At 41.1% G+C, this 72,089-nt stretch overlaps 2 protein-coding genes across 2 annotated transcripts; both read right to left on the bottom strand.

The window, feature by feature from the left end:
* Nucleotides 1-28,142: 28,142 nt before the first annotated feature.
* On the bottom strand, nucleotides 28,143-28,866 carry LOC26532832 (sarcoplasmic calcium-binding protein, beta chain-like). Its single transcript, XM_015188933.2, has 2 exons — nucleotides 28,695-28,866; nucleotides 28,143-28,629 (listed from the first exon to the last, which is right to left on the bottom strand). Exons 1-2 carry the CDS (start codon nucleotides 28,842-28,844, stop codon nucleotides 28,513-28,515), a joined length of 267 nt encoding a protein of 88 aa, XP_015044419.2. The 5' UTR covers nucleotides 28,845-28,866; the 3' UTR covers nucleotides 28,143-28,512.
* Nucleotides 28,867-44,251: 15,385 nt separating this feature from the next.
* Nucleotides 44,252-67,116, bottom strand: LOC26532607 (sarcoplasmic calcium-binding protein, beta chain-like). Its single transcript, XM_033380247.1, has 6 exons — nucleotides 67,029-67,116; nucleotides 66,832-66,922; nucleotides 65,238-65,404; nucleotides 59,982-60,062; nucleotides 44,799-44,951; nucleotides 44,252-44,733 (listed from the first exon to the last, which is right to left on the bottom strand). The coding sequence occupies exons 2-6, from the start codon at nucleotides 66,881-66,883 to the stop codon at nucleotides 44,617-44,619; spliced, it is 570 nt and encodes a 189-aa protein (XP_033236138.1). The 5' UTR covers nucleotides 66,884-66,922; nucleotides 67,029-67,116; the 3' UTR covers nucleotides 44,252-44,616.
* Nucleotides 67,117-72,089: the final 4,973 nt, after the last annotated feature.

Raw genomic sequence — 72,089 nt, 5'->3', positions numbered from 1 at the left:
AACTGGTAATAGAACTGGCCAACATACACAACTTAATTACTCAACTATTCAAATCGAAACGTACAGTTAGTGGTAGACCACCTAGATCATGCCTGGAGAGGGCGAACATATTAAGTAAATTCCTTATTCGTTAACTCATATTTAAATATTAGTTTCATAATTTTATTTTCATTATTATTTTTTTTTTTATTAAGAAATTCATACAAATCATGGCGGTCCACCGAAGTAATGAAAATTTAGCTTCGGCATTGATCAATCCAGACTCGCTTTGCATTATTTGCCAGGGAAATTTGCGGCAAGATCAGTTAATAGCTACCACGCCTTGTCACCACCGATTTCATAATACGTGCGTATGCGAACATTTGAAAAGCGAAAAGTCTTGTCCAGTGTGCAAGTCGGAATGCGAACCTGGTAGACTGCGTTACGAAAATAATACTCTAGCAGGAGAATTACACCTAAGCTCTGGCTCCATACCACCTAATGTTCGCGGAAACGAAGACAATGGGACGGTACAACTAGATCCAACCTTATTACGTAGAAAAGGGAGAACAAACAGCCGAGGTCGAGGGCGAGGAGCAACCCCTAAACGAGGAATGCAAACAAGGTATCAAGCTAGTTTAGATCAATATTTATCCGAGAGTCGACAGTCGGTTAGTAGCAACGGAAATAGGTCACTTAGTAACGCTCAACCTGAAAACCTTACGAATTACATCCATTCGGTCATGCAAAACCAGGAGAAATCTATGATGGAAAACCTTAGTTCGTTCATAAAAACTTCCATCGAACAAACTATACAGGCCCAGTTTTCCAATATGAATTTAGCCGCAGCGGCTGCTACGGGTAACGGAGGTCCCTCAGAGTCACACAGTAATGTTAGACGAGACGTAGACAATGATAGTTACATGGTTAGAGGCGATTCCCAAGGAAGAACTCCTAGGAGTAGTCAAACAGCCGGAAATGTAGCACCGGCAAAAGCGGCAAATATCCTACTAAGCTGGCGTCTTAAATTTGATGGTTCTCGAGACGCAATGCACGTAGAAGAATTTCTATATCGCGTTCGTGCTCTTACAGGACAGACTCTGGGGAATGATGACCAGTTACTTTGCGACAATCTGCATCTGCTTTTCACAGGTAAAGCCAGCGATTGGTTCTGGGATTTTCATCGAAGAAACCACCAATACTCCTGGTCATTGTTCTGTACAGCGTTTAGGCAAAGATTCGACGATCAGAAAGATGATTTTGACCTTTGGGAAATGATACGGAAACGTCAACAGAAGGACAACGAATCCTTCGAAGATTTTCAGTCAGCCATTGAGAAGTTAGTGGCACGACTTTCACACGAGATAAGCGAACTCAAGCTGATCGATATTCTTAAGCGGAATGCGAAAAGTGCTCTGCGATATGAGCTTTTGCATTTAAAAATACAGAATAGTAGTGAGTTGAGGGAGGAAGTTAAAAAGCATGAACACTTCTGTAAAGATGCTGGCTACTTTCTACAGAGAAACAGGGTAACTAGACCTCACGTATCAGAAATTCAGAGTGAGGAAGAAGAACTCGAAGAAGAGAGTATCTCCGAGCTACGCCGCAAGCGGTTTGTTTGCTGGAATTGCGACAAAACAGGGCATCGGTTTGAAGATTGCGTAGCAGAACGCCGAGTCTTCTGTTATGGCTGCGGGGCGAAAAATACTTTTAAGCCAAAGTGCGAAAAATGTAACCCATCGGAAAACCACAAGCGGGATGCGCAAACCAACACCATTCTGACGCATCCGGCAATGACGACAGAATGAAAGAGCAAACTTTCCAAGAAAACACCTCCAACCCGGATTGTCCAAAAATTCGATCTAATAGGTCCCTTGTAGAGGCACAAACCCAGACGGAGGAGATAGATATAGATGGTGAAAGTTCCCGTTCAGATAAGCTAGAATTAAAGTATCAACCAAAACGTTCGACCATACGATTAAGGCAATTCTGGACCAAGGTAAAGAAGGTGCGAAAAAGACTTGTCTCGTCGGTCCTTTTGAGCTCCGATAACAGATTATTTATAGAACTAAGCATAGAAGAACAAAACTTCATGGCCTTGCTAGATTCGGGGGCGACGATAAGCTGTCTTGGAAGTGAAGCCGCTAAGTCGTTCGCGCAACACGCCAAGGCAAAGAAATGCTCCGGAAATATTCGAACGGCCAATAATGAATCTTGTAAAGTAGTAGCGAAAATTACAGTTCCCATAACTTTTCGCGATCATACTAAGGAGATTGAATTTTTCATAATACCCGCCTTGAAACAAAATGTGTATTTAGGGATTGATTTCTGGATAGAATTCGGTCTTGTAGCAAGACTTTTAACGGATAGATCGGTGGTACAAGAATAAGACGTAGGAAATGAAACCAGGGCTTCGGAATCACCGCCAGTACACGATCTAAGCAAAGACCAAAAGGTTAGACTAGAATCCGTGATCCATTCGTTTCCTTCGTTTGAAAGGGAAGGATTAGGACGTACGAAAGCTATCCAACACACGATCGAAATGGTACCCGATAGACCAGTCAAACAACGCCATTGGCCGATTTCACCCGCGAAGGAAAAGTTAATGTTTGACGAAGTGGAGAAAATGCTGTCATTAGACGTGATCGAGGAATCGAATAGCTCCTGGAGTAGCAATTGCGTTTTAGTTAAGAAAGGTACGAAAAATCGATTATGTTTAGATTCTCGAGAAATTAATAAGAACACTCGCAAAGATGCCTACCCTTTACCACATATTGATGGCATTCTTAGTAGATTACCACCAGCCAAATACATAACGGGACTTGACATGAAACACGCATACTGGCAGATTCCTTTGGAAGAAAAATCTCGGCACTATACAGCTTTTACCATTCCCAATAGGCCGCTTTACCAGTATAAGGTAATGCCGTTTGGCTTAACTAATGCCGCTCAGACGTTGTGCCGACTTATGGATCAGGTGATACCTGCACACCTCAGGAATCGGGTTTTTGTCTATTTGGACGATTTACTGGTGCTCTCAGATGACTTTGATTCACACTTGGTGCTGTTACAAGAGGTAGCGATGCATTTGCGTAAGGCAAATCTCACGATTAATATAGCCAAGTCAAACTTTTGTATACGGGAGATTAAATATCTGGGGTTCATAATAGGTTATGGTCAGTTAAAGACAGATCCGGGGAAAATAAAATCCATAATGGAGTTCCCGACCACAAAAACGGTGAAACAGATAAGGAGATTTCTAGGACTTGCTGGATGGTACAGACGCTTTGTCGATAACTATGCCACCGTCAGCTACCCCTTAACGGAACTACTAAAAAAGCATCAACCACTTAAGTGGAACGCATCAGCTGAAGAAGCTTTCAATAAACTCAAATCCTGCTTAAAATCTGCTCCAATCCTAGCCAAACCCGATTTTAAGAAACCCTTTTTGTTAGTATGTGACGCAAGCACCTTTGGTTTGGGCTGCGTACTAGCTCAATTAAGCGAGGAAGGGATAGAGTTACCTATAGCGTTTATGTCCGAGAAACTTTCCAAGGCGCAACGAAACTATTCGGTCACTGAACTCGAGTGCTTGGCAGTGATTAAAGGAATAAAGAAGTTTAGAGCTTACATAGAAGGACAGTATTTCCAAGTTATAACGGACCATGCGTCCCTACAATGTCTTATGAGGCAAAAAGATTTGTCAGGTCGCTTGGCCCGCTGGGCTATAAAATTACAGGGATTTAAATTTCAAATATCACATCGTAAAGGGTCCGAAAACGTAGTGGCCGACGCGTTGTCACGCCAAGATGAACCCGAGGTAAGAGAGCTGAACGGCAACGGACCCATAGTCGACCTTACTTCTACAGAGTTTAAATCGAACGAATACATGGATCTAATAGAACACATAAGGCTTAATCAACTTAAGTTACCCGATTTGAAAATTGACGATAATTTGGTGTATAAAAAAACCGAACCATCTTCAGGGGACGCGATAGCAGATAAACAAACTTGGAAGCTTTGGATTCCATCAGGCCTTACCAGCGATATTGAAACCGTTGAAATGTGTCGTGCTAAGACCACCAATGGGTAAGCCAATGATTTCAGAAAGACCTTTTCAAAAGCTTTATCTAGATTTGTTGGGCCCGTATCCGCGTTCCAAGCAAGGGAATATTGGTATCTTAATAATTGTAGATCACAACACCAAATTTCATTTCTTATGTCCGCTCAAAAAGTTTACCTCAAGTAAAGTGTGTGACTTCCTAGAAAATATGTTATTTAGTACTTTCGGGGTCCCTGAGACTATACTTACCGATAATGGTTCGCAGTTTGTCTCTGGGAATTTCAAGTCATTTCTTACCAGATTCGGGGTAACCCACCGCAAGCCAATGCCAGTGAACGGTTAAACCGATCCGTGTTAGCGGCTATAAGAGCGTACGTCGGCAAAGATCATACTAATTGGGACAACAAGTTACCTGAAATTAGTGCAGCGTTACGAGCCAATATCCATAGAAGCACAGGGTATTCGCCATATTTTCTTGCTTTTGGGCAGAATATGATTCTTAACGGAAAGGATTATGAACTACTTAGACGTCTAAATCTCCTATCGGATGACGCCAGAGTCGAATATGTAGTACAAGTATGTCGACAAGTCGCTCAACAAAAGGTAGCTAAATCACACGAGCAAAATGCGAGGACATACAACTTACGTAGCCGGGTCCGTCAACTTAAAGTCGGAGACGTCGTGTATGCCCGGAATTTTTGTCAGAGCAACGCTTTAAAAAAGTTCAGCGCTAAGCTGGCGCCTGTGTTTATATCAGCCAAGGTTATTCGCCGAGTGGGGACAATGTATTACCAATTAGCTAGCGAAGATAAGAAAAACTTAGGAGTCTATCACTTGAAAGATATTCAGCTTAAACCTTAGTAAATGGCCTTCTTCAGTTTAAATCTCATTGTAAGAACAATTACGTCTTCAACTGTGGTGTAGGGGCCGAATTTAGGGAACGAGTATAGAACATCACGGATAAGCATAGTTTTCCTTTGGTAATGCTTAAAAGTGCAGAGACATAGTAACTCCGAAAGTGGATCGTAAGCTGCAAGCTTTCCGAAAAGCTTTCTAAAGAGAGTCGGCGCGCAGCGCACGCATTTAAGCGAAAGACGTCACGTTTACCTTGACCCAAGAGAGTAGCGTAGCGTAGGGAGAGCATAGATTAAAAGCTTGACCAAAAGTTCGCTCAAATGGGCGAAAGATCATCCGATTATGCAGTTAAAGTTCCCAAGATCATCCGATTATGCAGTTAAAGTTCCTAAGATCATCCGATTATGCAGTTAAAATTCCCCAAATATCATCCGATCTTCGAGCTTTTGGTTCGGTACCGCTTGGCTGAACTTGCAGAAGTTGGGCTGGAGTATTGACAAAGAATCGATTGATTAAAGCGGACGTGTTTGTGCTATACTCGGGAATAAATAAATATATATATATATATATTTAGCCAACGAACAGTTCTGGCACCTACGCCATACCTCGTGAACCGAGTTTCAATTAAGACCCAGAATCAGGAGTAATTAACCAGGAAAGCAGTGTAAAGAAAAGAAAACATAGCTGGTATGTCCGTGATTAATTTGGAAAGTGTTCGTGGTAAAATATATATATATGAATTTGTGTTATAGGACGGCGGCCCGTAGCCACGGTACCGCTCGTGCGATCATCAGTCGTATAGGAGTGCATATACGGTGTGGTCTATGAGAGGTGTGTTGCCGGTGGATTGATAAGACAAGTAGTAAACCCGCGGGAGGCACCGAGCAGCGAAACCTGCAGCTTGACGTTGTCCGTCGAAAGCCTCAACAACCGTGTGGATGCACGGCGAAAACCAAGAGGCGCCTCCGGACCCTTATTTTTGGCGCCATTGACGCCACCCGTTTATCGAGCCTCCAATGAGAGTGTAGTCCGCAGACCGACGTCGAATCGGATCGGCAACCTGAAGCCCAGCTAAGGAGTTAATTTACCCCATCGTCAACTGATTTAGCTGCGCCAGCGACACCCAATAATGAACTCGAATTGATTGCATTACTGGCTGACATGTCTCTCGATCACGGCAATAGAGGACCATAGTTACTCGTGGATGTAACACACGCCCCTTTTTCCTCTAGATTTCATGTGCCAGGCTAAAAACCATTCTCTTTCGTCACACGATGTATACAGTTTTATAGTTAGTTATGTAACACAGCCAACATAATGGTTTTTGGAAACTAATGGGTATGAGAGCAACATTAATTTTCCTTGAGATTACAAAGCAGTACACTCTAGTACGCTCATGTGCATATATACTCGTATTAAATATCTTTTCTTTTCCTTAGAATTATGCACCAACGTCATCATTGAGCTCAACGATCACGGATGGAATAAGCGGTACTAGCCTACCAAAAGCGCTGTGAGTTTGTAAATAAGAACAAGTACATATATGCACTGAGCGGGGAAGTAACCTGCGTGTTACATGTAATTTTCTATTGATATCACCTTTATAAATCCGTAACCATAATGTATTGGTACCTCTCACCCCTTTAGAATCTGTTACCCATATATGATGGTCATTTTTAAATCTTTATTTTTCTTAATATTTCTTCGCAATTCCTTACTAATATATTAAGCTATCGAGACAAATGGATTTAATTATAAGTTAAGAAAACCCCCCCCAAGAATTTAATTATATGATTAGGGATTTATTGAAATATATATATAATGATATTGATTTTGAAGTACAACCCTAATATGTTCTAAATTCAGGACTCCGCCCTCAGAAAGGCATGATCGAAGTGGTGGGATGATAACTGTTTAACGTTATTCAAGGGTCTATACGGTCAGGTTACCTGTATAGCATAGGTCGGGAGGGTAGAGAAGATAGAGATACTCACTAACACCGGAGTTTCTCATTATTTGAGTAGAGTAATTGATAAGTATGTCCACACTTTCCACAACCAACTTGTTAGTCCCATAACCAATTCCTGGCTCCGGTTAAACCTGGATTTTTTTTTATTATTATTTTATTATTTTTAAATGTGCACCTAAAACATTATGCGAGTGTGTGTCAGTATGTGATAGGAGAGAGTAGAACGAACCCCGACAATCCGGCGAGCTTAGTCAGAGCATAGCTAGAGGTGCACACGAAATCTCTTCATACTAGTATAGGTAAACGACAGCTATCCCACACCTGCACGCTACATAATTGGCGCCCAACGTGGGGCCCGAAGGGACATGATCTCTCGTAAAGTTGGTACTTAACTTTAGTACCAGAGGCAAGTCATTCTGGGGCTAGGCTCCACCATAGCTCTATATTCCATCCAAAACAATAATTCTCTGGTAATACTATACTGATAGATCTCTTCGGGTGGGAGTACGACAGCTGTTGCATACGGAACCTACGACTATTTTTCATGGTTGGAAAAGTCGACCTGTGTATAATCTGTTGTCTCTTCCTCCGGATGGACTAGCTTATATAGGTAGTTACAATATACTGATATCACGATATAGGACTCCACCAACGAGATAGCTAAAGATGTTGATTTAGGGAACTGCGGGAGTTATTCAAAAGACGGATACCCCGACTCCAAGTTATATTCATTAAATTATCTTGAGCTTGGCTGTAGAGATTCCTTTATCAAATTCTAGTTGGGTTAGGAAAAAGTCGCAGATTTTAGGAATCACGATCTTCTACTTATGATAAGTAGAGACTGTCCATTATCCGGACTTATACTTTCAAAACTGGTAATAGAACTGGCCAACATACACAACTTAATTACTCAACTATTCAAATCGAAACGTACAGTTAGTGGTAGACCACCTAGATCATGCCTGGAGAGGGCGAACATATTAAGTAAATTCCTTATTCGTTAACTCATATTTAAATATTAGTTTCATAATTTTATTTTCATTATTATTTTTTTTTTTATTAAGAAATTCATACAAATCATGGCGGTCCACCGAAGTAATGAAAATTTAGCTTCGGCATTGATCAATCCAGACTCGCTTTGCATTATTTGCCAGGGAAATTTGCGGCAAGATCAGTTAATAGCTACCACGCCTTGTCACCACCGATTTCATAATACGTGCGTATGCGAACATTTGAAAAGCGAAAAGTCTTGTCCAGTGTGCAAGTCGGAATGCGAACCTGGTAGACTGCGTTACGAAAATAATACTCTAGCAGGAGAATTACACCTAAGCTCTGGCTCCATACCACCTAATGTTCGCGGAAACGAAGACAATGGGACGGTACAACTAGATCCAACCTTATTACGTAGAAAAGGGAGAACAAACAGCCGAGGTCGAGGGCGAGGAGCAACCCCTAAACGAGGAATGCAAACAAGGTATCAAGCTAGTTTAGATCAATATTTATCCGAGAGTCGACAGTCGGTTAGTAGCAACGGAAATAGGTCACTTAGTAACGCTCAACCTGAAAACCTTACGAATTACATCCATTCGGTCATGCAAAACCAGGAGAAATCTATGATGGAAAACCTTAGTTCGTTCATAAAAACTTCCATCGAACAAACTATACAGGCCCAGTTTTCCAATATGAATTTAGCCGCAGCGGCTGCTACGGGTAACGGAGGTCCCTCAGAGTCACACAGTAATGTTAGACGAGACGTAGACAATGATAGTTACATGGTTAGAGGCGATTCCCAAGGAAGAACTCCTAGGAGTAGTCAAACAGCCGGAAATGTAGCACCGGCAAAAGCGGCAAATATCCTACTAAGCTGGCGTCTTAAATTTGATGGTTCTCGAGACGCAATGCACGTAGAAGAATTTCTATATCGCGTTCGTGCTCTTACAGGACAGACTCTGGGGAATGATGACCAGTTACTTTGCGACAATCTGCATCTGCTTTTCACAGGTAAAGCCAGCGATTGGTTCTGGGATTTTCATCGAAGAAACCACCAATACTCCTGGTCATTGTTCTGTACAGCGTTTAGGCAAAGATTCGACGATCAGAAAGATGATTTTGACCTTTGGGAAATGATACGGAAACGTCAACAGAAGGACAACGAATCCTTCGAAGATTTTCAGTCAGCCATTGAGAAGTTAGTGGCACGACTTTCACACGAGATAAGCGAACTCAAGCTGATCGATATTCTTAAGCGGAATGCGAAAAGTGCTCTGCGATATGAGCTTTTGCATTTAAAAATACAGAATAGTAGTGAGTTGAGGGAGGAAGTTAAAAAGCATGAACACTTCTGTAAAGATGCTGGCTACTTTCTACAGAGAAACAGGGTAACTAGACCTCACGTATCAGAAATTCAGAGTGAGGAAGAAGAACTCGAAGAAGAGAGTATCTCCGAGCTACGCCGCAAGCGGTTTGTTTGCTGGAATTGCGACAAAACAGGGCATCGGTTTGAAGATTGCGTAGCAGAACGCCGAGTCTTCTGTTATGGCTGCGGGGCGAAAAATACTTTTAAGCCAAAGTGCGAAAAATGTAACCCATCGGAAAACCACAAGCGGGATGCGCAAACCAACACCATTCTGACGCATCCGGCAATGACGACAGAATGAAAGAGCAAACTTTCCAAGAAAACACCTCCAACCCGGATTGTCCAAAAATTCGATCTAATAGGTCCCTTGTAGAGGCACAAACCCAGACGGAGGAGATAGATATAGATGGTGAAAGTTCCCGTTCAGATAAGCTAGAATTAAAGTATCAACCAAAACGTTCGACCATACGATTAAGGCAATTCTGGACCAAGGTAAAGAAGGTGCGAAAAAGACTTGTCTCGTCGGTCCTTTTGAGCTCCGATAACAGATTATTTATAGAACTAAGCATAGAAGAACAAAACTTCATGGCCTTGCTAGATTCGGGGGCGACGATAAGCTGTCTTGGAAGTGAAGCCGCTAAGTCGTTCGCGCAACACGCCAAGGCAAAGAAATGCTCCGGAAATATTCGAACGGCCAATAATGAATCTTGTAAAGTAGTAGCGAAAATTACAGTTCCCATAACTTTTCGCGATCATACTAAGGAGATTGAATTTTTCATAATACCCGCCTTGAAACAAAATGTGTATTTAGGGATTGATTTCTGGATAGAATTCGGTCTTGTAGCAAGACTTTTAACGGATAGATCGGTGGTACAAGAATAAGACGTAGGAAATGAAACCAGGGCTTCGGAATCACCGCCAGTACACGATCTAAGCAAAGACCAAAAGGTTAGACTAGAATCCGTGATCCATTCGTTTCCTTCGTTTGAAAGGGAAGGATTAGGACGTACGAAAGCTATCCAACACACGATCGAAATGGTACCCGATAGACCAGTCAAACAACGCCATTGGCCGATTTCACCCGCGAAGGAAAAGTTAATGTTTGACGAAGTGGAGAAAATGCTGTCATTAGACGTGATCGAGGAATCGAATAGCTCCTGGAGTAGCAATTGCGTTTTAGTTAAGAAAGGTACGAAAAATCGATTATGTTTAGATTCTCGAGAAATTAATAAGAACACTCGCAAAGATGCCTACCCTTTACCACATATTGATGGCATTCTTAGTAGATTACCACCAGCCAAATACATAACGGGACTTGACATGAAACACGCATACTGGCAGATTCCTTTGGAAGAAAAATCTCGGCACTATACAGCTTTTACCATTCCCAATAGGCCGCTTTACCAGTATAAGGTAATGCCGTTTGGCTTAACTAATGCCGCTCAGACGTTGTGCCGACTTATGGATCAGGTGATACCTGCACACCTCAGGAATCGGGTTTTTGTCTATTTGGACGATTTACTGGTGCTCTCAGATGACTTTGATTCACACTTGGTGCTGTTACAAGAGGTAGCGATGCATTTGCGTAAGGCAAATCTCACGATTAATATAGCCAAGTCAAACTTTTGTATACGGGAGATTAAATATCTGGGGTTCATAATAGGTTATGGTCAGTTAAAGACAGATCCGGGGAAAATAAAATCCATAATGGAGTTCCCGACCACAAAAACGGTGAAACAGATAAGGAGATTTCTAGGACTTGCTGGATGGTACAGACGCTTTGTCGATAACTATGCCACCGTCAGCTACCCCTTAACGGAACTACTAAAAAAGCATCAACCACTTAAGTGGAACGCATCAGCTGAAGAAGCTTTCAATAAACTCAAATCCTGCTTAAAATCTGCTCCAATCCTAGCCAAACCCGATTTTAAGAAACCCTTTTTGTTAGTATGTGACGCAAGCACCTTTGGTTTGGGCTGCGTACTAGCTCAATTAAACGAGGAAGGGATAGAGTTACCTATAGCGTTTATGTCCGAGAAACTTTCCAAGGCGCAACGAAACTATTCGGTCACTGAACTCGAGTGCTTGGCAGTGATTAAAGGAATAAAGAAGTTTAGAGCTTACATAGAAGGACAGTATTTCCAAGTTATAACGGACCATGCGTCCCTACAATGTCTTATGAGGCAAAAAGATTTGTCAGGTCGCTTGGCCCGCTGGGCTATAAAATTACAGGGATTTAAATTTCAAATATCACATCGTAAAGGGTCCGAAAACGTAGTGGCCGACGCGTTGTCACGCCAAGATGAACCCGAGGTAAGAGAGCTGAACGGCAACGGACCCATAGTCGACCTTACTTCTACAGAGTTTAAATCGAACGAATACATGGATCTAATAGAACACATAAGGCTTAATCAACTTAAGTTACCCGATTTGAAAATTGACGATAATTTGGTGTATAAAAAAACCGAACCATCTTCAGGGGACGCGATAGCAGATAAACAAACTTGGAAGCTTTGGATTCCATCAGGCCTTACCAGCGATATTGAAACCGTTGAAATGTGTCGTGCTAAGACCACCAATGGGTAAGCCAATGATTTCAGAAAGACCTTTTCAAAAGCTTTATCTAGATTTGTTGGGCCCGTATCCGCGTTCCAAGCAAGGGAATATTGGTATCTTAATAATTGTAGATCACAACACCAAATTTCATTTCTTATGTCCGCTCAAAAAGTTTACCTCAAGTAAAGTGTGTGACTTCCTAGAAAATATGTTATTTAGTACTTTCGGGGTCCCTGAGACTATACTTACCGATAATGGTTCGCAGTTTGTCTCTGGGAATTTCAAGTCATTTCTTACCAGATTCGGGGTAACCCACCGCAAGCCAATGCCAGTGAACGGTTAAACCGATCCGTGTTAGCGGCTATAAGAGCGTACGTCGGCAAAGATCATACTAATTGGGACAACAAGTTACCTGAAATTAGTGCAGCGTTACGAGCCAATATCCATAGAAGCACAGGGTATTCGCCATATTTTCTTGCTTTTGGGCAGAATATGATTCTTAACGGAAAGGATTATGAACTACTTAGACGTCTAAATCTCCTATCGGATGACGCCAGAGTCGAATATGTAGTACAAGTATGTCGACAAGTCGCTCAACAAAAGGTAGCTAAATCACACGAGCAAAATGCGAGGACATACAACTTACGTAGCCGGGTCCGTCAACTTAAAGTCGGAGACGTCGTGTATGCCCGGAATTTTTGTCAGAGCAACGCTTTAAAAAAGTTCAGCGCTAAGCTGGCGCCTGTGTTTATATCAGCCAAGGTTATTCGCCGAGTGGGGACAATGTATTACCAATTAGCTAGCGAAGATAAGAAAAACTTAGGAGTCTATCACTTGAAAGATATTCAGCTTAAACCTTAGTAAATGGCCTTCTTCAGTTTAAATCTCATTGTAAGAACAATTACGTCTTCAACTGTGGTGTAGGGGCCGAATTTAGGGAACGAGTATAGAACATCACGGATAAGCATAGTTTTCCTTTGGTAATGCTTGAAAGTGCAGAGACATAGTAACTCCGAAAGTGGATCGTAAGCTGCAAGCTTTCCGAAAAGCTTTCTAAAGAGAGTCGGCGCGCAGCGCACGCATTTAAGCGAAAGACGTCACGTTTACCTTGACCCAAGAGAGTAGCGTAGCGTAGGGAGAGCATAGATTAAAAGCTTGACCAAAAGTTCGCTCAAATGGGCGAAAGATCATCCGATTATGCAGTTAAAGTTCCCAAGATCATCCGATTATGCAGTTAAAGTTCCTAAGATCATCCGATTATGCAGTTAAAATTCCCCAAATATCATCCGATCTTCGAGCTTTTGGTTCGGTACCGCTTGGCTGAACTTGCAGAAGTTGGGCTGGAGTATTGACAAAGAATCGATTGATTAAAGCGGACGTGTTTGTGCTATACTCGGGAATAAATAAATATATATATATATATATTTAGCCAACGAACAGTTCTGGCACCTACGCCATACCTCGTGAACCGAGTTTCAATTAAGACCCAGAATCAGGAGTAATTAACCAGGAAAGCAGTGTAAAGAAAAGAAAACATAGCTGGTATGTCCGTGATTAATTTGGAAAGTGTTCGTGGTAAAATATATATATATGAATTTGTGTTATAGGACGGCGGCCCGTAGCCACGGTACCGCTCGTGCGATCATCAGTCGTATAGGAGTGCATATACGGTGTGGTCTATGAGAGGTGTGTTGCCGGTGGATTGATAAGACAAGTAGTAAACCCGCGGGAGGCACCGAGCAGCGAAACCTGCAGCTTGACGTTGTCCGTCGAAAGCCTCAACAACCGTGTGGATGCACGGCGAAAACCAAGAGGCGCCTCCGGACCCTTATTTTTGGCGCCATTGACGCCACCCGTTTATCGAGCCTCCAATGAGAGTGTAGTCCGCAGACCGACGTCGAATCGGATCGGCAACCTGAAGCCCAGCTAAGGAGTTAATTTACCCCATCGTCAACTGATTTAGCTGCGCCAGCGACACCCAATAATGAACTCGAATTGATTGCATTACTGGCTGACATGTCTCTCGATCACGGCAATAGAGGACCATAGTTACTCGTGGATGTAACACACGCCCCTTTTTCCTCTAGATTTCATGTGCCAGGCTAAAAACCATTCTCTTTCGTCACACGATGTATACAGTTTTATAGTTAGTTATGTAACACAGCCAACATAATGGTTTTTGGAAACTAATGGGTATGAGAGCAACATTAATTTTCCTTGAGATTACAAAGCAGTACACTCTAGTACGCTCATGTGCATATATACTCGTATTAAATATCTTTTCTTTTCCTTAGAATTATGCACCAACGTCATCATTGAGCTCAACGATCACGGATGGAATAAGCGGTACTAGCCTACCAAAAGCGCTGTGAGTTTGTAAATAAGAACAAGTACATATATGCACTGAGCGGGGAAGTAACCTGCGTGTTACATGTAATTTTCTATTGATATCACCTTTATAAATCCGTAACCATAATGTATTGGTACCTCTCACCCCTTTAGAATCTGTTACCCATATATGATGGTCATTTTTAAATCTTTATTTTTCTTAATATTTCTTCGCAATTCCTTACTAATATATTAAGCTATCGAGACACAACAAAAATGGATTTAATTATAAGTTAAGAAAACCCCCCCCCAAGAATTTAATTATATGATTAGGGATTTATTGAAATATATATATAATGATATTGATTTTGAAGTACAACCCTAATATGTTCTAAATTCAGGACTCCGCCCTCAGAAAGGCATGATCGAAGTGGTGGGATGATAACTGTTTAACGTTATTCAAGGGTCTATACGGTCAGGTTACCTGTATACCATAGGTCGGGAGGGTAGAGAAGATAGAGATACTCACTAACACCGGAGTTTCTCATTATTTGAGTAGAGTAATTGATAAGTATGTCCACACTTTCCACAACCAACTTGTTAGTCCCATAACCAATTCCTGGCTCCGGTTAAACCTGGATTCTGTTGTTAGTTTTATGTTTGTTTCTTCTTTTTTTTTATTATTATTTTATTATTTTTAAATGTGCACCTAAAACATTATGCGAGTGTGTGTCAGTATGTGATAGGAGAGAGTAGAACGAACCCCGACAATCCGGCGAGCTTAGTCAGAGCATAGCTATAGGTGCACACGAAATCTCTTCATACTAGTATGGGTAAACGACAGCTATCCCACACCTGCAAGCTACAAGTCTGTGTATGTTTGAAAACAAATGGAATCGCAAAGATTGAGGAATATATGGTCGAGCCGTTCCCTTTGCCATATCGCAATAGATGATGTCGTCAACTGGAATTGCTTGTAGGTTTTATTACGTGTCTCCATTTAAGATGTCGGAAATTCGATGTCCGTTGCCGCGTAAATCAACAACAGCTCTCTATCGTATGTGCTGTACTTTTTTTTAGTAACACTGAGTTTTTTAGAGAAGAAGCCGAAAGGATCCCAATTCCCTTTCGTGTTCTGTTCAAGTACAGCTCCAATGGCAGTATCGGATGCGTCACACGTGAGACTTAGTTCTGCATTAAGACTGGGGTGGGCAAGGGTTGCGGCGTTAGCTATACTATTTTTGCACTTTTCGAATGCTTTAATCATGCTTGGCGTCCACTGCACTGGCCGTTTGTCGTTTTTCTTTATGTTACGTGTCAAGTCGTTGAGTAGAGGCTGTATTTCTGATGCATAAGGTATGCAGCGGCGGTAATAGTTAACTATACCTGAGTACTGAGTGTACTTCACTGGATCCTCTGGAGGCTTAATTCCGTTGCCGTTGACTGTGTAACTCAGGAATGCCACTTGAGGTTGTGCGAAATAGAGCTTCTTATCGTTGATGCAAAGTTTATGCGCTTTTAAGATTTGCAACACATTATCCACGTGTATCCTCAATTGAGTTGGACATTATGAGAATGTCATCAATGTAGCAAAGCACGTATTCCACCGCTTGGAAAATCTGATCCAAATGGAATTTTTACAAATTCAATTAGCCCAAACGGCAAAATCGTGAATGTGGGGAATCAGGTAACGATCTAGGACGGTAATCGCATTGAACTTGCGATAATCATCTACAGATCTTGTTGTAGATTAGTTGATGCATCTGTTCTTTAGCTACAGACAGTTTCTCCCCAATCAGGCGCCTGGTCCGATCTGCTACAGGAGCACCAGTTGTTCTTATGTAGTGGCGAACTGAAGGTTAAACTTATGCTTTTTTGCTGTCGAGGGTGAAGTTATATATCTGTGTGTCGGTCCTTGCCTTGATGCGTTTTGTCGATATTTGACGAAGGAAGTCCTACGAGATTAGAGATATGTTTGTGCCGTTGGTGAGACGTTGTTTCTTGATGTTAATAAGCAAATGGAACTGTGCTAGGAAGTCCGCGCCAATAATTGCGGTTTATACATCAGCGATGACAAATGACCATTTAAACGAACGATCCAGTTTGCGTTGAGCCATAGTGCAAGGTATAACTGACACCATCGATCCGGAATCGATGAGAAAAATCCGACTAGTTTTTTATCTTGGATGTGCAGTCGTTAGTCGTGATTCACAGGTAACTTGTCGCTGGTCGTTGAGATGCTACCGCCTACCAGCTAAGTTAGCTTGGACGGCAGTTGCGTGCGCGATCAACAAAAGTACTGTGGTAGTAACACAGGGATGCCTTGCTGCCATTATCATATATGTTCGTGCCATGGGGAACCAAGGGCTTTTCGGGAATGTTATGTTGTAGCTTATCAACCTTTTGCGAATGAATGTGCAAAGCAGCAGCAACGTCTTTCAAATTCGGGCCTTTTCTACTTCCCGCATCGACACTCGGCTGAATTTGCTCAGCGGAATTGGGTTGAGTCGACATAACACTCATAGAGTCGATGGCACTATTTTCGATCATCTTGTCGGCAATCTTTGCCAGCTTGTCCAGATCGTTCCCCTCCCAAGCCGAAATGAGCGGACGAATCGACGAAGGCAGCTCGGTGAAGAAGAGGTTCCGTATGACGGTTTCGCATCCACTAGCGGGTGCTAAGCGACGCAAGTGAAACAAGATTTCAGATGGCTTCTTCGCAGTCATGTCTCCGCCCCGGAGCAGCTGTCTAATTTTTGAATTCCCTGACTCGCCGAAAGTTTCGAGCAGCCGGCGCTTCATTGCGTCGTACTTGTTGTCAGACGGTGGGCGAGTAATAAGAGTAATGCAATTGTTCAAACATGAACATATTATCGTCAATACAATGCCACTTTCGGCCCCCTTGCAGAATGTTTAAACATAAATAGATTATTGTACACATTCACTCATGTAACAACACCGATCTCTAAAGAAATCACATGAAGTAGACAAGTCATGGAGACTGCAGAGCACGGAGTTAAACCAGCTTCCTTGAGACTGAACAACTGTCTAGTTCACAGCTAAAGGTAGCAAAATAAAAAACTTTGATTTCCCTCCTATAGGAACAGAGTATAAAATAAATTAATGAAGCGAGAGTTTCAATTAATAATTTTGAAAAATACGATCTGGACAGGCTGTATTTTAATAGATAACGAAATATGTATATCTATTGTAATTGAAAAACACAAATTTTTCTTGCTTTTGGTTACAAAAATGATCAGATCTGATCCAGATTCAGCAATCTGATAGATATAGTCATTCTCTATGATTCTGCGTAGTTTTCTCTAATCTGCAATATTGTGGATGCACAGATTTTCGTCCTTTGTGGGGACGGAAGGGGGTGGGGCGAAATTTTGAGATATACGTTTTATAGTGACATCTTAAAGGAGTGTGTGTACCAAATTTGGTTACTCTAGCCTTAATAGTCTCTGAGATTTGTGGATGCCCCAGATTTTCGTCCTTTGCGGGAGCTGAAGGGGATGTGGCGAAATTTTGAAACAAACTCGTCTCGGTCCGATATATTAGGAGTGTGGATGCCAAATTTGGTTGCACTAGCTTTTATAGTCTCTGAGATCTAGGCGCTAATGTTTTACTCTAAAGCAAAGTCGCCTATGCTACGTGTGTGTTAGAGAGAGACAGGGCGAGAAAAAATGAAATTGTTTTCTTGATGCTGGCTATAATAATAATACGATCCAATTCAGATTCTGCAGTCTAAAAGATATGGTCATTCTCTACGATTCTGCGTTTTTGGTTTTCTCGTATCTTTAAAATTGTGGATGCCACTCATTTTGAGTATCGGGTATAATTAAACTAAGATGTTGTCGGAACAAATAATTAAGCTATTAGAGGCTCAAGCAGCGATAGCAAGGGAGATTAAAAAGATTGAAGCTGGTCATTTGACCAGCGATGTAATCGCTAGGTTAGGAGACCTTAAAAACAAAGTTACAGGCAATAATTCTGCACTGTTAACATATGGAGTAGTCGATTATGACTAGTATAAGAGACAGCAGTACGAAAAAATGATTAAAAACATACATGACACATAAAAAGTATGTAGAGTCAAAAAATAATGAAACATTAACGAAAGGGAAGGTAGAAAAAACAAAGTTACAGTCAGTTGAGACTGGAACTTTGAAGGAAGACATAGAGCCCAAAATTGACAATAGCATAGAAAAAGTATCTGAGGAAATCGACAGAATAGTGGAAAATCTGAAGTTGTATTTAGAGCAAACCATGCAGAGGTTTGAGCAGGCTAAAATGGGAGAGTGTAGAATGAGAAAAGAAAAAATTGAGTTCCTCAGTAAAAGACTGAGCTCAAAAATTGAGGAGTATTATCATAGCTATGAAACAAACGACAGCTTCGACAACCAGATCGGAGATTTGGAATTTGATATTCAAAGCATGTTGAGCAACCTAGAAGTTAGGATGCAAACCATAGCTGAAGAAAACAGCATGGATACTAAAGAGGCAACGGTAAAAAAAAGGATATCGATTTGCCTGATCTTCCGAAAGTGGAAGTACCCACATTCTCGGGCGAAGAAAAAGAGTGGGACGGCTTTTCACAAATATTTTGTGAATTAATTCATAACAGAGATAGTCTGAGTACATCTCTAAATTTCAATTATTTGAAAATCGCGATAAAGGGTGAGGCACGGAGTATGGTAGCTCACCTTTTAACTGGGCCGCTGGAGAATTATAATGCCGCTTGGGAATTGCTGACCAAGCGGTATGAAAATAAGCGAAAAATGTTTGCGGATCAGCTGAATCGTTTACTAGACTTACCAATGCTAGATCACGATTCAGCGAAACATCTTAAATGGTTTTCTGATTCTATAAATGAGTCAATACATTTAATTAAATTAAAGTCACATTTAACAGAAGAAGTTGATGTGATTTTCGCGCACATTGTGTTGAAAAAATTCAACAAAGATACCTTACAATTATATGAATGTCATATAAAAAGGACAAAAGAGATTCAAGCATTACCAGATGTGATGGAATTGTTAGAACAACGGTACACTTCTCTTTACTCGGCGCAGGATAAATAGTGGAAACCGTTGAAAAAAGAAGTGCAATATGGTAAAATAAAAGAAAATTGTCCGTTATGTAAAATGGCAGGACATACCATAATTCACTGTTATTAGTTTAAGGGAATGAGTCCGATAGAGAGAGGCCAGTTTATTAAAAAACAGCGCCTTTGCACAAAATGCTGTAGGCATGATATGTATAAGAAATGCTTTTCTGAAATTTTATGTGGGATTTGTAAAAAACCTCATCATACGATGCTCCATATTCCCTACGAAAAGAGGGAAAATGTTAACACTTGCTTGACAAAAGAACAAGCGTTCTTAGCCACAGCACTTATAAAAGTAAGGGCAAGGAATGGTGGCTATCAAAACCTTAGAGCTCTCATTGATTGTGGGTCGCAATGTACCATAATTTCAGAAGAAGCTGCGCAAATATTAAACTTAGTACGAAAAAGAGCGAACACCGAGGTAAGTGGAGTGTCATCTACAGACTCTTGCACTTCAAAGTACAAAGTTAATTTATCGGTAAAAACTCGTGATTATAATAAAGGTCCTCTAAATATTGAAGCAATTATTCTTCCGAAACTGATGAAAGCTTTACCTTTAAAGTCTTTCAATATTGATAAAACTAAGTGGCAAGATTATGTGTTGGCAGACCCTAACTTTAACAAACCATGTAGGGTAGATGTAATAATTGGGATAGATATGTATACCCATATTTTAAAAGACGGAGTAGTAAAAATAGACGGACTACTTGGACAAAATACAGAATTCGGATGGATTATATCCGGTTGCACCAAATCAAAAGGTGATAAATTTATTGTGGCGACAACAATTGACGTTGGGGACTTAGAGCGGTTCTAGGAATTGGAAAGTGAAAAGAATGACGTAGAAGAAGATTTGTGCGAGGAGCATTTCTTGGAAACAACAAGAAGAGATGAGAATGGTAGGTATGTGGTTAAAATGCCATTTAAAAAAGAAAAGGATCTAGGAGATTCAAAACCCCAAGCTATATATATATAATTATTTTATAGTTTAGAAAGAAAGCTCAGCAATAATAAAACATTAAAAGAAAATTATGTAAAGTTCATGCATGAATATAAAAATTAAGGACATATGGTAGAGTTCAAAGAAGATGGGAAATATTATTTACCCCATCAAGGAGTCATAAGAGATTCCAGTCTAACGACAAAGCTGAGGGTGGTTTTCAATGCTTCAGCAAAAACCACAAGCAATAAAAGTTTAAATGATATCATGTGGGTTGGACCAAGGGTCCAAAAAGATATCTTCGATATTATGGTGAACTGGTGTAAACGGCCATTTGTAATATCTGCGGACATTGAAAAGATGTATCGGCAAATTAATGTTGATAAAGACGATCAACAATATTTGCATATAATTTGGAGAGATAATCCAAACGAAAAGTTAAAAGATTATAAACTTACAACCGTTACGAACTGTACAGCTTCAGCACCCTACTTAGCAACCAGGGTGCTTTTTGCAATAGCAGATAATTGCAAAAATCAAGCAATTAGGGAAATCATAAAGAATGATTTTTATATGGACGACCTGATGACAGGTGCCGACACGATACTGGATGCTAGGTTAGGTTAGGTTAAAGCGGTAGCCGGGAGGGGGGGGATAAGAGCCTCCCGCCCCCAAGCTCACTTGGACCTATAAATAGGTCCGTTGTGTTGCCGCATGGGCATGTGCCCCTTCGCGTTGCCCGAACCGTGAGAGCATACTACTGCAGGTTAAGGGCAGTCCCATCCGGTGGCTTGGATGTATTTGGACAAGGTCCCTGGTTTGATTAGGGATAGGTCCGAAATGTCCGTGAGGAAAGCGGCCCCGAGAATACGAAGACGACGATTTCCAAGGGCTGGGCAGTGGCAGAAGAAGTGGGGGACCGATTCCTCCTCCTCCTCGTCGCGACAACTCCAGCAGAAGTCGTTATGAGGGATTGACAGTCTAGAGGCGTGAGTGCCGATCTGCCAGTGTCCCGTAATGGCTCTAGTAACTGCAGAGCACTGTGCTCTGCTGAGTTTATACAGCTCTACTGAGCGCTTCTTCGATCGATATGGCCATATCAATCTTGAGACTTTACAGGAAACGGTTTGCTGCCATCTCCTATTGGCATTTTGCTCGAACAATTCGTGCGTTAGGAGCCTGCACGTCGCCAAGGGCATCGCTACTTGCTCCCTCTCCGATAGGAGAGGAATCGTAGTACCCTGCCTGGCTAGCTCGTCGGCGGCGTCATTCCCCTCGATGTCCCTGTGGCCGGGGACCCATATAAGGAAGAGATCTAACTGCTCTGCGATCTCGTGCAGAGACCTGCGGCAGTCATTTACAGTCGCTGAGTTCGACGATATTGAGCCTAGAGCTTTGATAGCTGCTTGGCTGTCCGAGAAGACGCACACTAAGTGCGTATCTAGGAGTAGTTTGGAGACGATCGAAATGGCCTCCTTGATGGCTTCAACCTCCGCTTGGAACATACTACAGTGATCCGGGAGCCTGAAGCAATGATGGTCAGCTCGCTACAGTAGACTCCGCCTCCCACGCGGCCGTCTAGCTTTGAGCCATCAGTGTAGAAGTGGACCGCATTTGCAGGCCCTGGTTCGCCCATCTCCCAGTCCTCCCTAGATGGGATTGATACCTGGAAGGGCGTCGAGAGGTGATCACTGGGGATACAGTAATCTGTCCTCTCTGGTAATTGCGGGAGTCTCATCAGGATTCCCGAGTGCCCAACCGCGGATGCTTTCCACAGTCTGGCTTCTCTCATTCGGAGGGCGGAAAGTGTTGCCACCTTCTTTCCCATGAGATCAACCGGGAGGAGGTCCAGCACAGTATCCAGGGCTTCCCCTGGAGTAGTGCGTAGCCCGCCAGTTATGCATAGCTCTGCCATGCGTTGAACTCTGCTGAGTTTATTGAGGCCTGTCCTTTTGTCCAAGGCTGGCCACCATACCACCACTCCATAGAGCATGATTGGTCGTATGATGGCGGTGTAGAGCCACCGAACTATATATGGGGTCATTCCCCATTTTAGTCCGATGGCTTTCCTGCAAGTATAGAGGGCCACTGTGGCCTTCTTTACCCTATCCTCTATGCTCAATTTCCAATCGAGCTTTCTATCGAGGATTAGGCCAAGATACTTGGCGTTGTTGCTGAAGACTAGCGTTTCCCCACATGGTCTTGGGGGAATCAGTGCCGGAACTTTGTACTTCCTAGTGAAAAGCACCAGTTCCGTTTTAGACGGGTTGACGCCTAACCCGCATTTGTCTGCCCATTTCGACATTTTCGTGAGAGTACTTGTCATGCACTCACACAACGTCTGCGGAAATTTTCCGGAGAATGCTATGGCAACGTCGTCCGCGTACGCCACCACGCGGCAGCCACCCCCCTCTATCTCCCGCAGCAGTGTATTCACTGCCACGTTCCATAGGAGGGGCGAGAGGACTCCGCCCTGCGGTGTGCCTCTGCTGACAAATCTGGTACACGTTGACGTCCCCAGTGATGCCTCAACCGTCCTGCATTGTAGCATCTGATCGATCAAGCTCACCGTCCTGGAGTCAACGCCCAGATCCGTCAGTGCGCCCGTGATGGCGGTCGGAAGGATGTTGTTAAAGGCGCCTTCTATGTCGAGGAAGGCTACTAGGGTGTACTCCTTAAAATTAAGGGACGCTTCGATGATCGATGTGATCGAGTGTAGGGCCGTTTCGGTGGATCTTCCCTTCCGATAGGCATGCTGGGAGTCTGAGATCAGACTGGACGGAATGCACGCCGTTAGATGCAGCCCCAGGAGCCGCTCCATCGCCTTTAGAAGAAAAGACGATAGACTTATGGGTCTGAAATCTTTTGGGGCAGTGTGCGAGGGCTTGCCTGCCTTGGGTATGAATACGACTTTGGTCTGAAGCCAGGTGTCAGGAATGCACCCGTGGGAGAAGATTCCCTCGTAAATTATTTTGAGCCAGTTAATGGCTTTGTGTCCCGCGTGAATCAGTTGGGCAGGGAAAATGCCGTCTGGCCCCGCGGACTTGTAGGGTTTAAAACTTCTGATAGCCCAGGAAATGTTCTCCTGGCTTAGCAGTCTCAGGATGGCATTTGAGGCGACGGAAGGAGGCGCGAGGTAGTTGGGTCTGTTTTCATCGCAGCCAGGGAAGTGGGTATTTAGGAGAAGATTTAGCGACTCCTCGCTGGACGTAGTCCACGACTGGTCGGTGTTCTTCAAGTAGCCCAGGGTGGGTGTTGTCTTCGAGAGAACTCTGCGCAAGCGTGAGGCTTCTGAGTTACTCTCGATTTCGCTGCAGAACTAACGCCAGGAGGCGCGTTTGGCTTTTCTAAGTTCTTTGTTGTAGGTTGACAGACTGGCTTTGTACTCGGCCCAGTTTTGCTCAACGTTTTCAGCCTTAGCTTTATTGAAGAGTCTCCGGGAGGCTTTCCGGAGTTCACCCAGTTTCGGATTCCACCATTCACGTTTCTTCCGGCCTCTGTTCTTGCCAGAGGGGCATGCTTTGTCGAGCGCCTTATTGCAGGCTGGATGGATGGATACTGGATACTGGATGCTAAAAAGCATGTAAAGGAAGTTACCCGGGAGTTTAAAATGGTTGGGTTTAACTTAAGAAAGTGGATAACAAATATCCCAGAAATTATAGAAGGCATTAGAGATGACCAAGAAAATAAAGTATTAACCATTGAGGAGAATGAATCCGTCAAAACATTAGGACTACAATGGGAACCGGTTAAAGACGAGTTTAGGTTCAATTTCCACTATGAACCAATTAAGAAAAATAACAAAAGAATAGTATTATCTACCTTAGCCAAGATATATGACCCCTTAGGCTGGTTGTCTCCAGTGACACTTGTCGGAAAATTGTTTATTCAAAAACTTTGGCTAGAAGACAAAAATTGGGATGAAGAATTATCAGAACAGGATACTCGGGAATGGAATTCGTTTAAAAATAGTTTAACAGAGTTAGAGAGCATTCGGATACCGAGATGGCTAAATTCTCAGCACAATAAGTCGATGCAAATTTATGGGATTTCCGCTGCATCCGAAAAGGCTTATGCTGCCATAGTGTATGCCAAGGTAGATAGTTCTACAATTATAATAGCCAGCAAAAGCAAAGTTAATCCAAAGAAGAATCGGAAAACTATTCCAAAATTAGAACTTTGTGCAGCACATCTTCTGGCAAAATTAATTCAACGGGTGAAAGTAGCGGTTGGAAGTAATGTAGAGTGTTATGCCTGGAGTGATTCTACTATTACTCTAGCCTGGATAAAGAATGGAGACAATAAAGACAAGTTTATCAGGCGTCGAACTGACGAAGTAAGAAAGATTAAGGAAATCAAATGGGGACACGTTAGAACTGAAGACAATCCAGCAGATGTAGCATCAAGGGGCATTAACGCAGATAAGCTAAAAGATTTTAAGATTTGGTGGAAAGGGCCTCAATGGTTGGCGAAATCTAAGAAACATTGGCCAAAAGAGGAAATTGAAGAAAAATTAGTTTTTGGCACAACAATGGTAATAGCAAAAAATAACATTTTTTGTGAATTATTACAAAAATATTCGTGTATGCATAAACTAGAAAGAGTCATTGCATATGTATTGAGGTTTATTCAAATCAAAACCAAAAAAAAAGAATTTCCTTCATTTTTGACAGTGAAGGAGATTAAGAGCGCCAAAGCATTAATAGTAAAACAACAACAAGCTATCCAATTAGGTTCCGAAATAGCTAGCCCAATTAATAAAAAGGCAATAGAAACAAAAAATAAACTATTAAGCTTAAATCCGTTCTAAGATAAATACGGATTGTTACGAGTTGGAGGTAGATTGCAAAACTCCAACGCGGAATTTGAGGTTAAACATCCCTTGATTTTAGATAAGTGTCACTTGACGTCTTTAATTATCAAGAATGCACATAAAGAAACATTGCACGGTGGAATTAATCTGATGCGAAACTATATCCAGCGAAAGTTTTGGATATTTGGGCTAAGAAATTGCTTAAAGAAAAAACTTAAGGAGTGTGTCACCTGTGCTAGGAATCGACAGAAAACTGCAGAACAAATTATGGGAAATCAGCCGAAACACAGAGCTACAATGTCGCACCCGTTTACAAATACAGGTGTAGACTTCGCCGGGCCTTACCATATCCGATGCTCTAAAAACCGGGGGCAGAAATCCTATAAGGGATATATTGCCGTATTCGTATGCATGGCGACAAAAGCTATTCATTTGGAAGTAGTCAGCGATCTTACTTCAGATGCATTTCTAGCTGCACTTAGAAGATTTTTTTCAAGAAGAGGAAAATGTGCAAAAATTTTTTCCGATAATGGAACCAACTTTGTGGGAGCTTCGCGCAAATTAGACGAGGAATACCAAAAAGCCCTCAAAGACAACATAAAAGTGGTTCCAATATTAGAAAGAGAACAGATCGAGTGGCATTTTATTACCCCGGCAGGACCTCACTTCGGAGGTATTTGGGAAGCTGGGGTAAAATCAGTGAAATATCACTTAAAAAGGGTAATTGGGGACAATAATTTAACCTATGAGGAAATGGCAACTCTATTATGTTAAATTGAAGCGTTACTAAATTCACGCCCTTTGTATACAGCTACAAATGATATTGACGATCTGGATGTATTAATACCAGGTCATTTTATTATTGGAAGGCCAATATTTGGCCCGATTGAGACAATTTCACAGGAAAAAATCGGGAATCTGGATAGATGGAGATTAATTCAGAAAATGAAAAGAGAATTTTGGATTAAATGGAAAGAAGATTATTTGCACACACTGCAACAAAGAAATAAATGGAAAATAGGAATGCAGAATATTAAAACAGGACAGATTGTGTTAATAAAAGATGAAACCTGTCACCCAGCTAGATGGCCCTTGGGAAAAATAGAAGAAATACATAAAGGTAGGGACGATAGAGTCAGAGTAGTAACTATAAAACATCAAGACGGGTTGATAAAACGACCTATAACTAAAATTTGTCCATTAGTTGGAATTGAGTCAGAAGAGCAAGACTCAGGAATGACTCCAAAAGAGACCAGAAGTACTCGTAGTAGTAAAAGGTAATTCAAATTGCGTGTATAGGAAGATAGCAGAGACATGATCATTTTGGGTCGAATTAGAAAGGCAGGTAGTTGGCTCTTCAAAGTTCCAGTAAACACTAATGCTAGAATTCAATGTAGTAACTCAAATCAACAACTAATTGATCTTCCGCATCAAGGAATTTTAACAATAATACATGGTTGTACTGTGCGAACCGATGATAAAATACTAGTACCTCATCGCAGTATTCAAACAGAAAGCTACGAGCCAATTTCATCCTTTTATATAAGTAATATAAGCAAAATACCAAAAATTGTTTGGAATCCATTAACAGTACCATTAATTAACCATACAGAAGAAATGGATAAGTTAAGAAACGAAATAAAATTGTTAAAAGAAGGTCATCATGACTTAAAAGGACTTAAGTTCCATCATGACATGCGGCCTTGATTATCGGAATCATAATAATGATAATATCAATAATCTATGCCGTAAGAAGAATTAAAGTAGCATGAAGACTGCAAACGATAGCACTTCCCTACCCACTGTAATTGACTGTAAATGATTATCTGTACTTGTAATTATAGCTAATAAGAAAGTGTACACAAAAAGGTTCACAAGAATCAAAATACAAAACAATGCCACTTTCGGCCCTTTGCAGAATGTTCAAACATGAATATATTATCGTCAATACAATGCCACTTTCGGTCCCCTTGCAGAATGTTTAAACATAAATAGATTATTGTACACATTCACTCATGTAACAACACCGAATTCTAAAGAAATCACATGAAGTAGACAAGTCATGACTGCACTGGTGTAAACAGAGATCTGTAACCCATTAATACGACAACAAAACACAAGTGGAGAAAACACTTAACAAATGCGGTCCTAAAATAAAACCAATGTAAGCATTTACTCAAATAGACACCCTCAGTAAAGTGTATCCTCTGCGTAGGTATAACGATAATTATAGACTACCAAATTGTACCTCCTACCTCATTGTCAAATCACATGTAAGGCTCTGATTTTAAGAATAAAATTTAGTTTGAATTTATAACTCAACTCTCAAATGTCTAGACTTTTCTTTTAAGGTCTTAACAGCAATCGAAGGCATGAACGGCGTCTCCCTCCAGTTGTATTGATACCAAGTCAAATTTGTGATCGTCGCATACCGCATTGTGCAAATTAACGAGGCGCTCCAGTTGCGCGAACCAAAGTTGCGGATTGGATTTATTGAATTTCGGAAGCCGCTGTAGTTGCTGTCTTAAGTAATTTAGCGTGGCCTCCGTGTTTGCCATGATTGTTGCGTCGTAAAATTTGTTTTGGTCGAGGAACGCAAAAAATAGTGCTGCTCTTGCATTTGCGGTTGTTTTTTAACGTAGGGGTCACCACTTTGGCGGGTTGGCCACCGTACGCTTGACGTACGCTTCTTTATTAATTATTACTTAGTTTTAACACAATCTTTGTTTAGCGTCGAAGTCAGAGGTCAAGATGCCAGACCGCTAATAATATGCGCCGGTGTTGCCATACCAGCGATCGACTCTAAGATCAGTGTTGTTGAGGGGCCTTTGACCTCCTTTGCAGCTATTAAACGTAGCTTTAGTTCGGTTTTCAAATTTACGTATTGCTTTCGTAGTCATTTTTTTTAATGCTACGGACAAGTGTAGAAGTACCTCTAGTCCATACTTTTGGTTATGAAAGGTGGATCCAATGCTTTCCATTTGGGAGTGCATTGACGCGTTCACTGATTTTCGTGGATTCAGATTAAATTCTACATTTTAAATTTCAGTAATATATTCTAAACATATGTATGTAATATGAACTTCTTTCACTTAATGACTCCCTATCCGGCCATATATCGTCATACATTCGTCAAAATAAACTTACCAAATAAAATTTCAATCAAATGGTTTAATTTTTTTTAGTTTAGCTGGTATTTAAGTATTGATTTATTTTGTTGGCTAAGCTTATTACAATTTCTTTATAACGCAACAATATAATTACATCTTGCAGGTTTCGAGAGTGGGGCAAATTACTTAAGAGCCTTTTTATGAGAGCAAATCAACATATATTTGTATACTATTTTAAACTTCTGAGAGCAAATTGACCTATCTAGTTATACAAATTTAAAGTTAACGAACTCTTTATCTGACGATTCTACACAAAATGATGTGAATGCTTTATATCTTAGTGGTAGTAAATTTATAGTCATAGTAATTACAAATAAAACTTAATAAAATAGTAGTTGAACAACAGCGAAGACAATTAAATTTTAAGTGATTATAAAGGACCAAAAAGGTTTACTGCTGGATGGTTATCAGCTGTGTTTCCCAAAAATTGACCATAAAGTTCCCTATAGCGTTCTAATGAGAGGCCTCCGCGCTTTCGATCTTCATCCTAGGGAGAAAAATGTTCAATTAAAATATAAATTATAATTCATTTTTCATTATATGATTGCTCACATTCAGTAACGTTTCGAACGCTTTGTCTATGGGGGAAATATCATCGATGGCTACTCTTGTTATACAGTTATAACGATATTCTTTTACTCCCACTATTCCATCACTATCTATATCCAGCAGTTTAAAGTTGGATTCAATGAATGCTCTCATCGCCTGCAAAAAAAGATACAAAAATATAGTTTGTTATACCCCTATGCGTGGTAATATCCTTCTCCCAAATATTTAGATAACAGTCGGATGATAGTTCGTTGTTGGAAAGGGAGAGGGAGAGAAAGCTATTTAAACGATGCACAGTGGGGCCTCAGCGGAAAAAAGATTGTTCGGAGCAGAACCCAGCCGATTAGTTGCTTGCCAAATAGCACCTAATTCTTGGCCGTCAGCCGCTTATTTTGTTTGTTACTTATGTCTATGTCACTCATTTGTTTGTTAAAGCTTTGCGCGTGCTTGCCCTGTTAAGCGCTCTCTGCCAGCTCGCTCTTCGCTATCTCCGCTTTGCGTCTGCCTACCGACGTCAGCCGAGCGAAGCTGCGCTCAGCGATCGGAGCGGCCATGTAAAGGGCAGGCAAGCCACACTTGCAATTTGGATGTCACGCATTAAAGAACATATCGTAATTTTATTTCTGCGCCGAGTTTTATTTAATTCGAAATAATTAGTCGGCCGATTGGGGATAAAAAACATTATCTCCACAAAGATGAAAAGTAGTTTTGTGAGTGAGCAATTAGTGTGTGCATTAATTAATTAAATTAATTTTTATCAGGGAACGTTAAAAAAAATTGAAATATAACTGTTCGGGCCAGCCGCTGAAGAATAACCGTAACTTTAAAATTATTATTATTGTATGAGCATAGAGAGCCGCCTACATATGTATGTTGTAAAGCGTTGACTTTCTGCAGAGCTGCTGCGCTCTCCCGCTAAAGGGGCTCTCTGCCGCCGCCACTTCGGCAACTACTTTGATCTGCTGCCGCCACTTCGGCAGTCACTTTGATCTAACGCCGTCGTCTATAGTTTAGTTCTATGCTAACCCCTCTGCGCATTGGTTGCATATCGATCTCGCGTAAAGTTTATCTGGCAATAGCAAGCAATCGGCTTCCGCTAAGCCACCAAGATTAAATACGAATTATAAAGATTAACCCAAAATCTCTTTTCATTTTTGAAACACATAGGTGCCAAAAAAGCTTGGCATCTCAAACATTGGTGACCCCGACGTGATATAAAACCATTGCTTAATCGCGTTCCGTTAAAACACTTATTAATTATACAATATTGTGTTGTTGGGTAGTTTAACTACCAACAAATACATTTGTGTGCACATTAAAAACAGTTTAAAGTGCAAATTCAGTGAGAGTGCGGCTGGAATATTTATAGACAAATTCCGGTACTTTAAGCGTCGAATCTCTCATTCTCTGCGCAGCTGCAGCCGCGGTTCTTGACTTTTCGTGTCTTGCATTCTCGCTCTCGCGTCTATACATCGTCGCTTAAGCGGTATTTCATTTTCCGTTGTTGTGTCGATTGCACAACGGTTAACATGGACAACGATCCAAATACAGGCGCGGGCGGAAATATTGTGTTGGCTGATTCCAGACTGAGTCTGTATAAACGTAAAAGTCAGTCATTATATGATCGATTGCACAGGCTTGGCGAATCCTTCGCGGGGAATAAAATCGATAAGCTGACCGCCGCGGAAGTCGAGGTGCGCCTTGATATGTTGACAGAAATTTGAGAGGAATTTAATAAGGCCCATAATGAGTTGGAGGCTCTCGATCAAAACGAGATTGGGAGTGAGCTGCGCGAAATCTTCGATACTCTTTTCATATCGTTGAAAGCTGAGTTGCTGGCTGCTGTTGAAGTAAGCCAGTCACACGCCGCTGCCCATTCAACGACTCTGCCAAGCCATTCCGGACATAGTACCATCATCATGGCTCACAAGCAGCGACTTCCTGAGCTGAAGGTGCCGAAGTTTTCTGGTGGATACGTCGAGTTCTCGGATTTTATGGCAATGTTCAAATCGGTGATTGAAGCGGATGCGGATCTCAGTGACATCGAGAAATTCCAGCACCTTCGCTCTTGCCTCGCTGATGCGGCTTTGGATTCGGTTCGATCGTTGGAGCTCTCCAGTGCCAATTATCGTGCGGCTCTGGATATACTTAATAAACGCTTTATTAACAAAAGACTTGTTTTCCAGGCACACATCAAGAAGATTCTTGGGCTAAAGAGGGTAGACTCGCCTTCTGCTAAAAGGCTTCGGGAGTTTTCGGATGCAGTCAATTTACACATGCGAGCGTTGCAGACATTGGGAACTGCTGAGGAGATTTCGGGATTCATGGTTATCAACATGCTGCTGCAGAAGTTGGATTCGAAGACGATGCTATACCTACCGCAGAGGAATTCTTCGAATTCTTGCAGCAACGCTGCCAGAAAATGGAGCGATTGGAATATGCTACAGCGACACACGCTAGTAGCGATCAGGTGGGAAAAAACCATTCCTATACGCATGTTAAGAAAACGTTTGTAGCTTCCAACTCTTCCGCCGACCCGTCTGTATGCGTCTTTTGCCACTCAGTGGGCCATGGAATATACTCGTGCAAGATATTCGAAAATCTCTCACCGTTGCTGCGCCACAAAGAAGTGAAGAAGCTTTCCCTATGCTTCAATTGCCTAAAACCGGGGCACCGGACCCGCGCATGCAATAGTGGAAAATGTCGAGTATGCGGCGGTAGGCATCATAGTTTGTTGGCTGCCCAGGTATTACTCCTCCCGATCTGGCCGTTCAACCGGACACTCTTTCCGTTGCTCAAAATTCTGCTAGCAGCTCGTCTCTACCTTCGTCTACCTCTCTTGCTGCCCAAGGTCTTCACTCTGATGTCGTGCTTCTGGCTACAGCCGTGGTTCTCGTGAAGAATCGGTCTGGCGTTTTAGTTCCTTGTCGTGCCATCTTAGATTCAGGATCGCAGCTGCATCTCGTCACATCCAGGTTCGCCCAGCAGCTTCAGCTTAGGAGAACTCAATCGTCTGCACTTGTGTCTGGGCTGGGCGATACCAGCGTTTCTACTGAGGGATCCACCATAAGCATTTGTATGCATTCTCGCACCTCTGCTTACACAACTACGCTTACTGCTCTCATCGCCCCCACGATTACCGATTCTCAACCAAGTATGGCAGTAAATGTATCCGATTGGCGTATTCCATCTAACATTCAGCTCGCTGATCCTGCATTTTTCAATCCTCAACGGGTTGATCTTCTCATTGGTGCGAGCGTTTTTTATGATCTCCTCTGCGTAGGGCAAATCAAACTCACCGATGGACTGCCTCTTCTGTAGAAGACCCGGCTTGGGTGGATCGTATCTGGTGGTGGACAGAAGGTATCAAGCTCGGCGCTTTTGGCCACGCACAATTGTCCAAATTCGATAGCTGAGATGGAAGCAAGGTTGGATAAAACTCTTCGTATGTTTTGGGAAGTCGAGAATTGTGTGGAGGTTGGGTTGAATACCAAAGAAGAAGACGATTGTGAAGCACATTTCGTAAGCCACCTTTCACGGTTGCCATCCGGGGAGTATGCAGTTCGTCTGCCGCTAAATAACAATACTGATCGTTTAGGAGAATCTTATGCTCAGGCTTATCGACGGTTCATCAGTCTGGAGCGAAAACTGGAGCGTAATCCTACACTCAAGGAGCGGTATTCCGCCTTTATGAGGGCGTACATTGATTTGCATCATATGCAACAAGTCAACCCTGACTCCCGTAGCCTCTGCAAATATTTCTTGCCTCATCACTGTGTCCTAAAGGAGGACAGTACGACGACAAAACTCCGTGTCGTATTCGATGGATCCGCAGCTACATCAACTGGATATTCTCTAAATGATGTGATGATGACAGGCCCTGTTATTCAGCCTGCATTGTTCAACATATTGATTCGCTTTCGAACATATCCAGTCGCACTCACTGGGGACATTTGTAAAATGTACCGCTGCGTACGAGTGTCTCCACCCGACAATTTGTATCAATGCATCCTATGGCGAGATTCCATCGAGTCCGAGGTTCAAGTCTACACATTAGACACCGTCACATACGGGACGAGGGCTGCATCATTTCTAGCGGTCCGCGCAATGCACCAGCTGGCCATCGACGAGGGTGAATCCTACCCTCTTGGCTCAGCTGCTCTGCGGCAGGAGTTTTACGTGGATGACCTTATTTCGGGCGGTAATTCAGTCGCACAGGTCATGGAAAAGATGCACCAAACATCAGCTTTACTGTCCCGTGGTAACTTTAGACTTAGGAAATGGTGCTCCAGTCACCAGGAAGTACTTGAGGGAACCCCTGAAGATGACATAGAGAAGTTCCTAAAGTTTAATGATGGAAGCGACATAGCCAAAACTCTCGGCTTAGCGTGGGACCCTGTTTCGGATCAGCTGCTTTTTGCCTTGTCCGCACTGGACACAAACTGAAAGCCATCAAAGCGGTCGGTTTTATCTACGATTGCGCGGTTCTACGACCCTCTTGGATTGATAAATCCAGTCATTGTCAGGTGCAAAATCTTCCTTCAGCAGCTTTGGAGAGAAAATTTGGATTGGGATGAAAGCCTACCCTCAGCGTTGCATTCAAATTGGATGGACTTGAGAAATAGTTTGGCAAGCATTTCTCGGATCTCATTTCCTCGCTTGGTTCTTCGTTCTAGTGTGGCTACAGAAGTTCACGGATTCTGTGATGCCAGCTTAGAAGCATATGGCGCTTGCGTGTATATCGTGTCCAGAGAAGCCCAGTCTTCGAGCCACGTTTTGTGCTCAAAGTCGCGAGTGGCGCCGCTAAAGACTATATCGATTCCTAAGCTGGAATTAAGTGGAGCCCATTTGCTTGCAAAAATCATGCAGAATGTAAAGGACATGGGAATCTTTACAGGTCGGTTCTATTGCTGGTCGGATTCGTCAACAGCATTATCTTGGATTAGGGACAAGCCAGCCAAATTCAAGTTTTCGTGCCAAATCGATTCAATTCGATCAATTCAGGAGCTGACGGCAGCCATGGAATGGCGCTATGTTCCCACATCTTTAAATCCTGCTGATATTCTCTCGAGAGGCTCGCATCCCAACCATCTTATCCAGTCAGAGCTATGGTTTCACGGCCCATCCTTTTTGCTAGGCTCCAAGGATAAGTGGCCTGTATCTCCGTCTAACAACATAGCAACTTTGGAGCTTCGCAAGAGAGGATTGCTAATCACGTCTCCACATGCCGATCTCACGTCCGGATGCAAATTTGCGAATTCATTCTTTCGCATGCAGCGCACATTCGCCTACATGCATAAATTTATACATCGTCTTAGGCATCCAGGACTCACCGTTTCTGATATTCGGCAAGGAACGCATCTTCTAATTCGACACATTCAGCTGGCAAATTTGTGGATGGACATAAAGGAGATTCGGCGCAATGGTCAAGTCATGAAATCCAGTTCTATTAGTTCGCTCAACCCGTTCATCGATCATTCTGGACTACTTAGAGTTGGAGGTCGTCTTGGCAACTCATCGCTAGGATTTGACGCTCAGAACCCGCTCATTTTGCCAAAGGGACATTCCATTACCTTTGCGCTGATAAGATATTATCATGAAAGAAACCTCCATGCCGGACCTCGCGCCTTGCTATCCAAAATTCGGCTGGAATATTGGCCCATTGGAGGTGTTAAGGCAGTGTCAAGGGTCGTCAGCAGATGTGTGAGATGCTTCAGGACTAGGCCGCGCATGGTCGAACACATCATGGGAGACCTACCTAAGGAACGTTTGGAAGGATCTCGAGCTTTTGAAGTCACTGGAGTAGACTACTGTGGACCTTTTTTCTACCGATCAGAAATCCGCACAAGGCCTCCGATCAAGTGCTACATTAGCGTATTCATCTGCTTCACTTCCAAGGCTATACACATGGAACTCGTAAAGGATTTGACCACTGCGTCGTTTCTAGGCGCACTAAAGCGTTTTACTTCCATTCGTGGAAGGCCAAGTCAAATTTGGTCGGACAATGCGACAAACTTCGTTGGGGCCAAGAACGAGCTTCTGGAGCTAAAGAAGCTTTGTCTGAGCGAACCGCATATGAAGGAGGTCCACGAATCCTGCTTGGCTGACTCGATCGACTGGCGTTTCATCCCACCTCGCTCTCCGCATTTTGGCGGGTTGTGGGAAGCGGCCGTGAAGACCGCAAAATATCACCTGTACCGCTCAGTTGGACCATCTGTGCTTAGCTTCGACGAGCTGCGCACTCTGATCTGTCAGATCACTACAATTGTTAACTCTCGCCCTTTGCTCTCGCTTTCAGAAAATCCTGATGATTTAGACGTTTTGACTCCTGCTCATCTGCTTTTAGGTGGCCCCCATGAGCAAATCCACGAGCCTGACCTAACGAAGCTGAACTACAATCGTCTGGATGGCTGGCAGCGGGTCACCCAACTACAACAAATATTTTGGAGCCGTTGGCGCGAAGAGTATCTCACTCTTTTGCAAGAGCGCGCGAAGTGGCGCACCCCCGCGCAAAACATCTGCAAGAACGACCTCGTTCTGGTGAAGGACGAAAATCTTCCTCCAATGCGTTGGCCACTGGCTAGAGTGGTCGATGTCGTTTTCGGCAAGGACGGAGTGTGTCGTGTCGCTGACCTGAAGACATCCTCAGGAAACATCAGGAGGGCCGTCACTCGGCTATGTTTGCTGCCCCTTAAGGAATCTGTTGAGAGACTAGCTCCCAACGGGGGGAGTATGTTCGGGCCAGCCGCTGAAGAATAACCGTAACTTTAAAATTATTATTATTGTATGAGCATAGAGAGCCGCCTACATATGTATGTTGTAAAGCGTTGACTTTCTGCAGAGCTGCTGCGCTCTCCCGCTAAAGGGGCTCTCTGCTGCCGCCACTTCGGCAGTCACTTTGATCTAACGCCGTCGTCTATAGTTTAGTTCTATGCTAACCCCTCTGCGCATTGGTTGCATATCGATCTCGCGTAAAGTTTATCTGGCAATAGCAAGCAATCGGCTTCCGCTAAGCCACCAAGATTAAATACGAATTATAAAGATTAACCCAAAATCTCTTTTCATTTTTGAAACACATAGGTGCCAAAAAAGCTTGGCATCTCAAACAATAACAATAAACATTAAAAATTATTTATGTTATATAAATCGTAAATTTAAGTTTATTTCTGATATCGCTTAATACGACTAAAATAAGATTTTGGTGTATTCCATGCTTCCGTAGCATATTTTCTTCACATTGAGTTATTTAGATAAAATAAGTGCTATTATTTTTATTTTTTTTATAATCAGGAATGTGTTTTGTATTTTTGATTATAAAATAATATCACTGATAAAAATTATGTTGTTTGCTGTTACTGTTAGAGCACGTAATATTTCTGTTTTCGAATATCTTTGAAATTGTGGATGCGACAGATTTTCGCCTTTTGTGGATGCGGAAGTAGCAGTGACATATTTTATTTATTTCTATATTAAATTAACAAATTATCTGTTAATAATGGTACTTAGTTGCTAAAGGCGGAAAAATTTAAGTTAAAAGTTAGCTAAATTTAAGTGATTATAAATATTGCATGCAATTAGTTTAAGAGACAGTTCAGGGGATAGGGTTTGGCAGAGGGAGCTATAATTATAGCATCAGCATAATTAGACCTACGTATGGGTAGACGGATAGGCCTAAAAGTGCGGGTAGGTCTAGATGGAACGGCCAAGTCAATCTCACCCAAGAGAGTTTGGGAGTCAACAGTCCCGAGAAGGGGCTTGTGAACGAACATTACGCCATTACATATTATGCGATGGTGCAACGACGGCAGGTCAATAAGATTTAGCCTAGACCGGTAGGGTGGCAAGATTCTACCCGAGTCCCAGTTAAAGTTGCGAAGGGAAAAAATTAAAAATTGATTTTGCACGGATTCAATAACAACCTGCTGCTCTATATACTGCGGGCTCCACACACAATAACAATACTCCAATATAGGACGTACTAACGAGATGTACAGTTGTTTCGTAACGTACAGGTCGTCAAACTCCTTGGACCAACGCTTGATGAACGCTAAAACACCCTTAGCTTTATTTACAGTTACAGCTATATGGGTGTTAAAACACATCTTATGATCAAAAAGGACTCCGAGGTCATTTGAACTCGAAATTCGCTCAAGGACATGATTTCCTAGAACATATGGGACAAAATGAGGAGCACGACGGTAAAATGTCATATTTGCATTTTGCATTTGGAAAGGTTCAGAAAAAGAAGATTCGTTGAACACCACAATAGTAGTTCACTTAGATCAAGTTAAAGGCGCGTGTGCAAATACCAATCAGAGTAAGAAAGACAGATTTTAACATCATCAGCATACATTAGTGTAGTAGAGTATGCTATAACTTGAGGAAGGTCATTCACAAATAAAATAAACAGAAGCGGGCCCAGATGAATTCCCTGTGGCACACCTGAAGTCACATTAACAGTATTTGACAACACGTTAGAAAACAAAACACGTTGAGTACGGTTAGAGCGATAGGACAAAATCCAATCTTGAAGATTCATTGGGAACCCTAATAAAGAGAGCTTGTGAATAAGCAGAGAATGGTTCACAGAATCGAATGCCTTGCTGAAGTCCATAAAAACTACATCCTTCTGCAAACCAATTTGAAAACCACGGTGGATTAGGTTAGAAAACTCAAGAAGGTTAGTCGATGTTGAACGATGTCTGAAAAAACCGTGTTGCAACGGAGATATCAAGCTGCAACAAAGATGTTGCAGTTGCCGTGTGACCAGGAACTCAAGAAGCTTCGGGATGGCGGAAAGCTTTGCGATACCACGATAGTTTTCAATGTTTGATCTTGAACCTTTTTTGTGAAGCGGAATGATGTAGGACTTATTCCAAATTACTGGAAGACAAGACTGTTCCAAGGAGAGGTTGAAGAGAAAGGTCAAGGGTTTGCAAAGGAACTGGGCACAGTGTTTTAAGATGCAACTTGGTACCTTATCTGGACCCGCAGAAAACGATATGTCCATAGATGACAAACCTTCCAGAAAAACGCTTTCCTCGAAAATGGGCAGAAAAATTCTGTTAGCTTGAGGTAGCTGGTACGGATACGGATTGGATGCGTTGTAAATTTGAGACGAGTACGTTGTTTAGAAAAAGGTAGCGAATAAATTTGCAATACCAACAGCAGAAGCTTCTGTTTTGTTCTGGTAATGAAGGGACGGAGGAAAAGCATTTGACTTACGCTTAGAGTTAATGAACGAATAGAATTTTTTAGGATCTCTACGGAAGTTACTACTACTTTGTGAAAGGTAATGATTATAACACTGACTATTGACGACAAGGAACAGAAAGCGAGCGGAGGAGTATAGAGCTAAGGCCGACGTGGAGCCCGATTTCTGGTACTTTTTATAGAGCCGGGATGTATTATTTTTTCAGTATGACAAATACTTGGAGAACCAGGGACGCTTGGACGATACAGGTACAGTGATATCTGGAACAAGAGTATTAAGGGCGGAGTAAATAGAACTATAAAACGAGTTAACAGTTGCATCTATGTTCGGCAATGAAAGAAACGAGCAATCAACACGCGAGAGATGTAGATCTAAATCGATAAAGTTTGTTTTGCGAAAACACTTTATGTGACAAGGAGCCATGGAACTGTCAGCAGCTCCAGATTGTGTACACTCCAGGGATATCAACAAAGTTGGATGGTAAGGATCTTCAGGGAGTGATATTGGGCTTGCTCTAGATACCGTAGCAAGAGAAGCATCGTTAACAAAAACGAGGTCAAGAAGTCTGTCCCAAATGTTTTTAACGGTATTAATTTGGACAAGGGAAATATCCGTTAGCCCATTGATAAAGTCATTATGGCAATTGGGAAACAACAGGTTAGCGTCATCACAAGGCAGCCAAGAAAGAAATGGGAGGTTAAAATCCCCCATGACAATAATTCGATCATTGCAGAAACAACAGTATTAAATGCTGAGAGGTGGTGTAAGTAAAGCTCAGCATCAGACCTGGGAGGAATGTAAGAGCAGGTTAAATAGAAAAATGCGGAGCCAACACGAGCTTTGACTGCAACAAATTTAATTCCATGGATGTTATTGAATGGGAATAACTCAGATGAAAAATTGTTTCCGGACATCCAGAAACCCAGTTCGAGTCTGTCTCATAAATGTGCGCATTTCGGCCTCAATGTCCCGACAAGCCAGGCATGACCAAGACAGGTTCATGCGTTTCGAGATCAGCTCATTTAGCCGACCAAAATTTCCACCACCAGCACATTTTATGTGAGCAAAATTGTCGCACAGCCAGCAGCTAAGAAATGAATGACCAATGATTACACCACCGAATTCACATTTCTTTGCACTACAAACGATTGCCATTATTGACAGCAGTAGAATCACTGTGCACGAATAATAAAAGAACGGAGTGGGAGCGCAGGTAAAATGGGAGAGCAGACAGCAGAGTGAGCCAGACAATCAGCTGCAGCAGCAATAATTCACAGCAGATGATCCAACGAAGTGAACAAAACGAGCAGTAAACTCACCAAAGCAGAGACACAAAAGAAAAGTCCACAGAGAGGGAGAGTATAGGCAATCCAGAGAGAGTGAAAGCAACAATGCGAGCAGCCCGCTTATGCTCACGAGAGAGTGTGGGCGATGCAAACGCTGATGCGCGAGAACAGTGCACACCGAAGAAGCGATAACGAAAAGCAGACTGGGCAAAAAACAATAACAAATTGCCTGCACGAGTCCGATGCGTTACGTTGCAAATATTGAATTTATATTAAACACTTGTTTACAAATAAAACACTGGTGGTTAACACAAAGTAGAATCAAATTAAAGAGATGCGATGATATATCAAAACAAAATCACAACAATGTTGTATTATATTTAGGCAAAGGGCGGAGAATGCGGGAGCAAGAAAAAAACACAATCGGCTTAAGCAAGAGATAGCGTCCGTGTCCGTGGTGTCCGCAAGTTCGCTAGCTGTCCCGTCTATTCCAATCCCACCAGTGATCAGAAGTTCCGGACCTCCACCAACCGGACCTGACAACTCAATTTGACACAATTTCATCCGACAAATTTTGGCCGGAGCATTTGGTGGTGAAGGAGTTTAAGGCTAAGAAGATGAATAGGCCCCCCATAACTCTTACAAATCATTCCAGTGTGCCACCCTCAACCTCAACTTCCTCTTCCTCATCTTCTCGGCCTGCTTCCACCCTTCCAAAAAACTAACTTCTCTTTTAGTAACTTATCAGAATGTTAAAGGGTTACATAGTAAGCTCGGCCTTCTTTTCTGGGATAGTGTTGCAATTGATTCCCACGTTATTGTGTTTACTGAAACCTGATTAAAGCCGGATATTTTCAGTTCCAAGGTGTTGGCAGGTCGGTACACATTTTTTAGAAAGGACCGTTCGTCTCGACGTGCAGGAGGGGTTCTGATTGCAGTGGACTCTAACATCACGTCGGAACACTTCACAGTCCAGGTTCAACAGGAACTGAAATTTCTGTGTGTAAAACTGATTCTTCCCGCTTCCGCTTTATTCATTACTTGCTCGTATATTCAACCTTCTTCGGATATCTCTATTTATGAGCAGCACTTGTCCGCTTTAGCCGCTGTTTCTTCCTCGCTATCAGATAAAGATCATATGATAGTTCTTCGTGACTTCAACTTGCCAGGAACTGTTTGGTCTTCGGTAATCGGGTCTAGTAACCTAGTGCCCATGTCACAACATGACTTTGTTGACGGCTTGCTTGGCCTGTCCTTGTCTCAAGACAATCATGTGAAAAACTCCTTGGGTCGATTGCTTGATCTGTGCTTTGTATCGGATCCGAGCATAGTGATGTTAATCTGAGCCCTTCCGCTCACTATACCTGAAGACGCCTACAATCCTACTTTCGAAGTGTCGCTAGATATAGGACCAACTTTATTGGATCGGTGGAGTAGACGACCTGAACGTGACCGCTGCTTTCGTAAAGCCGAGTTGCGAAGCTTAATAACCTCATTAGGGATTTGGTTGGTCCGCTTTGTACTTGTGCACTGATGTCATAAAAGGCACAAACATTTTTTACAATGCTCTTGGCACATTTTTTGATTCTTGTGTCCCGCTTTCTTGTCTGATTAGATCTGGAAAACCCCCTTGGTTTACCAAAGAGTTATCCAGCCTAAAAAACTTATAATCAAGATTTTATAAAAAATTTAAGGAAGTTGGTTATTCTACTTCTCACTCTCGATATGTAATAGCTCGGTCAAACTTTTCAGTTCTTAATGCACAATGCTATAAGAACTACCTATCTCAATGCAGGATACGTTTTTCTCAGGACCCTAGACAGTTTTACTGCTTCATAAACAGTAAGCGTAGAACGTCCGCACACCCATCCTCGCAATCATTTCGTAATACGTCGGCAAACAATGATCAGGCAATTGCCGATCTTTTTGATTAATTTTTTCAAACCACCTATTCTAAGGAAAGCTACTCTGGTCATCCGTATCCATACGGTTTACCGAGGTCGAACGGCATTTTCAATCCCTTGTTAAATGAATGTTTTTTACTTCGTGATCTTCGACAAGTTAAGCCGGTGTTTTCACAGGGTCCAGACGTGGTTCCAGGTTGTGTACTCAGGTACTGTGCCAAGGCTCTGTGTGGACCCTTGCTTAAACTATTCACCCTGCCCATCAATTCTTCTTGCTTCCCTCCGATCCGTTTACAAATACAGGTGTAGACTTCGCCGGGCCTTACCATATCCGATGCTCTAAAAACCGGGGGCAGAAATCCTATAAGGGATATATTGCCGTATTCGTATGCATGGCGACAAAAGCTATTCATTTGGAAGTAGTCAGCGATCTTACTTCAGATGCATTTCTAGCTGCACTTAGAAGATTTTTTTCAAGAAGAGGAAAATGTGCAAAAATTTTTTCCGATAATGGAACCAACTTTGTGGGAGCTTCGCGCAAATTAGACGAGGAATACCAAAAAGCCCTCAAAGACAACATAAAAGTGGTTCCAATATTAGAAAGAGAACAGATCGAGTGGCATTTTATTACCCCGGCAGGACCTCACTTCGGAGGTATTTGGGAAGCTGGGGTAAAATCAGTGAAATATCACTTAAAAAGGGTAATTGGGGACAATAATTTAACCTATGAGGAAATGGCAACTCTATTATGTTAAATTGAAGCGGTACTAAATTCACGCCCTTTGTATACAGCTACAAATGATATTGACGATCTGGATGTATTAATACCAGGTCATTTTATTATTGGAAGGCCAATATTTGGCCCGATTGAGACAATTTCACAGGAAAAAATCGGGAATCTGGATAGATGGAGATTAATTCAGAAAATGAAAAGAGAATTTTGGATTAAATGGAAAGAAGATTATTTGCACACACTGCAACAAAGAAATAAATGGAAAATAGGAATGCAGAATATTAAAACAGGACAGATTGTGTTAATAAAAGATGAAACCTGTCACCCAGCTAGATGGCCCTTGGGAAAAATAGAAGAAATACATAAAGGTAGGGACGATAGAGTCAGAGTAGTAACTATAAAACATCAAGACGGGTTGATAAAACGACCTATAACTAAAATTTGTCCATTAGTTGGAATTGAGTCAGAAGAGCAAGACTCAGGAATGACTCCAAAAGAGACCAGAAGTACTCGTAGTAGTAAAAGGTAATTCAAATTGCGTGTATAGGAAGATAGCAGAGACATGATCATTTTGGGTCGAATTAGAAAGGCAGGTAGTTGGCTCTTCAAAGTTCCAGTAAACACTAATGCTAGAATTCAATGTAGTAACTCAAATCAACAACTAATTGATCTTCCGCATCAAGGAATTTTAACAATAATACATGGTTGTACTGTGCGAACCGATGATAAAATACTAGTACCTCATCGCAGTATTCAAACAGAAAGCTACGAGCCAATTTCATCCTTTTATATAAGTAATATAAGCAAAATACCAAAAATTGTTTGGAATCCATTAACAGTACCATTAATTAACCATACAGAAGAAATGGATAAGTTAAGAAACGAAATAAAATTGTTAAAAGAAGGTCATCATGACTTAAAAGGACTTAAGTTCCATCATGACATGCGGCCTTGATTATCGGAATCATAATAATGATAATATCAATAATCTATGCCGTAAGAAGAATTAAAGTAGCATGAAGACTGCAAACGATAGCACTTCCCTACCCACTGTAATTGACTGTAAATGATTATCTGTACTTGTAATTATAGCTATAAAGAAAGTGTACACAAAAAGGTTCACAAGAATCAAAATACAAAACAATGCCACTTTCGGCCCTTTGCAGAATGTTCAAACATGAACATATTATCGTCAATACAATGCCACTTTCGGCCCCCTTGCAGAATGTTTAAACATAAATAGATTATTGTACACATTCACTCATGTAACAACACCGAATTCTAAAGAAATCACATGAAGTAGACAAGTCATGACTGCACTGGTGTAAACAGAGATCTGTAACCCATTAATACGACAACAAAACACAAGTGGAGAAAACACTTAACAAATGCGGTCCTAAAATAAAACCAATGTAAGCATTTACTCAAATAGACACCCTCAGTAAAGTGTATCCTCTGCGTAGGTATAACGATAATTATAGACTACCAAATTGTACCTCCTACCTCATTGTCAAATCACATGTAAGGCTCTGATTTTAAGAATAAAATTTTGTTTGAATTTATAACTCAACTCTCAAATGTCTAGACTTTTCTTTTAAGGTCTTAACAGCAATCGAAGGCATGAACGGCGTCTCCCTCCAGTTGTATTGATACCAAGTCAAATTTGTGATCGTCGCATACCGCATTGTGCAAATTAACGAGGCGCTCCAGTTGCGCGAACCAAAGTTGCGGATTGGATTTATTGAATTTCGGAAGCCGCTGTAGTTGCTGTCTTAAGTAATTTAGCGTGGCCTCCGTGTTTGCCATGATTGTTGCGTCGTAAAATTTGTTTTGGTCGAGGAACGCAAAAAATAGTGCTGCTCTTGCATTTGCGGTTGTTTTTTAACGTAGGGGTCACCACTTTGGCGGGTTGGCCACCGTACGCTTGACGTACGCTTCTTTATTAATTATTACTTAGTTTTAACACAATCTTTGTTTAGCGTCGAAGTCAGAGGTCAAGATGCCAGACCGCTAATAATATGCGCCGGTGTTGCCACACCAGCGATCGACTCTAAGATCAGTGTTGTTGAGGGGCCTTTGACCTCCTTTGCAGCTATTAAACGTAGCTTTAGTTCGGTTTTCAAATTTACGTATTGCTTTCGTAGTCATTTTTTTTAATGCTACGGACAAGTGTAGAAGTACCTCTAGTCCATACTTTTGGTTATGAAAGGTGGATCCAATGCTTTCCATTTGGGAGTGCATTGACGCGTTCACTGATTTTCGTGGATTCGGATTAAATTCTACATTTTAAATTTCAGTAATATATTCTAAACATATGTATGTAATATGAACTTCTTTCACTTAATGACTCCCTATCCGGCCATATATCGTCATACATTCGTCAAAATAAACTTACCAAATAAAATTTCAATCAAATGGTTTAATTTTTTTTAGTTTAGCTGGTATTTAAGTATTGATTTATTTTGTTGGCTAAGCTTATTACAATTTCTTTATAACGCAACAATATAATTACATCTTGCAGGTTTCGAGAGTGGGGCAAATTACTTAAGAGCCTTTTTATGAGAGCAAATCAACATATATTTGTATACTATTTTAAACTTCTGAGAGCAAATTGACCTATCTAGTTATACAAATTTAAAGTTAACGAACTCTTTATCTGACGATTCTACACAAAATGATGTGAATGCTTTATATCTTAGTGGTAGTAAATTTATAGTCATAGTAATTACAAATAAAACTTAATAAAATAGTAGTTGAACAACAGCGAAGACAATTAAATTTTAAGTGATTATAAAGGACCAAAAAGGTTTACTGCTGGATGGTTATCAGCTGTGTTTCCCAAAAATTGACCATAAAGTTCCTTATAGCGTTCTAATGAGAGGCCTCCGCGCTTTCGATCTTCATCCTAGGGAGAAAAATGTTCAATTAAAATATAAATTATAATTCATTTTTCATTATATGATTGCTCACATTCAGTAACGTTTCGAACGCTTTGTCTATGGGGGAAATATCATCGATGGCTACTCTTGTTATACAGTTATAACGATATTCTTTTACTCCCACTATTCCATCACTATCTATATCCAGCAGTTTAAAGTTGGATTCAATGAATGCTCTCATCGCCTGCAAAAAAAGATACAAAAATATAGTTTGTTATACCCCTATGCGTGGTAATATCCTTCTCCCAAATATTTAGATAACAGTCGGATGATAGTTCGTTGTTGGAAAGGGAGAGGGAGAGAAAGCTATTTAAACGATGCACAGTGGGGCCTTAGCGGAAAAAAGATTGTTCGGAGCAGAACCCAGCCGATTAGTTGCTTGCCAAATAGCACCTAATTCTTGGCCGTCAGCCGCTTATTTTGTTTGTTACTTATGTCTATGTCACTCATTTGTTTGTTAAAGCTTTGCGCGTGCTTGCCCTGTTAAGCGCTCTCTGCCAGCTCGCTCTTCGCTATCTCCGCTTTGCGTCTGCCTACCGACGTCAGCCGAGCGAAGCTGCGCTCAGCGATCGGAGCGGCCATGTAAAGGGCAGGCAAGCCACACTTGCAATTTGGATGTCACGCATTAAAGAACATATCGTAATTTTATTTCTGCGCCGAGTTTTATTTAATTCGAAATAATTAGTCGGCCGATTGGGGATAAAAAACATTATCTCCACAAAGATGAAAAGTAGTTTTGTGAGTGAGCAATTAGTGTGTGCATTAATTAATTAAATTAATTTTTATCAGGGAACGTTAAAAAAAATTGAAATATAACTGTTCGGGCCAGCCGCTGAAGAATAACCGTAACTTTAAAATTATTATTATTGTATGAGCATAGAGAGCCGCCTACATATGTATGTTGTAAAGCGTTGACTTTCTGCAGAGCTGCTGCGCTCTCCCGCTAAAGGGGCTCTCTGCCGCCGCCACTTCGGCAACTACTTTGATCTGCTGCCGCCACTTCGGCAGTCACTTTGATCTAACGCCGTCGTCTATAGTTTAGTTCTATGCTAACCCCTCTGCGCATTGGTTGCATATCGATCTCGCGTAAAGTTTATCTGGCAATAGCAAGCAATCGGCTTCCGCTAAGCCACCAAGATTAAATACGAATTATAAAGATTAACCCAAAATCTCTTTTCATTTTTGAAACACATAGGTGCCAAAAAAGCTTGGCATCTCAAACATTGGTGACCCCGACGTGATATAAAACCATTGCTTAATCGCGTTCCGTTAAAACACTTATTAATTATACAATATTGTGTTGTTGGGTAGTTTAACTACCAACAAATACATTTGTGTGCACATTAAAAACAGTTTAAAGTGCAAATTCAGTGAGAGTGCGGCTGGAATATTTATAGACAAATTCCGGTACTTTAAGCGTCGAATCTCTCATTCTCTGCGCAGCTGCAGCCGCGGTTCTTGACTTTTCGTGTCTTGCATTCTCGCTCTCGCGTCTATACATCGTCGCTTAAGCGGTATTTCATTTTCCGTTGTTGTGTCGATTGCACAACGGTTAACATGGACAACGATCCAAATACAGGCGCGGGCGGAAATATTGTGTTGGCTGATTCCAGACTGAGTCTGTATAAACGTAAAAGTCAGTCATTATATGATCGATTGCACAGGCTTGGCGAATCCTTCGCGGGGAATAAAATCGATAAGCTGACCGCCGCGGAAGTCGAGGTGCGCCTTGATATGTTGACAGAAATTCGAGAGGAATTTAATAAGGCCCATAATGAGTTGGAGGCTCTCGATCAAAACGAGATTGGGAGTGAGCTGCGCGAAATCTTCGATACTCTTTTCATATCGTTGAAAGCTGAGTTGCTGGCTGCTGTTGAAGTAAGCCAGTCACACGCCGCTGCCCATTCAACGACTCTGCCAAGCCATTCCGGACATAGTACCATCATCATGGCTCACAAGCAGCGACTTCCTGAGCTGAAGGTGCCGAAGTTTTCTGGTGGATACGTCGAGTTCTCGGATTTTATGGCAATGTTCAAATCGGTGATTGAAGCGGATGCGGATCTCAGTGACATCGAGAAATTCCAGCACCTTCGCTCTTGCCTCGCTGATGCGGCTTTGGATTCGGTTCGATCGTTGGAGCTCTCCAGTGCCAATTATCGTGCGGCTCTGGATATACTTAATAAACGCTTTAATAACAAAAGACTTGTTTTCCAGGCACACATCAAGAAGATTCTTGGGCTAAAGAGGGTAGACTCGCCTTCTGCTAAAAGGCTTCGGGAGTTTTCGGATGCAGTCAATTTACACATGCGAGCGTTGCAGACATTGGGAACTGCTGAGGAGATTTCGGGATTCATGGTTATCAACATGCTGCTGCAGAAGTTGGATTCGAAGACGATGCTATACCTACCGCAGAGGAATTCTTCGAATTCTTGCAGCAACGCTGCCAGAAAATGGAGCGATTGGAATATGCTACAGCGACACACGCTAGTAGCGATCAGGTGGGAAAAAACCATTCCTATACGCATGTTAAGAAAACGTTTGTAGCTTCCAACTCTTCCGCCGACCCGTCTGTATGCGTCTTTTGCCACTCAGTGGGCCATGGAATATACTCGTGCAAGATATTCGAAAATCTCTCACCGTTGCTGCGCCACAAAGAAGTGAAGAAGCTTTCCCTATGCTTAAATTGCCTAAAACCGGGGCACCGGACCCGCGCATGCAATAGTGGAAAATGTCGAGTATGCGGCGGTAGGCATCATAGTTTGTTGCACTTCGTTAGTATGCAGCCCAAAACACAAGGCTGCCCAGGTATTACTCCTCCCGATCTGGCCGTTCAACCGGACACTCTTTCCGTTGCTCAAAATTCTGCTAGCAGCTCGTCTCTACCTTCGTCTACCTCTCTTGCTGCCCAAGGTCTTCACTCTGATGTCGTGCTTCTGGCTACAGCCGTGGTTCTCGTGAAGAATCGGTCTGGCGTTTTAGTTCCTTGTCGTGCCATCTTAGATTCAGGATCGCAGCTGCATCTCGTCACATCCAGGTTCGCCCAGCAGCTTCAGCTTAGGAGAACTCAATCGTCTGCACTTGTGTCTGGGCTGGGCGATACCAGCGTTTCTACTGAGGGATCCACCATAAGCATTTGTATGCATTCTCGCACCTCTGCTTACACAACTACGCTTACTGCTCTCATCGCCCCCACGATTACCGATTCTCAACCAAGTATGGCAGTAAATGTATCCGATTGGCGTATTCCATCTAACATTCAGCTCGCTGATCCTGCATTTTTCAATCCTCAACGGGTTGATCTTCTCATTGGTGCGAGCGTTTTTTATGATCTCCTCTGCGTAGGGCAAATCAAACTCACCGATGGACTGCCTCTTCTGCAGAAGACCCGGCTTGGGTGGATCGTATCTGGTGGTGGACAGAAGGTATCAAGCTCGGCGCTTTTGGCCACGCACAATTGTCCAAATTCGATAGCTGAGATGGAAGCAAGGTTGGATAAAACTCTTCGTATGTTTTGGGAAGTCGAGAATTGTGTGGAGGTTGGGTTGAATACCAAAGAAGAAGACGGTTGTGAAGCACATTTCGTAAGCCACCTTTCACGGTTGCCATCCGGGGAGTATGCAGTTCGTCTGCCGCTAAATAACAATACTGATCGTTTAGGAGAATCTTATGCTCAGGCTTATCGACGGTTCATCAGTCTGGAGCGAAAACTGGAGCGTAATCCTACACTCAAGGAGCGGTATTCCGCCTTTATGAGGGCGTACATTGATTTGCATCATATGCAACAAGTCAACCCTGACTCCCGTAGCCTCTGCAAATATTTCTTGCCTCATCACTGTGTCCTAAAGGAGGACAGTACGACGACAAAACTCCGTGTCGTATTCGATGGATCCGCAGCTACATCAACTGGATATTCTCTAAATGATGTGATGATGACAGGCCCTGTTATTCAGCCTGCATTGTTCAACATATTGATTCGCTTTCGAACATATCCAGTCGCACTCACTGGGGACATTTGTAAAATGTACCGCTGCGTACGAGTGTCTCCACCCGACAATTTGTATCAATGCATCCTATGGCGAGATTCCATCGAGTCCGAGGTTCAAGTCTACACATTAGACACCGTCACATACGGGACGAGGGCTGCATCATTTCTAGCGGTCCGCGCAATGCACCAGCTGGCCATCGACGAGGGTGAATCCTACCCTCTTGGCTCAGCTGCTCTGCGGCAGGAGTTTTACGTGGATGACCTTATTTCGGGCGGTAATTCAGTCGCACAGGTCATGGAAAAGATGCACCAAACATCAGCTTTACTGTCCCGTGGTAACTTTAGACTTAGGAAATGGTGCTCCAGTCACCAGGAAGTACTTGAGGGAACCCCTGAAGATGACATAGAGAAGTTCCTAAAGTTTAATGATGGAAGCGACATAGCCAAAACTCTCGGCTTAGCGTGGGACCCTGTTTCGGATCAGCTGCTTTTTGCCTTGTCCGCACTGGACACAAACTCAAAGCCATCAAAGCGGTCGGTTTTATCTACGATTGCGCGGTTCTACGACCCTCTTGGATTGATAAATCCAGTCATTGTCAGGTGCAAAATCTTCCTTCAGCAGCTTTGGAGAGAAAATTTGGATTGGGATGAAAGCCTACCCTCAGCGTTGCATTCAAATTGGATGGACTTGAGAAATAGTTTGGCAAGCATTTCTCGGATCTCATTTCCTCGCTTGGTTCTTCGTTCTAGTGTGGCTACAGAAGTTCACGGATTCTGTGATGCCAGCTTAGAAGCATATGGCGCTTGCGTGTATATCGTGTCCAGGGAAGCCCAGTCTTCGAGCCACGTTTTGTGCTCAAAGTCGCGAGTGGCGCCGCTAAAGACTATATCGATTCCTAAGCTGGAATTAAGTGGAGCCCATTTGCTTGCAAAAATCATGCAGAATGTAAAGGACATGGGAATCTTTACAGGTCGGTTCTATTGCTGGTCGGATTCGTCAACAGCATTATCTTGGATTAGGGACAAGCCAGCCAAATTCAAGTTTTCGTGCCAAATCGATTCAATTCGATCAATTCAGGAGCTGACGGCAGCCATGGAATGGCGCTATGTTCCCACATCTTTAAATCCTGCTGATATTCTCTCGAGAGGCTCGCATCCCAACCATCTTATCCAGTCAGAGCTATGGTTTCACGGCCCATCCTTTTTGCTAGGCTCCAAGGATAAGTGGCCTTTATCTCCGTCTAACAACATAGCAACTTTGGAGCTTCGCAAGAGAGGATTGCTAATCACGTCTCCACATGCCGATCTCACGTCCGGATGCAAATTTGCGAATTCATTCTTTCGCATGCAGCGCACATTCGCCTACATGCATAAATTTATACATCGTCTTAGGCATCCAGGACTCACCGTTTCTGATATTCGGCAAGGAACGCATCTTCTAATTCGACACATTCAGCTGGCAAATTTGTGGATGGACATAAAGGAGATTCGGCGCAATGGTCAAGTCATGAAATCCAGTTCTATTAGTTCGCTCAACCCGTTCATCGATCATTCTGGACTACTTAGAGTTGGAGGTCGTCTTGGCAACTCATCGCTAGGATTTGACGCTCAGAACCCGCTCATTTTGCCAAAGGGACATTCCATTACCTTTGCGCTGATAAGATATTATCATGAAAGAAACCTCCATGCCGGACCTCGCGCCTTGCTATCCATAATTCGGCTGGAATATTGGCCCATTGGAGGTGTTAAGGCAGTGTCAAGGGTCGTCAGCAGATGTGTGAGATGCTTCAGGACTAGGCCGCGCATGGTCGAACACATCATGGGAGACCTACCTAAGGAACGTTTGGAAGGATCTCGAGCTTTTGAAGTCACTGGAGTAGACTACTGTGGACCTTTTTTCTACCGATCAGAAATCCGCACAAGGCCTCCGATCAAGTGCTACATTAGCGTATTCATCTGCTTCACTTCCAAGGCTATACACATGGAACTCGTAAAGGATTTGACCACTGCGTCGTTTCTAGGCGCACTAAAGCGTTTTACTTCCATTCGTGGAAGGCCAAGTCAAATTTGGTCGGACAATGCGACAAACTTCGTTGGGGCCAAGAACGAGCTTCTGGAGCTAAAGAAGCTTTGTCTGAGCGAACCGCATATGAAGGAGGTCCACGAATCCTGCTTGGCTGACTCGATCGACTGGCGTTTCATCCCACCTCGCTCTCCGCATTTTGGCGGGTTGTGGGAAGCGGCCGTGAAGACCGCAAAATATCACCTGTACCGCTCAGTTGGACCATCTGTGCTTAGCTTCGACGAGCTGCGCACTCTGATCTGTCAGATTACTGCAATTGTTAACTCTCGCCCTTTGCTCTCGCTTTCAGAAAATCCTGATGATTTAGACGTTTTGACTCCTGCTCATCTGCTTTTAGGTGGCCCCCATGAGCAAATCCTCGAGCCTGACCTAACGAAGCTGAACTACAATCGTCTGGATGGCTGGCAGCGGGTCACCCAACTACAACAAATATTTTGGAGCCGTTGGCGCGAAGAGTATCTCACTCTTTTGCAAGAGCGCGCGAAGTGGCGCACCCCCGCGCAAAACATCTGCAAGAACGACCTCGTTCTGGTGAAGGACGAAAATCTTCCTCCAATGCGTTGGCCACTGGCTAGAGTGGTCGATGTCGTTTTCGGCAAGGACGGAGTGTGTCGCGTCGCTGACCTGAAGACATCCTCAGGAAACATCAGGAGGGCCGTCACTCGGCTATGTTTGCTGCCCCTTAAGGAATCTGTTGAGAGACTAGCTCCCAACGGGGGGAGTATGTTCGGGCCAGCCGCTGAAGAATAACCGTAACTTTAAAATTATTATTATTGTATGAGCATAGAGAGCCGCCTACATATGTATGTTGTAAAGCGTTGACTTTCTGCAGAGCTGCTGCGCTCTCCCGCTAAAGGGGCTCTCTGCTGCCGCCACTTCGGCAGTCACTTTGATCTAACGCCGTCGTCTATAGTTTAGTTCTATGCTAACCCCTCTGCGCATTGGTTGCATATCGATCTCGCGTAAAGTTTATCTGGCAATAGCAAGCAATCGGCTTCCGCTAAGCCACCAAGATTAAATACGAATTATAAAGATTAACCCAAAATCTCTTTTCATTTTTGAAACACATAGGTGCCAAAAAAGCTTGGCATCTCAAACAATAACAATAAACATTAAAAATTATTTATGTTATATAAATCGTAAATTTAAGTTTATTTCTGATATCGCTTAATACGACTAAAATAAGATTTTGGTGTATTCCATGCTTCCGTAGCATATTTTCTTCACATTGAGTTATTTAGATAAAATAAGTGCTATTATTTTTATTTTTTTTATAATCAGGAATGTGTTTTGTATTTTTGATTATAAAATAATATCACTGATAAAAATTATGTTGTTTGCTTTTACTGTTAGAGCACGTAATATTTCTGTTTTCGAATATCTTTGAAATTGTGGATGCGACAGATTTTCGCCTTTTGTGGATGCGGAAGTAGCAGTGACATATTTTATTTATTTCTATATTAAATTAACTAATTATCTGTTAATAATGGTACTTAGTTGCTAAAGGCGGAAAAATTTAAGTTAAAAGTTAGCTAAATTTAAGTGATTATAAATATTGCATGCAATTAGTTTAAGAGACAGTTCAGGGGATAGGGTTTGGCAGAGGGAGCTATAATTATAGCATCAGCATAATTAGACCTACGTATGGGTAGACGGATAGGCCTAAAAGTGCGGGTAGGTCTAGATGGAACGGCCAAGTCAATCTCACCCAAGAGAGTTTGGGAGTCAACAGTCCCGAGAAGGGGCTTGTGAACGAACATTACGCCATTACATATTATGCGATGGTGCAACGACGGCAGGTCAATAAGATTTAGCCTAGACCGGTAGGGTGGCAAGATTCTACCCGAGTCCCAGTTAAAGTTGCGAAGGGAAAAAATTAAAAATTGATTTTGCACGGATTCAATAACAACCTGCTGCTCTATATACTGCGGGCTCCACACACAATAACAATACTCCAATATAGGACGTACTAACGAGATGTACAGTTGTTTCGTAACGTACAGGTCGTCAAACTCCTTGGACCAACGCTTGATGAACGCTAAAACACCCTTAGCTTTATTTACAGTTACAGCTATATGGGTGTTAAAACACATCTTATGATCAAAAAGGACTCCGAGGTCATTTGAACTCGAAATTCGCTCAAGGACATGATTTCCTAGAACATATGGGACAAAATGAGGAGCACGACGGTAAAATGTCATATTTGCATTTTGCATTTGGAAAGGTTCAGAAAAAGAAGATTCGTTGAACACCACAATAGTAGTTCACTTAGATCAAGTTAAAGGCGCGTGTGCAAATACCAATCAGAGTAAGAAAGACAGATTTTAACATCATCAGCATACATTAGTGTAGTAGAGTATGCTATAACTTGAGGAAGGTCATTCACAAATAAAATAAACAGAAGCGGGCCCAGATGAATTCCCTGTGGCACACCTGAAGTCACATTAACAGTATTTGACAACACGTTAGAAAACAAAACACGTTGAGTACGGTTAGAGCGATAGGACAAAATCCAATCTTGAAGATTCATTGGGAACCCTAATAAAGAGAGCTTGTGAATAAGCAGAGAATGGTTCACAGAATCGAATGCCTTGCTGAAGTCCATAAAAACTACATCCTTCTGCAAACCAATTTGAAAACCACGGTGGATTAGGTTAGAAAACTCAAGAAGGTTAGTCGATGTTGAACGATGTCTGAAAAAACCGTGTTGCAACGGAGATATCAAGCTGCAACAAAGATGTTGCAGTTGCCGTGTGACCAGGAACTCAAGAAGCTTCGGGATGGCGGAAAGCTTTGCGATACCACGATAGTTTTCAATGTTTGATCTTGAACCTTTTTTGTGAAGCGGAATGATGTAGGACTCATTCCAAATTACTGGAAGACAAGACTGTTCCAAGGAGAGGTTGAAGAGAAAGGTCAAGGGTTTGCAAAGGGACTGGGCACAGTGTTTTAAGATGCAACTTGGTACCTTATCTGGACCCGCAGAAAACGATATGTCCATAGATGACAAACCTTCCAGAAAAACGCTTTCCTCGAAAATGGGCAGAAAAATGCTGTTAGCTTGAGGTAGCTGGTACGGATACGGATTGGATGCGTTGTAAATTTGAGACGAGTACGTTGTTTAGAAAAAGGTAGCGAATAAATTTGCAATACCAACAGCAGAAGCTTCTGTTTTGTTCTGGTAATGAAGGGACGGAGGAAAAGCATTTGACTTACGCTTAGAGTTAATGAACGAATAGAATTTTTTAGGATCTCTACGGAAGTTACTACTACTTTGTGAAAGGTAATGATTATAACACTGACTATTGACGACAAGGAACAGAAAGCGAGCGGAGGAGTATAGAGCTAAGGCCGACGTGGAGCCCGATTTCTGGTACTTTTTATAGAGCCGGGATGTATTATTTTTTCAGTATGACAAATACTTGGAGAACCAGGGACGCTTGGACGATACAGGTACAGTGATATCTGGAACAAGAGTATTAAGGGCGGAGTAAATAGAACTATAAAACGAGTTAACAGTTGCATCTATGTTCGGCAATGAAAGAAACGAGCAATCAACACGCGAGAGATGTAGATCTAAATCGATAAAGTTTGTTTTGCGAAAACACTTTATGTGACAAGGAGCCATGGAACTGTCAGCAGCTCCAGATTGTGTACACTCCAGGGATATCAACAAAGTTGGATGGTAAGGATCTTCAGGGAGTGATATTGGGCTTGCTCTAGATACCGTAGCAAGAGAAGCATCGTTAACAAAAACGAGGTCAAGAAGTCTGTCCCAAATGTGTTTAACGGTATTAATTTGGACAAGGGAAATATCCGTTAGCCCATTGATAAAGTCATTATGGCAATTGGGAAACAACAGGTTAGCGTCATCACAAGGCAGCCAAGAAAGAAATGGGAGGTTAAAATCCCCCATGACAATAATTCGATCATTGCAGAAACAACAGTATTAAATGCTGAGAGGTGGTGTAAGTAAAGCTCAGCATCAGACCTGGGAGGAATGTAAGAGCAGGTTAAATAGAAAAATGCGGAGCCAACACGAGCTTTGACTGCAACAAATTTAATTCCATGGATGTTATTGAATGGGAATAACTCAGATGAAAAATTGTTTCCGGACATCCAGAAACCCAGTTCGAGTCTGTCTCATAAATGTGCGCATTTCGGCCTCAATGTCCCGACAAGCCAGGCATGACCAAGACAGGTTCATGCGTTTCGAGATCAGATCATTTAGCCGACCAAAATTTCCACCACCAGCACATTTTATGTGAGCAAAATTGTCGCACAGCCAGCAGCTAAGAAATGAATGACCAATGATTACACCACCGAATTCACATTTCTTTGCACTACAAACGATTGCCATTATTGACAGCAGTAGAATCACTGTGCACGAATAATAAAAGAACGGAGTGGGAGCGCAGGTAAAATGGGAGAGCAGACAGCAGAGTGAGCCAGACAATCAGCTGCAGCAGCAATAATTCACAGCAGATGATCCAACGAAGTGAACAAAACGAGCAGTAAACTCACCAAAGCAGAGACACAAAAGAAAAGTCCACAGAGAGGGAGAGTATAGGCAATCCAGAGAGAGTGAAAGCAACAATGCGAGCAGCCCGCTTATGCTCACGAGAGAGTGTGGGCGATGCAAACGCTGATGCGCGAGAACAGTGCACACCGAAGAAGCGATAACGAAAAGCAGACTGGGCAAAAAACAATAACAAATTGCCTGCACGAGTCCGATGCGTTACGTTGCAAATATTGAATTTATATTAAACACTTGTTTACAAATAAAACACTGGTGGTTAACACAAAGTAGAATCAAATTAAAGAGATGCGATGATATATCAAAACAAAATCACAACAATGTTGTATGATATTTAGGCAAAGGGCGGAGAATGCGGGAGCAAGAAAAAAACACAATCGGCTTAAGCAAGAGATAGCGTCCGTGTCCGTGGTGTCCGCAAGTTCGCTAGCTGTCCCGTCTATTCCAATCCCACCAGTGATCAGAAGTTCCGGACCTCCACCAACCGGACCTGACAACTCAATTTGACACAATTTCATCCGACAAATTTTGGCCGGAGCATTTGGTGGTGAAGGAGTTTAAGGCTAAGAAGATGAATAGGCCCCCCATAACTCTTACAAATCATTCCAGTGTGCCACCCTCAACCTCAACTTCCTCTTCCTCATCTTCTCGGCCTGCTTCCACCCTTCCAAAAAACTTCTCTTTTAGTAACTTATCAGAATGTTAAAGGGTTACATAGTAAGCTCGGCCTTCTTTTCTGGGATAGTGTTGCAATTGATTCCCACGTTATTGTGTTTACTGAAACCTGGTTAAAGCCGGATATTTTCAGTTCCAAGGTGTTGGCAGGTCGGTACACATTTTTTAGAAAGGACCGTTCGTCTCGACGTGCAGGAGGGGTTCTGATTGCAGTGGACTCTAACATCACGTCGGAACACTTCACAGTCCAGGTTCAACAGGAACTGAAATTTCTGTGTGTAAAACTGATTCTTCCCGCTTCCGCTTTATTCATTACTTGCTCGTATATTCAACCTTCTTCGGATATCTCTATTTATGAGCAGCACTTGTCCGCTTTAGCCGCTGTTTCTTCCTCGCTATCAGATAAAGATCATATGATAGTTCTTCGTGACTTCAACTTGCCAGGAACTGTTTGGTCTTCGGTAATCGGGTCTAGTAACCTAGTGCCCATGTCACAACATGACTTTGTTGACGGCTTGCTTGGCCTGTCCTTGTCTCAAGACAATCATGTGAAAAACTCCTTGGGTCGATTGCTTGATCTGTGCTTTGTATCGGATCCGAGCATAGTGATGTTAATCTGAGCCCTTCCGCTCACTATACCTGAAGACGCCTACAATCCTACTTTCGAAGTGTCGCTAGATATAGGACCAACTTTATTGGATCGGTGGAGTAGACGACCTGAACGTGACCGCTGCTTTCGTAAAGCCGAGTTGCGAAGCTTAATAACCTCATTAGGGATTTGGTTGGTCCGCTTTGTACTTGTGCACTGATGTCATAAAAGGCACAAACATTTTTTACAATGCTCTTGGCACATTTTTTGATTCTTGTGTCCCGCTTTCTTGTCTGATTAGATCTGGAAAACCCCCTTGGTTTACCAAAGAGTTATCCAGCCTAAAAAACTTATAATCAAGATTTTATAAAAAATTTAAGGAAGTTGGTTATTCTACTTCTCACTCTCGATATGTAATAGCTCGGTCAAACTTTTCAGTTCTTAATGCACAATGCTATAAGAACTACCTATCTCAATGCAGGATACGTTTTTCTCAGGACCCTAGACAGTTTTACTGCTTCATAAACAGTAAGCGTAGAACGTCCGCACACCCATCCTCGCAATCATTTCGTAATACGTCGGCAAACAATGATCAGGCAATTGCCGATCTTTTTGATTAATTTTTTCAAACCACCTATTCTAAGGAAAGCTACTCTGGTCATCCGTATCCATACGGTTTACCGAGGTCGAACGGCATTTTCAATCCCTTGTTAAATGAATGTTTTTTACTTCGTGATCTTCGACAAGTTAAGCCGGTGTTTTCACAGGGTCCAGACGTGGTTCCAGGTTGTGTACTCAGGTACTGTGCCAAGGCTCTGTGTGGACCCTTGCTTAAACTATTCACCCTGCCCATCAATTCTTCTTGCTTCCCTCCGATCTGGAAGAAATCGTTTATAATTCCTGTCCATAAAAAAGGTAGCAAATCTGACTCAAAAAATTATAGAGGTATAGCAAAGTTATCCGCTATTCCCAAATTGCTTGAGAAGGTTTTAACGCCGCACTTGCAACATCTCCGCAAGTCACTTATATCTCTAACTCAGCATGGATTTATAAGGCGGCGATCAACCACCACGAACTTGTTAGAGTTTACATCTTTCATTATTAAAGGCTTTCAAGGTAACTTACAGACGGATGTTATTTACACCGACTTTAGTAAAGCATTCGACTCTGTAAACCATTCCCTTTTAGCGCATAAACTTGACATTTTAGGGTTCCCGCCCAACCTCCTGAGATGGATTTCTAGCTATCTTTGTTCTAGGTCTCAAAGAGTCCTCTTCAAAAACTCCCTCTCTTTACCAGTAAAGGTTTCTTCGGGAGTACCACAGGGCAGCCATCTAGGCCCCTTACTCTTCACACTCTTTATTAATGACTTGCCTTCAGTATTAACATACTCTCGAGTACTTATGTATGCGGATGATGTTAAACTCTGTGTCCAGTATAAGGACATTTCATTCCATTCTCGCTTGCAATCCGATTTCAATAACTTTCAGTCATGGTGTTGTGAAAACTTGTTACACCTTAATGCCTCGAAATGCAAAGTTATGACATTTCATCGTTCTAGCCCTTTGTTGGCTCTTTATACCCTATTTGGTGGTTCTCTTGAGAGAATGGTGGATGATCTGGGTGTTATGTTAGACCCCAACTTAAAGTTTTCCGAACACGACAAAGAGTGCGTGCGAGAGAGACAGAAAATCGGTCTGTGCGTGACGTCGGGCGCTGCATAGCCACTGCAAATTGATTTGTTCCTTTTGGCTATAAAAATGATCTGATCTGATCCAGATTCAGCAATCTGATAGATATGGTCGTTGTCTATTATTCTGCGTTTTTAGTTTTCTCGAATGTGCAATATTGTGGATGCAACAGATGCCCCTTTGTGGGGGCGGAAGGGGGTGGGGCGAAATTTTGAGATATACGTTTTATAGTGACTTCTTAAAGGAGTGTGTGTACCAAATTTGGTTACTCTAGCCTTAATAGTCTCTGAGATTTGTGGTTGCCCCAGATTTTCGTACTATGCGACACAAACGGTCAAGGTCCGATATCACAGGAGTGTGGATACCAAATTTGGTTGCTCTAGCTTTTATGGGTTCTGAGATCCTTGAACTCATATTTTGCAATTGGCAAAACCGACCATGAAACCTGTGTGTTAGAGTGAGACAGAGCGAGAAAGAGTGAAATTGTTTTCGTGATTCTGGCTATAATAATTATACAATTTGGTTCAGATTTTGCACACTAGAAGATATAGTCATCTTTTACGATTCTGCGTTTTTGGTTTTCTTGTATCTTTAAAATTGTGGATGCCACAGATTTTCGCCCTTTGTGGGGGCGGAAGTGGGCGGGGCAAAGTTTTGAAATATTTTTGTAGCAGTGACATATCACAGAAGTCTGGATCCGAAACATCGTTGCTCTAGCTCTTATAATCTGTGAGCATTAGGCGCTGAAGGGGACGGACAGACGGACAGACAGACATGGCTCAATCGACTCGGCTATTGATGCTGATCAAGAATATATATACTTTATGGGGTCGGAAACGATTCCTTCTGGACGTTACACACATCCATTTTCACCACAAATTTAATATACCCCAATACTCATTTTAAGTATCGGGTATACAAAAAATTAAATTTACTTGTGTATATTTAGGGGAGGTGTGCTGGCTGTGGGCACTCCCTAGTTATGGACGCAAGCAGACGCTACAGATCTGAGTGTTGTGATTCGTGATTGTTGACAAGGTTTTCTTACTGATAACGAAACAAATATATACATTTTTGCAGTAGCTATGAGCATAATAAAGAAAATAGTGTAATACAAAAAATTTAAAAGTAACTTTTTTGAAGTGCGATTTTTTAAATTTTAATTAATGCTAAACTGGTTGAAAACTGCGTAGTTTCGTTCAGTACGTATTTAAGAAATTTTTCTATGCAGTTCACGTGATTTTAGCTAAGTTAACACTGAAAAAATCATTTAACATAGTCAATGGGAAAACGTGCTATCTCTTTTTATTCTTGGTGTAAATAAAAGCTCTTAAAATACAAAAATTTAATTTTCTCTTTCTTTGCTGTGCTTTCCTTTCATGTTTTTTCGGTTTTAGCTGATTTTTTAAGGGTACCCACAACCAATTACAAAACCATTTTGTGTAATATTTAACATGACTAAATTCTTGATAACATTTTTTTAGTTGACGGAATTAATTTAGTTAACTGACAATTACCTAATACCTCTAGCTTCGTCAAAAGCTATCAGGCATAAGGAAACGTTATGCCGATGAAATTTTAATATTTTCATAAGTGAGGAGAGAAATAAAAGAATTGAAATAGCGTGTAACTTAACGTCGAATTCAGCTCTTACCTGGGGGAATTCTTCATACTTTTTGCCCACACAAGTTTTCTTGACCGCATCTTTAAACTCTTGATTAGATATTTTTCCATCCTAAAAAATATATAACAAAAAAAAATATATATTTTAAAATATATACAAAAACGAGGGGGAACGTTGTGAGTTGCTGCGGACACCGCAACTCTACAGTTATACCCGATACTATGTCAGTATGGCTCTCCTCCGGCAGACGCCATTAATATTAAACGACACGACAAAGAGTGCGTGCGAGAGAGACAGAAAATCGGTCTGTGCGTGACGTCGGGCGCTGCATAGCCACTGCAAATTGATTTGTTCCTTTTGGCTATAAAAATGATCTGATCTGATCCAGATTCAGCAATCTGATAGATATGGTCGTTGTCTATTATTCTGCGTTTTTAGTTTTCTCGAATGTGCAATATTGTGGATGCAACAGATGCCCCTTTGTGGGGGCGGAAGGGGGTGGGGCGAAATTTTGAGATATACGTTTTATAGTGAGATCTAACAGGAGTGCGGTACCAAATTTAGTTACTCTAGCCTTAATAGTCTCTGAGATTTGTGGATGCCCCAGATTTTCGTCCTTTGCGGGGGCGGAAGGGGGTGTGGCGAAATTTTGACACGAAACGGTCAAGGTCCGATATCACAGGAGTGTGGATCAAAAATTTTGTTGCTCTATCTCTTATAGTCTCTGAGATCTAGGAACTCATATTTTGCAATAGGCAAAGCCGACCAGCAGAACGAACCGAAGTAACAGTGACATATCACAGAAGTCCGGATTTAAATTGTCGTTGCTCTGGCTCTTATAGTCGGCACTAGGCGCTGACAGACGGACAGACAGACAGGGCTCAATCGACTCGGCTATTGATGCTGATCAAGAATATATATACTTTATGGGGTCGGAAACGATTCCTTCGAGACGTTACACACATCCATTCTCACCACAAATCTAATATGCCCCAATACTTATTTTGAGTATCGGGTATAACGAGCTGACCCGCGAACTTCGTACAGCCTAACAGTCAACTCTTTCATTTTTTTTGTAATTCAAATATTACATTGATTATGACAAAAAATAAAAGTTAACTATTAATTTTTATATTATAGATTCAGTTTCATTTTTATTGTATACTTTGCTGTAAACTTTTATACTTTATTGTGTACTGTATGGTACCAGATATTTTTTGTTTGATTACCTGGCGTGTAAATGAACAGAGAAGATGGTGTTCCAATACGGGAACAGGCAACATACACACGCACTTTGGGACTGCCCCTGGGATTTGTTTATAGTTATAGCGAAAGCAAGCCGTACTGGAATCTGCAGTCGTTTAGACTCGAATGGTACGACAGTCGGAATCATTGGGATGCGGGTATCGAAAGGTCTTCTCCTTTATACTTTCCTTTCAATATGATTGCTTGTTCTTGTTCGCTCAACCAATCATTTAATAAGTAATTTTGAACAACAAATGGAAACACTTTTTGAATAAGTTCAGCTTTTGATTGCGCTAACTTACAAAAACTCTCAGAAAAGGTGATGCAGCCTGTAGGCACATCTATAGGAAATTTGCCATTAGCAATATCAATGAGTTGTTTAGAGAATATGTCTCCAGATTGATAATTTCGCAACATGACACGCATATTCTTGCTTAAATGTAATACCTTGACGTATCAACAAATTGCAGGACTTTAAAAATGCATTCAGTAACACTTTTTAATTTGATAGAAATTTTTGGTATTTAAATTTAGTAGTAAAGAGACGTTTACAGCAAAGAGACGTTATAGCAATTTTTGTATGCAAATATAGAAAAGGGGTTGTAAGGGATTTATCATCTTGATTGAAAACTCATAGAGGTCTACAGCTTGTCAAAATATAATGCGATATTTGTAGTGTAGACTGTATAGAAAAGTTCTGTTTTTTTTTAATTTTTTCAGGCAATTTTTTTTAAAATTTTTTTCTCCGTAAGAACCATTCTCGTACATTAAGCAATATTATAAAAAAAAGAATTTGCGAACTTGTTTTGCTAGTCGAAGCGATGCGTTGCGTTGTTGGTCAATTCCTCTACGTCTGTCGACTATTTATCTGAGCGATACTCCCCGTTCTAGTTGCCTTTGTGGATTTCGTTCATCTCGGTCCTCTTGCGATTGTGATTCACGAATCTGCGTCATGCGCACACGCTCATCTGCATTGTTTTCTTGGATTTGTTTACCTGAAATTCGTACTCTTATGTATATCTCGAATGGTTCTAGAATTGATCGTTTGACGACTCAAATTGGCCGCTCTGCGTCTTATTGGCATTGCTCAAATGTATTAAATTCTGGGGTTACAATGTTTTAATTGAACCAGGGACCGTAATCATTATAAGTTATATAATAAAAATTACTTGGTAATGAACGTATTTCAATTTTTTACGATTTTCTTCACAGATAAGCATTATTTTTGAGTAATTTGATAAAACTTAGACTTAATCATTACTCTTGATAAAAAAAAATAAAACTCAAAAATAATGATTATCTATGATTTTTATTTTTTTCGCTTAAAATAAAACTCAACAGGAATTTACGGCTTCTGTGATAGAATGTTCGCCAATATTATTGCATATCCTTGTCAAAGGACCACAAAGCTACACCCTGCGCTAAAATTTTCTTTTTGAAAATACATTAAAATTTTTTGTTATTATTGGTTTTGCTGTCGGAAATACGTTTAATTAGTTGTTGCGCTTGAGCTGCTTGAGCAAGGCTGTGCTATTGCACCAATCTGAAATATTAATTTTTAATATGTTATGTTATATGTATATAAATGATATAAATACTAACGGGTTCTTTCAAATTAAAAGAAAGGAAACCTGCTTTAACTGAGCTCTGGCGAACATCAGGCTTATTGGGTTCTGCAGCAATACTCGTCTTATCCGTGGATCCAAGTAGATACTGCAAACAATTGCATCGCACCCCAAAAGGCTCTCCTCTCTGTCACAGATGAACTGGCTCTAAGCTTGGCTTTCACTGGTAATTGCTGCTGCCACAGTGAGCTTGAGCTCCAGCCATAGCTTGTAGAAGTCACCCATGAATAATTGAGTGCTTTGTAAATTTACTGTTGCAAGGTATGCCGGTTCCAGGGTATTAACAAGCCTTTTCAAGTCACTCTACTCAGCTGCAGCTATCGTTAGTATTAATATCATTTATATACATATACCATAACATATTAAAAATTAATATTTCAGACTAGTGCAATAGCACAGCCTTGCTCAAGCAGCTTAAGCGCGACAACTAATTAAACATATTTCCGACAACAAAACCAAAAATAACAAAAAATTTTAATGTATTTTCAAAAAGAAAATTTTAGCACAGGGTGTAGCTTTATGGTCTTTTGACAAGGATATGCAATAATATTGGCGAACATTCTAACACAGAAGCCGTAAATTCCTGTTGAGTTTTATTTTAAGCGAAAAAAATAAAAATCATAATAATTATTTTTGAGTTTTATTTTTTTTTTTATCAAGAATAATGATTAAGTCTAAGTTTTATCAAATTACTCAAAAATATTGATTATCTGTGAAGAAAATCTTAAAAATCAAAAGTTTACAAATCATGGCGGCAATGCAGAGATTGTACAAAAATAAAGATTTTGGTGTAAATAGTGTTTTTCTAGGTCCATTAAATATAAACGATTTTTTTATAAAAAAAAAAAATAATGATTATTTACGGTCCCTGAATTGAACTTCTTCGAAATGGCTAAACCGATTTTCTTGAAATTTTATGGGCTTTCGATTATAATTTTTTTTTAGATGTTTTCGCTTCCGATACGTTTTGTCTCTGATTTCATACTCAATATTCAAACCCCAGGATCGAATTTTGGTTTCGGCCTACTGAGATTTCATATGTGCTTGAAAAAGTTTTATTCAATTTAATATTTTTCATACCATTTTCTTTAAATTTCATGACGCCACATTTACATTTAATGCTATTGGCTATTACCTTGGCAATCGTAGTAACAATTTTCTGGGTTTTACAGATGCAGCTCCAGATTTACATTAGTATTTTTAATTCTAAACACAGCCATATCACTTCCTTTAATCTAATCAATCTTTAATCAATCTGAATAAAACTTTGTCAAAACATAAGGGCGTGTAAAAAAATAATGTATACCAAATCTTAACCCGATAAGACCACTCCTTCGGGTATAAAAAAAAGGATATGTGTTTGGGAGGTACCCGAAGGAGTGGTCTGATCGTGATGATGCCGATGCGCAGACCTCACCGATAAACACACAAAATTTCACGAAAATCGGTCGAGCCATTTCGGAGGAGTTAAGCAAATGTAATATATTAAAATTAAAGATTTATGCTTAATTAGTGTACACATGTATAATGAATGGAAACGATTATTCAAGTTTCGGAATCGTTGGACCATTAATTATTTACAACATACAGTACCAAGTTTAATAATAACTTCCGAATAACTCTTTGCGAAGACTGACTATATTTAGTAGATCCGGCATGACATCCTAATCCTCGGATAAGCTCGTTATCTTTTCCATGTTAGGGAGTCATTCAGTCGATGGATCGTTTTTTGCTGCGCTAGACGTTAGATTAAAATGAGTTGGACTCGGGACATGAAAATCTTACTATTAGAGGCATAATGAATCAAAACGAATATGTGTTGACTTGGCCGCAAGTTCTTCTCAATCAATAATAAGAAACGGCATATTTCACGGAAATGTGTGCCCTCCGAATGGGATAAGACTACGAACTACAGATGGGGAGGTAAAAGTCAAAATTACACATACGTATGCTTGGATTTACGAATGCTAATTTGAGCTAAGCTTCATAGCTGTGTTTCGGAAATAAATGTAAAGTTGAGGTCGCAGCAACAACTCACAACGTTGGCCCTCGTTTTATTGTAAAACCTATTATAACAATCATAAAACAAAAATAAAAAAATTGTTTTTGCTCCTTTTGATTAGAACTTCTTTTGGGTATAACGACGTAAAATCGTCGGTCCCTTCAGTGTCGTTATAACCGGATTCTACTGTATTTTCATATAATTTGACACTTTTTAACCAAATACATTTTTAAGCTATAAAAATACATTTAGCAATTCATTCTAAAAACTTCTTCGAGGAGCTCACAATGTTATTAAGCACCGATGCCTTGCTGTAATGCAAAACGCAAGGCAAAGCAATAATTATTTAGCACTGTGTAAGTTGTGCTGTGCAAGTTGGAAAACTTTTTAAAATGATTATTTATTTTACCATACCTTATCATCGTCAGCAATGGCTGAAATTTCATCCCATAAATTGGTCATAAGTTTTTTATAGTCATCCAGCCGAGAACTGCTACAATCTCCCTTTCCTTCAACCACGCATGCTCTTACTGCCATGCAAAGGAAGTCATTTTGATCCAAAAATCCGTTATTATCTATATCTAAAAACGAAAAGGGAAATGTAAATAGTTATTTTTATATCTGAAAACTTAAGTTATGCTATTAAAGTTTTGGTGTCAGTATAAATGTAGGATTAGGTACTTCGGTTAAATAAAATCTAGGAAGACGAAAGGGAGGAAGACCAACTAACTTTCCCACCACTGAATGAAATTATCGTATCTTCCTTTTTCGAATAGAAAGTTTGGTTCGGAAATAAAAAATTTAAACTTTCAATATTTATTTTGTCGTAAATTCTTTTATTGTCGTGATCGTTATCTATAGCTGTATGAACTTCACTAGTTTAAAATTATGAACAAGTTTGCAATTAATACTTGATGGCCAATTGGTCGGATAGTTTGTAATCAAAACATATACATACAAAGCAACATACATAAAAAACAATCGTAAAAAAGGGTGCCACTTTATATACTTGCAGATGGTTTTAAAATTTTCTTCAAGAATTTTTTCAGTGGCCCTCTCTCTCATGTTTACAGTAGTTTTATTCTTGAACAGCAAGAGCGTAAACGTAGTCTTAGTCTAAGTGTTTTACATAATACAAATAGCTATTGAGCTGTATTTTAGATTTCTTACCGAATGAACGCGTTTTTTTGTTCTCATCTTGTATAGACAATCTTTCTTTAAATCATGTACTAAATTGTTGTTCGACTGACTAATATTTTTAATTATTATTTGTTTGCTTTGATAAGGCTGGTTTTTCGTGTGTGGATGGAGATTTATTTTGAACACAAATTAAGAATTTTTTGTGGCAAAACAGTCAGAATGCTAAATGCGTGTAATTGTTTTTGTTTTATTTCATCTCTATCTATCTCTAACCAATCGTTTCGTCTGAGTGTTCCAATATTCTATTTATAAGTGCTGTCTTAGCCTGTTGCCTTTTCTTAATGTTGTGCTTTTTGTGTTAGTTAGAGGTTACCTATTTTTTTATCTCTGTATTGAAATGGTGTTTGAACTTCCTGTACTAGAACTTTTTTCCACCAATAAGATCCCAAATCCCTTTTTCTTTGACACCTGTCACAATGTACAATTTAAATTGCTTCACTCAGCCGTATTTAAAGGTAATGTTAAGATTGTGCTCTACTTTTCATACAACAATTTAAAGTCAGGATATGGATATGTATCGACTTCGGACATTGACTCTTTAAGGTGTTGCTCGCCCCCAAAGTCTCCTGAATCGATAACGGATTGTCAATTTTTCTTATTCCGGGCATTGCCTTTTTCATTTAATAAAATCGGGTATATACTTAATCATAAAATTCCGAATCGATAATTTTCAGATTTTGAAAATCTCGAAAGCTATACCATGGCTGGGAAACCCGATTATAACACTTACTTATTATTTAAAAAAAAATTAATTAATTAAGTTTTAGTATCTTATTGCATCGTAAGTATTACAGTCTTTCAAACTTACCATACATGTACCGCACAACAAAATCTACACGGTTATCCCATGAATAAGCCATTATGATGGTATTTCTATTTTCTTAATCCGCATAAAAGTGCTGAAATTAGAAAATCAAACGATGAGTTGAGGAAGAGTCGAAGTCATACAGTCTTATGAAGGCTAGATATTAAAACCCGGACATAGTAAATATAATAGCTCCTTACCTTAAGAATTGCTTACTTTAGACTAACTAAATTTGCTCAAACCAAAGTCAGACACATTCGCAACATCCATTTAATTTGCATGTATCTAAACATTATACGTGCATACATATAGATATAAATAAATATATACATGATACATATATACGTATACTTATATATATATATATACATATATATATATACATATATATATATATATATAATATATATATATTTATATATATTATGTAGATATATAGACATAATGTAAATATATAGAGGTACCCAAAAAAGATATTTATAGTGCATGCATAACCTATTATAAAACACATTTTTCACAAAACATACACATATTATTCTTGGTTGCTACCGTATCTATCCATCTTTTACCTTTCACGTAAAAGTCTGCATATTTTCAATTAATATAAAAGCCCGTAATGAAACGCTATTTCTTATCAACTTACGAATGTTACACTAAAATTTGTATTTATTTAAACAACAATAATTACAATCGGCTGAGTCTCATTAAAATCCGTAGGATTTGCATGGAATTCTCTTTCTCCACAAACTTTTCTCTGGTGAGGTCGATTCCACTGCTCTCACAAGCCTTTTTAGTTTTGCTGTGCCGTCCAACCTTACTAGGCATTACTTTCCTTTTCAATTTCAACTCTGTCTTTCTAACTACTCTGACCATGAATCTTTCCGCAGCCTTTGCCGTGATTCCAATAAATTGTTTCATTTCATTTCCTTTGAGACTTGTGCTATCAAGGTTTTATTTTTTTATTTTTATTTTCAACAATTTTCAATTGTTGTATTAGAGATCAGTTTAACTAATCATAAACAATAAATCTAACATCGATGAACAGAATAATATGTCCTTGGAGTTTGACGACTACTAAAATAAAATAAACTTACTTGAAGTAAACTTGCTGTTCCTCAACAGATAGTTCTCATATTGGTAAATGAAAACATGCAAACAAAATTTTTGTCTAAGTCTTAGTGCTCTCTTCTACTCTTTTACTCTCTGAAAATTATAATCTTCTATATATAGATATATAGCTCATATGCTTGGAAATACTTGCTTCTATGCATAACGAACATCTGATCAACTTCTAAGTGTCATGCAACATTGAACGTAGATTAATATTAGTACTCAAAAGTACTTGTTTCTTCACTGAGTGTTTATATTACGAATATTTTTAATATAGTGATCCGATGTTGAATCTTAAATTACACAGCCCCTCAAAAAATATATCCCTATGTATTTTGAGGTCCGGAACACAAATCAAAGTTCTGAATACTTTATCGCATTAGGTGACATCTAATTCGTAATCAGCGACCCCAAAATCCCCCGAGTTTAAAGCAAATCTGATGAATTTTTCAAACGAGCTTGAACCATGTTTCGATCATATTGGTTTTTGGAAGTGGGAGCAATTCTGACATTCGATTTGTGTTCAGGGCCCCAAAATCCAATCTCGAAGATTCGTTGGGAACCCTCGAGCTTGTGAATAAGCAGAGCATGGTTCACAGAATCGAATGCCTTGAAGTCCGTAAAAACTACATCCGTCTGCAAAACACTTTGAAAACCACGGTAAATTAGGTTAGAAAACTGAAGAAGGTTAGTCCATGTTGAACGATGTCTGAAAAAACCGTGTTGCAACGGAGATATCAAGCTGCAACAAGATGTTGCAGTTGCCGGGTGACCAGGAACTTAAGAGGCTTCGGGATGGCGGAAAGATTTGCGTTACCACGATAGTTTTCAATATTTGATCTTGAACCTTTTTTGTGAAGCGGAATGATGTAGGACTCATTCCAAATTACTGGGAGACAAGACTGTTCCAAAGAGAGGTTGAAGAGGAAGGTCAAGGGTTTGCTAGGGGACTACTGTTATCCTGAGGTATCCGGAGTGGACGCGTTGTAAATATCAGACCGTTGTTTGGAAAAAGGTAGCAAATAAATTTGCAATACCAACAGCTGAAGCTTCTGTTTTGTTCTGGTAGTGAAGAGAAGTTAGCTTCCTTCGAGTTAATGAACTAAAAGAATTTTTTAGGATTACTACGAAAGTTGTGTACTACATTGTGCAAGGTATTGATTACAGCACTGACTATTGACGGCAAAGAACAGAGAGGGAGCGGAGGATTATAGTGCTAAGGCCAACGTGGAGCCCTACGTCTGGTACTTTTTATAGAGCCTGGATTTGTTATTTTTTAAGTATAAATGATATTGGGCTTGCTCTGGATCTCGTAGCTAGAGAAGCATCGTTAACAAACGTGAGGTCAAGAAGTCTATCCCAAAGGAAATATCCGTTAGCCCATTGATAAAGTCATTGTGGCAATTGGGAAACAACAGGTTAGCGTCATCCCAAGGCAGCCAAGAAAGAAAAGGGAGGTTAAAGTCCCCCATGACAATAATATGTTCATTGCAACCTAATGCAGATACGACAGTATTAATTGCTGAGAAATGGTTTAAGTAAACCTCAGCATCAGACCTGGGAGGAATGTAGGAGCAGGTTTAATAACAAAATGCCGAATCAACACGATCTTTGACTGCAATAAATTAAATTCCATGGATGTTATTGAATGGGAATAACTCAGATAAGAAATCAGATTTAACTTCAATCAAAACCCCATCAGCGAAAGATGAGCGGTCTATTATATAAATAGTGTAACTATCAATGAAAATTTCATGATCATTGACAGAAGAGTTAAGCCAGAATTCGGTAAAAGCGATGGCATCGAAATCAAAAGACCAAGAAACTGCGAACGTTCTGATAGTGAATATAAATATGGAACATCAGTTTTTTGGAGCAGCAGGTTCGGTAATTCTGGGACTCGAGTTCGAATATTTGTGAAGGAACTTGTGCATAATTGTATGCTCAGGCCATTGACGGTTCAAGACATTTAGATAGTAAAGAATCAGAGAGAAGAATTTTAAAGGATGATATTTTGCGCTCATGTTTAAATGTAAATTTAGTCACAACTATATTATCAGGCGAAGAGTTAAGTTTAGAGAAAGATGTTGTTTAACATCCTCCGTTGTAGCCTCAGGAATATGACGGGAAACTTGCTTTCCGAGGGTCCACTGCTCAAAGTGGAAGTCCCGAGCGAGATCGAGATGGTGGAGCCACTCCCAAAAGAGATCTCGGTCCTGGGGCAGAAACATTGGCAGCAACGGGTGGAGCAGAATTTGGCAAGACATCACCAGCAACCAATACATCCGCACTAGGAGCTGATGCTGATGGGAACTAGGATGCTCGAAGGAAGCACATGCTAGGTGTAAAAAACCCGGAGCTGCCGTTGGCGGATTTACTGCTAACGGCGAGCCATCACCACTCGGAGTAACAAATGGTTCCGATGGATGAAGGTGGGAGGCAGGCGTACCAATCGGATTAGGTTGCAAGAGATTGGTATCATTATGCCGAGAACAAACTTCTATTCAATGGTAGAAATGTATCGTTGAGAGCCACGAATTGTATCCGGACATCCAGAAACCCAGCTCGAAACCCCTGTCTCATGAAAGTGCTAATTTTTTTCTCCATCTCCCGACAAGCCAAACATGACCAAGACAGACAAATACGTTTCGAGATCAGATCGATTAGCCGGCCAAAATTTCAATTCAGCCGTTATAAATACAAGTATTGTAAATAGGGAAATAAATAGATCATAAAATTGAAATAGGAAGAGACAATGAAGTTGGTACCGCGTTACCGCTTAAGAGCTACCGCCTAACATACATTTGCAATCACCCAACTGAAGCAACGATGTTTAGAAAAATCCGGCGCAGAGTTTAGTAGGGGCTCGTATCTTCCTTCTGATCGTCCGGTCGGTGTTGATATAGGTTGCGGAGGTTTAAGTGCGTTCCGAGGAGAAGATGCGCTGTGGAGGCTTAAGTGCGCTCCGAGAAGAAGTGAGGATGCGGAGGGTGAAGTACACTCCGAGAGGGAGGGGTGGCGGAGGATGAAGTACACCTCGAGCGGGATGTAAGGATCGCTTGAGCTGTTGGTTGTCGCCACCAATGCTTACCTACCCACTGGCCGGAGCCGAACTGAGCCGTACTTGCGTGTTCCTAACGCGTCTTGTGCGGATTAGCTGGTAATGCTGGTGTGACCGTTGGTGGAGATGATATTGGCACACTGGCCATTATCATCTGTAGGTGTGGTTTTATGTTTCTTTTTTGTTTTATTTTGTTTGTTTGTTTATTTTTATTGTAATAGCATGGCAGGTCTTCAAGTATTTTGTCTCTTATGTACTAATGGGTCTTATTCCTACTTATGCCTATTCCGGGGTCTTTATGTTTGTTTCTTCTTATGTTCTATTGGTGTGCCGCCGGCACTTGGGTTTGAAAAGTAAATGAACATTTACCCAAACGTTTGAGTATTCGTGTGAAGGGAAGAGTATTATAGGGTGCCAACGCCAAAGTTTACAGCTTATTTCGATTCTTGGGATGCAGTATGTCGATTGAGCCATGTCTGTCTGTCCGTCTGTCCGTCCGTCCGTCCGTCTGTCCATCCCGATTAGCGCCTAGATCTCAGAGACTATAAGAGCTAAAGCAACGATGTTTTGGATACAGACTTCTGTGATGTGTCACTGCTACAAAGATATTTCAAAACTTCGCCCCGCCTCTTTCCGAACCCACAAAGGGCGAAAATCTGTTGCATCCACAATTTCGGCTATACGAGAAAACTAAAAACGCAGAATCGTAGAAGATGACCATATCTTTTAGACTGCAGAATATGAATTGGATCGTATTTTTATTATAGCCAGAATTAAGAAAACAATTTCACTCTTTTTCGCTCTGTTTCTCTCTCTAACACACAGGTTTCATGGTCGGTTTTGCCAATTGCAAAATATGAGTTCAAGGATCTCAGAACCCATAAAAGCTAGAGCAATCAAATTTGGTATTCACACTCCTGTGATATCGGAACTTGACCGTTTCGTGTCAAAATTTCGCCACACCCCCTTCCGCCCCCGCAAAGGACGAAAATCTGGGGCATCCACAAATCTCAAAGACTATTAAGGCTAGAGTAACTAAATTTGGTACCGCACTCCTGTTAGATCTCACTATAAAACGTATATCTCAAAA

Source organism: Drosophila pseudoobscura, chromosome 4 (assembly GCF_009870125.1).
Source record: "Drosophila pseudoobscura strain MV-25-SWS-2005 chromosome 4, UCI_Dpse_MV25, whole genome shotgun sequence".
Taxonomy (NCBI): Eukaryota; Metazoa; Arthropoda; class Insecta; order Diptera; family Drosophilidae; genus Drosophila; species Drosophila pseudoobscura.
Note: the sequence above shows the minus strand (reverse complement) of the source record. Positions and strands in the feature narration are given on the sequence as shown.

Excerpts from the sequence above, each read along its gene's own strand:
- LOC26532832 (XM_015188933.2), bottom strand. The coding sequence starts at position 28,844 with ATGAGAGCATTCATTGAATCCAACTTTAAACTGCTGGATATAGATAGT. Across the intron at positions 28,630-28,694 it reads CGTTCGAAACGTTACTGAAT|GATGAAGATCGAAAGCGCGG; the intron begins GTGAGCAATCAT and ends TTTTCTCCCTAG.
- LOC26532607 (XM_033380247.1), bottom strand. The coding sequence starts at position 66,883 with ATGGCTTATTCATGGGATAACCGTGTAGATTTTGTTGTGCGGTACATG. Across the intron at positions 65,405-66,831 it reads TGTTGTGCGGTACATGTATG|ATATAGATAATAACGGATTT; the intron begins GTAAGTTTGAAA and ends TTTCGTTTTTAG. Across the intron at positions 44,734-44,798 it reads CGTTCGAAACGTTACTGAAT|GATGAAGATCGAAAGCGCGG; the intron begins GTGAGCAATCAT and ends TTTTCTCCCTAG.